Below are 72,089 nucleotides of genomic sequence, written 5' to 3'. Positions count from 1 at the left end.
ACACTCAGCAAGGACATGCAGCTTTTAATATGGGCCACTCTGCAGCAACAAGGACGTTGGGTGTGTCAGGTTACACTGAGAACAAGAGAGAGGAAACATGAGGTCCCAGCCTTTAATATTCATGAGAAATACTCACAAACAATTAGTAGCGTTACTATGTTCTTGCACTCCACCAGCAAAATGGTGAAAGCTGTGTGTCTCTCATGGGTTGTGGGAATGCTCCACGTCATATTCTAGAATGGATCATATTAAAGTTCTGGAATTAAACTTGGAAGGTAAACTTGTCCTGACATATGCCCTGAAAAATCTGTCAAATATATAGCAATGGAAAAAAATAATACCTACTATGAAACAAATAACAGCGGGCCCTGTCCCTGGGTAGGACTCTTCTACTCTTGACTATTAGTCGACACATTTGTTTTCTGAACACCATATTCCCTTGAGTTTTAAACACACTTTTTGAACCATGTTTTGCTTCTCAAATAGCCTGCATCTTAAATTTGAGTACAATATAGTGATGCGTGTGTTAAAATCACAACAAAACACATGACTACCAGAGTACACAAAGAGCAACGTGACTGATTGCTGAGAAAAGACAAACCAAAATGTTCCTGCCCGATCTGAAATCACAGCAGACTGCTGCAAACTGCCTCCATATGCGTAATTGAGGTTGTGTCTTTGTAAACTCAGATTTATTTGATTTATTTTTTCCGCACATTGTGGGTGGGAAATTTGAGCTACGTCTTAAATTCAAAGGAATACGGTACTTTTGATTTAATTTCATCAAACCAAAGCATTTTCCTAAGAGAATATTTATGAAGTTGTTCTGTTGGCGATGAATTTGGGGAAAGGAGCAATGCTGGGAAACGGTGCTCTCAAGTAAAGTGGGAATTTTGGAGTAAAGAAAAGAAAAAAAGCTTGATGAAATTCCTGTGACAAAGGCAAGACAAGTGTTCTGAGATCCAAACTAACACCCTATACTTTAACCATGTTCTTTTTTTGGAAACTCTCCCTCCTTCCCTTCTTCCCACCTTTTCTGGCCTGCTTCCTGCTTAACTAATGCTCCCCCAGCGGCTGCGGCTTGTAGTGACGAGGCCCGCCGGGAGTCTCTCTTCTGTCCCGATGAGCTAGACTCGCTCTTCTCCTACTTTGACACCTCTTCCAAGCTGCGTAGTAGTAAGTACAGCACTTGCAAAGCGCTCCGTGCCTGTGCTCTGCCTCCGTTCCACTTCCCATTGCGATCGCTCTCTCTCTCTCTTCTTTGCCGCAATACCTTTGTTTTGCCTCCTTCCCAGCCCATTTCGTTAATGGCATTCCTTAGTCTGTCAGTCTGTTTATTTATTTATTCTTATAATGCACCAACATTCTTGAATACATTTCTGGGCTGTCTAGACTAGCACCGTTATGATTTATATTAGTTATCGCTAAAAGCAAGTTTAGCAAATCGTTTGGAGGCATTTACAGAAATTAAAACATTATTTCAGCAGCACTAGTGGTGTACTTTTTTCATCATTTCTTAACATTAAGTTCTGTGGTCCCTCTCTTGCGATATGTTTAAATAGCAGGTGGTCTTTAGACCTATTTAGTCCTATTTCTTTCGCTGTCAGGCTGCCAAGAAGGTTTCTCTTATTTTGTGTCTTGTGTTTGACTGTGAGCTTTCATCTAGATGTCCCATTCAGTAATCTGTCACATCTCAGGATTCATTCACAGTACATTTAAGGCAGTACTTAAAAATGAATGTGCCATAAAACTCACACATGCACATACAGGTTTATTAAGAGAATCCCATATCTGTTTGTCTGGACCGTCATGCTTATATTCATAGTGCTACGTTGACTCTCAACAATTATGTAAATTCTCTAATGAGCAACTTGCTGCCTTTGTTCTTTTCTACTACAGAAAAGAGTGCGGACAGTGGGATCCAGAACAGTGCTGATGGAAGCAAGGAGATGCTGGCCTCTACCCAGTCTGCAAACAGCTTGAGTGAACCTGGTGAGTAAGCCCATCAACGCTGAAGTCAGATGAGAGATTTGTGCAAAGATTTGGAATGAAAGTACAAGAAACGAGCACAACATACTTCAAATTCAGCAACGAAATTCAGAAGCACTTTATTGAGTGACTGCTCCCCCCAGTGCAGCAAAGGGTTCGATTCCGGGGAGCAAGTTTTAAAGTTTTATTTATTTATTTTTATTTGTTTGCCTTTTTAAGGTGTTCCAGAGCCTGCTGTTCCAGAGCTTGGGAAGAACTCTACAGGGCTGGTGGAGTTCAAGGAATGCTGTCCGGGACTCCAGCTGTACTGGGCTGCGTTCGCGTGCAACCTCCCGGACATGGCCGAGGCACTGGCACAGGGAGCTGAGGTGAACTGGGTGAACACAGAGGCTGACAAGCAAACCCCCTTAATACAGGCCGTCCAGGGGGTGAGTGTCCACTTCAGACAGCTCTCAGGATCTGCATGTGTTTCATTGTACTAATGTTGAGTTTAGGATTCACACAGTGTGATGTAAAATAATTAGCCTTTCCATGCATGGCGACCGGTTAAAAAAAATAAAAAATTAAATAAGTACATTTAGTTTTTATATTCAGGACATATGGAGCATGCAAATGCATGATAAACTCATATGAGGATGCCATTTTTCCCCCTGATATGAAGCAATGGAAAGAAATTGTTGGGGTTTGTTTTTTTGATGAAAAATACGTTCACATTATGTATTGTGTCCGCAAGGTTTTTTCAATATTGCATTTATGAAAGGGTTAGAAAATTAACGATGGGCAAGTCCAATGTGTTCCTTTTAGAGTCAATAAGAAGGGCCTATAGGCTGTGTGTGGAGGCACACCCTGGCCTGTGTGTGTACAGTATGTGGGAGGGGGGATTGTCATGTGAGAGCTCTGTTGAGGCTAACAGCGGGTCCATGTGGTCTCCTGTCCTGTTTTTAGGGTTCGCTGGTTGCCTGCGAGTTTTTGCTGCAGAACGGTGCTAATGTGAATAATCATGACGTGCATGGGAGAGGACCTCTGCATCACGCCACCGTCCTTGGACACACTGGGTACTCTTTCAGTCAGCCCTGATTTCATATTTGCTTGCATTAGCCTAACCAACTATTTACTCCTGTAAAAATATCAATTAGCAAACCTGCTGTCCATGTTTTAAGTTTCTACCTTGAATCTGTTCAGCATTCAGACATACATTCTTGACACTGCATTTAAATGGCTTATGCACCTCTCTCTCGAGTGCCCCTACAGATCAATTTGTTCAGCTATATTCATTTAATTAAACGTGTTTATTTTGTATTTATGGAGTTGTACCTTGGAACATTTTGTTGTGTGTTTTTGTTTCCTAACAGACAGGTGTGTCTGTTCTTGAAAAGAGGGGCCAGTCAGAATGCGGTTGATAATGACGATAAAACCCCTCTTTCAATAGCTGTGGATGCTGCCAATGCAGATATTGTAACCTTGTAAGTCAAGCTTTCTGGATACATTTCCTTTCAATCTATCTGTCAGCTTCACAGATGAAACAAATCTATTAGCTGGTGTGCGCTTTTGACCACCAATTACAGCCATTCACACTAGTGAAACCTAATACTAACCCTTTACTGGGTTTTAATGATGTGGTTTTCACCACGATCTAATTACCAGTTCTCCATGATTCAGAAGTAGTCCCATGGTGGTGAGTGGGGACACATGATGGCCATTTAACAAATATGTAAATTCTGCACTTTGAATTTTTTATTTTTTCCCCTTCAGATTTTAGTCTGATCACAGATGATAAAGTTGAGTGTATGAATCTCTCAGTAGTGGCTGACAAAACAGGGAGTGTGACAAATATGAAAACCTAATGTAACGAACCTGATCAGTGGAAAAATCATAAAAAAAATAATATTACAAAGCCAGGTGTTACTGTACAGTAGCCCGGCCGGTCTGTGATGCTCACCTGTTCTTTCTCTGGCAGGTTACGGCTGGCGAAGATGAATGATGAGATGCGGGAATCGGAGGGACTCTATGGACAGCCAGGTCAATATACCACTAACAGCCACACTGAAATGCAATACAAGAAATGTATACAGGAGTTCATAAGCCTGCAGTTGGAGGAGTCTTAGTATTTATTTAGGGAACGGTAGCATTATATAGAGGTACTGTGGTTAGATAAGATTACAGCCAGATTTATGTACATTTTACACATGTATACATACAGACATATAATACATACATACATACATGAATGTGTGAGTCTATAGTGCTACCAAACTGTGTCAAGGTCATTCTTCCCAAAACTATCCCAAGTATTCAAAAGTAAATGAGTATTTAACAAAAGTGTTCAGACTCAGCAGTCCGTAGAAAACTGACAGTACAGAGTTCTGGACGTAACAAGGCTAAATTACTGTCTTTTAGTAATAATAAATGAAAGTATTATGCCTTACATTTATTCCATTAACAGTTAATATGCTGCAACATGAAAAAATGATTAGTAAACCGTTTCTATTAGTCACTAATAGAATAGAAGTGTAATCAGAAGTATAAAACATGCAACTTTGGTGGCAAGGTGGTTAAAAATACAGACTTTAAAAAGATACAATTCTGCATGGAAAAGGGAACATAGGTCTTATTTGTTTGCCAACATTAATTAAGAAAGAAACAAAATAAATAAATGCCAAAAATCAATATAGCGGGCATAATACGATATGTATACATGTGTTCAAAATGCAGCACTGGCTTAAACAAATAATAAAGGTATTATATTCCAGATATTAAGTCTTTTCTTCTTCGCTGTCAGCTGTGAATTCTAGAAGAAAAGGCTCCTGTACAGTATTGTAAATGAGTTTGATTTCGAAACACCCTTTGCACAAAGCTGGGTGCTTGTCTTCAGTGGGAGCTGCTAGACTGAGAGCTGCCGTGTCGGGGCACCTCTCTCTACAGGCTTCACTGCAGGGGGCCGATCTGCACCAGAGTGTTCCTGTCACTCTAAAGCAATGCAAACTCATCAGCCAATTAAAGCCAATACACTCTTAATTGTTTTAGTGTTTTAAACATTCCAATATCATTTTGTTTTGTATTTTTGAAGTCTGAAAGCAAAATACTTCATTATACTGTATGGTCACCTCATTCCTCATAGAATAGCAGCTGCCCATCAACTACACAGAAGTCAAAGGGAGAAACTGGAGCTTCTTGTTTGTTATTTTGTTTTAATATATAAAATCTGGTATCATCTGAAATGTATAAATTAGTGAAATCCGGAACCATTTTTGGCCGTTAGAAATTAAAAGAAAAGGCTATATAGATTTTACAAGCTGTATCAGGAATCTGTTCACATCGGAATTATTCAGTACAGCAATAAGCAGTGTATATGCACAAATGGGCCAGGGAAATCCTGAGACCGAGTTACAGATTGGGATTCAAGTGTGTTTAAAACGTAATACTGCAGTACCTTTTAATAGTTTAGAAACTATTTGTGCTTTAATTGGTTTAATTGAAATCCAGCTGATTTTCCTCTAGACCTGCCTCTCCCAGTAGATTTTACTGTTACTTTTAAAAGTAACAGTCCAAATGTTTTAAAACATCCGTACCGCTCTGTTTGTTTATTGTCACTTCTCATGTTTTTTTTTCTATTCTCTCAAGTTTGTGCCTTTTCCGTTCTCTGACTGGTTGCTGAGGCCAATGTAACTGTAATTTTGTACATAAATCCTGCACTTTAAATACAACATGGTTGTTAAAGATAAAAATATAAAAAAAAAAAAAAATCCCATTTTTGTTGAGAGAATAAAAAGACATAATTGTATCGTGTGGTTTAGGACAGACTCATTATTTCCAAATTCTATTTCCAAATTGAATGCTGGTTTAAGAAGGAAGTGCTCTCCGTCCAGGTTGAGTCTTTCATCCTACAGCACATACCTTGAACTGGTCTGGCTACCTTGTTCCAGAACCACTGAACTGTTATAAAATTGCTGCTAAACTTCTGTTGCTTATCTCTGCCATCTTTTCTATTGAGCTGCTTTGAAGCTTTCTCAGGTATGCCTGATTTTCTTTCTATTGCATTTGTTCTTTTCAAACTAAATCTCTTCCAAGTGTTTTTTTTTAATAACAGGTCTGTGTTCATATTTGTTCAAATTGCATAGTAAGAAATTAAATGTGTTCATTTGGTTCTAAACTTTTTTTTTTTTTTTTTGCAGGTGATGAAACTTATCAAGATATTTTCAGAGATTTCTCTCAGATGGCTTCAAATGATCCAGAGAAACTGAACCGGTTCCAGCAGTATGACTCCCAAAGGCTGTGAAACCTGGGAGGGTCGTGCAGCAGGGAGGACAGGCAACAGCAGCTTGTGAATCTTGTATGCTGGAAATGGGGATTTCAGTGGCTTGGTAGTCAAATAAACGGTCACTTGCCTTTAAAGTATACACAGCTAATAAAACAATTCCAGCAACTCTGACCAAATATTACCACCACTTCGTAGACATTTTCCTTTATGAAAGTGGCACATATTATCTTAATAAACCGTGTATTTGATTTGTAAAGGTTTTTTTTTTTTTTTCATAGCATTTACAAGCTTTTCCATGCTGTGCTTTCCATTTGAAGGAATGCATCCGACACACAGTTTGCTTCTGGGAGATTGAATCCTTGCAGGAAAAACAATTCTCTTTTCTTTTTTTATATAAAGAACTCAAGCTAAGCTAGCCCCACTGGCATGTATTTGAGTACAAATCACTGCTTTTCCTATGACCAACGTGTTTTCAATGGTGACCTAATTCCTTAATGCAACTTTTGGAAGTTTCTTCAATGAGTGTTTCATAAATACTTTCCCAACAGCTTTAAAAAAAATACTATTAAGTCAAATTCTCCTGAGTGATTTTGAACCTGAGACCAACATTATAGCTATATATTAGTTAAGATTTACTGGAATGGTTTTGTCAGCATCATTTACTTTAAAGCAGCAGAGAAACCTAGATGTACTGGACCTCATACCTAATGGTAGAGTTTTGTTTTGAATTTGTGAATTGCTGGATTAACAGAGAGAGGAAACACAAATACATAACCAGCCTATTCCACAAACTCCCCATCAGAAAAATGTCCTTGGGATCCATGCTACAGGTCTAATGCAGATATAAGGTCACACTGAAATGCAGCCAGAACACTCTTCAGAATGCAGAAGTTGAAGCCTGTACCTCTTTTTTTGATGTTGATCCGTAGACTCTGCGAGTGTATGGGTTTACAAAATTCACAGCTCCTTTAAAAAACACACACCATCGGCCTGTTTCCAGTCAATTATTTTAACGGGTGACCACGCCAGTTGGATGCATTGAATGCTCAAGATAATAATTGGTGTTTTAAAGAATGTTTTGGTGGATGGCCAGATTAGTAGCTTGACTGTGAACCTGCCTGTAGAATAGAATACGCCAGATGGGCTGTACCCTTTTGCATACATGCAGCTATGACCGTAGGTTTTGCATCACCCTATAGAATGAATTCATGTTGCTTCATAAAGTCAAAAATGAAACCTGCTTTATAATGTTATGTTAACATATTGAATTACATACCGCTTTGTAGTTTTCCATATACCTAACGAAAAACAGACAAATTGAAAAATGGGACATTTCAGATTCTAACATGAAGTACTTTACTACTATTAAGGCTTCTGGTCGACACTTGTGATATCATTTTGTGGTTTCTTTGATTACATGATAAATAAAATATCAATTATAGGTTGTTTTTTTTTGTTTTTTTTTAGATATAGTTCTGTCTCAATCCTAAATTTCTAGGTGATGCAAAACTTTTGGCCCTAGCTATACAAGCTTTGAAAATAAAGATGAGATGGTTTATTCATGTCATCTGCCAGGTTTAAAACAGCTGCAAAGGTTTTATAGTCCAATGTTCAGTCAGAGTAGATTCAAATATCCTTTTACATCCTCCGTGGCATTAAATCTCTTCCTGTCCAGTAAGCCGCTGAAACTACAGTAACCTCAGTAGTCAGTACATAAGCACACATTCCAATAGGCTTTAAAATAAAACAAAATTCCAAATGGGAACCGAGTATCTTCACAAAGCATTCATCCCAGTTCTAAGTTTGCTGATAAAATAAATGAAAATAATTTTTTGATTTTTTTGGTGGAAACAGACCATGGTTCCATTGGTTTAGAAAACAAAGTCCCACATGCATACAAAGTCAAATGGTGTTCCTGCATGGTGCGTATACTAGCTGTACAAAAACACAGTACAACAAAGTACTGCACATATATTAATGAATGCATTCTGCACTGCACTTCTACCAAAAAAGTGTGCGTCTGGCCGAGTGTGTTCATTTTGCAAGATTCATTCCCTCCACCAGGGAGCATCAGGTGGGAGAGATACCATGTACAATTCGTTCCTTTTGTGTATGTCTATGTAACTTTTTAGTTTTTTGTATTATTTTGTAGTAGGTAAATTGGATTTTAGCAGGCTTTTGACACTGTTGTCTGTTGGATTTGTTTGTGCATGTCTTTCAGCTCTGCAATACCAGCAGTCTGTCTCTTTTTTTTAACCAGCAGGGGTGGTGGTGGTGAGGGACCAAGATGATTTCTGAGTTGTATTGTAAGTTGTTGTATACAGTTTGTAAACTGCTGAATATTAGTTATATATTACAAAATGTCTCATGAGGGTCCTACAAAGGCCACAGTCTCCTAGGATGAGCTTTTTTTTCACTGAATTCATTTTGTTGTCGTGGAGTTAATGCATAAGATGGCAAGCATTCATTTTAACTGGTGCCATTTCAAACCTTGGTTCTGGTGTCAGTTTTGCCTGTCACTTGCTACACATCCTCTGTCATATGGACAGTACACAAGAAATATATGCAACCCAAGAGAACAGAACGAGAAAAACACCACGTTATTATTATTATAGACCTTGGTGCTATGTCTCATCCGAAGGACGGCTTTACTGTTTCACATGGTTTGTAAAGCTGCTGGAAAATATTTACAGATTTTAAAAAAAGCACTCTCTCTGCTACAAAAGTCTGTATTTTGACAATGAACATTTCATGTTCACAGGGGCAAGGTAATTTAAAAATTTTAAAATCTTGTAACACCTGCAAGGCTGCCTCGTTCTGACATGAAGGTATTACACTTTTAAGACCAGGTTCTTTTTTTTTGTTTTGTTTTACTGTATATCTGCTATCAGCAGTTCTAGTTGATTATGTGGAGCATGGTAGCAAACTGTCTTGCTGGTTGTGGATTCAAAAAGTCTACACATGCTGTAAGCAGCAGATTGCAAGAAGGGATCAACGGTACCTTGATATCTTAAATGTATAAAACATGTTTGAGTGTTAGAAGCTTCTTTCAAGTTATTTAAATGTTGTATAGTTGAAATTAATCAATAGAAGACCTGATTTAAAAAAAAATAATAAATTCAATAAAGCTGCAGTGTCACGCAAAAAGAGCTAATTTCCACAACTCCTTTCTTGCGTGGTTTCACCTTCTATACAGAAGTTGTTTACAAGCTATTTCGGACTGCCCGAGTGAGAACGAGCATAAAAAAATGAGACAGCAGGTGGCCACTGAGGGGTGACCAATCTGGTCATCTTTACATACTATCCAACAACCAAAGGCTTTTTTATTGAGTGGTAGAATATAGTACATTGTACTTCTGCAGGGATGGAAATAAGACACCCACTGCATAGCAATAAAGTCCATTCCTGGTTTTGCTAGAAGATACACCTGAGCTTGTTACCTATTCACTGTGGCTAATCAAGCTCATAATAAAACCTGGAATGGATGAAACTGCTATGCAATGGATCCTTATTTCCACCCATGGTTCTGTGTAATTGCACACTTTTATTGAGGCTGAAGTCAGATGAAGCTCTGCAGACTCAGACTGTGGATGGTGTTCAGTCCTATATCCTTGTATACCGTTTCTTATAAAAAATAATTTCTTATACTAAGTTTCTTATAGAATGATATATATGGGTTCTGTGTATTAACACTTTTTATTGTGCTTGTAGGCATGTATATAAAAGGAGGTCTATTATGTGCTATTTTACCTCATAATAGTGGGATGTGTAAAGTATGTAAATATTGTACATATTCATTACAATATGCCTATAAAGACATTGTTCACAAAAATTATAGTGGTACTGAAATCAATAAATAAAATACATTTGGACTGGAGTTTCTGTGATTTTTGTGCAGCACAGCTGGATTTCCCAACATAAGTTTAGAGGAGACTCAACTTATTTTGATGTTCTATTAATATTTCTGTTTTCATGCAAACTGTTGCTCCTAAACTTTCTACCGCCCTGGAATAGTCTACCTGTAAATAACATGTATCAATCAGATGGCATTGCCATGGATCCTGGAGTTAACTCGCCTCTACTGTAGGTTTCTGGAATACAGAAATAAACCCATTATGACTGTCTGCATCGTTTTCTTACTACGAGAATGACACAAGTCTATTTAAGGGGTCATTTAACAGCGTTTGTTTAAACTTCAGGTCACATTATTCTGAACAGTACTCCTGCCACTTAGTTATTCGGGACAGCAGTGAAGTCAGGCACAGTCTAGGTGTTAAATTATGTGTAGCCTCTTACAGTAAATTCAACATGTTGCTGCATTACATATTACTGTACAGTTTTTTTTTTTTTTTTTTTCTATTTGAGACTGGAAAGGTTAGCCAACCCATTAAATGAAAAGTAAGCAGAGTAAACTGATTTATAAGAAATAACCCTAATAGAGCAGAGCTCAGGAGCTTGTTAATCATTCCCACTGCCACACAATCGCATGTGGGATAAAGATAGCCGAGGATTTTTCAAATCATTTAAAATAATGCACTTTAGAACTAACAGCTTTGAAGAGCCAGACCGTTGTGCTTTTGACAGTTGCCCATTAAAGCATATTTATTTATTTATATGTAGAATAATAGATGGGCATCAGTGAGTTACAGGAAAATAATTCCATTTATAGTTTCTGCAACGTCATAAATTATGAGACCAAAGGTCAAGTTTATGAACTGTTACCGAAACCCGAGATGGAATTGTTTTCCTGTAACTCACTGAAGAGGCCCATCTATTATTGTTTATAATACATGGACACCCTTGTGATGCTAATATTAAAGAAAACAAGGTTCAGCAGTCGTTTTTTTTTTAAACATTCAGTGCTGTACAGACGTTCTATGTCGTTATCCGTTTCCCTGAGATAAGCATGTAGCAGCTTTATATAGATAAAAAACGTAGTCTCATTTCATTAAGCAGTAATGAACATTTCTGTACTGTGGGAGACATTCTGTGTTTGAATTGAAAGCGATGGTCTAGAGGAGTCGAATGGGTCAAAGTTCAAGTATATTTTTTTTTCACTTTTTGACGTCAATACTGTGGTATTATGCCTTCTATTTTAACAATGGCTCAGGAGGCAAATATAACTTTCATCCATGTGTATGTGTGAATATATATATATATATATATATATATATATATATATATATATATATATATATATATATATATATATATATATATGGAATAAAGCTTAAGAGACCACTGCAAAATTATCAGTTTCTCTGGTTTTACTATTTATAGGTATGTGTTTGGGTAAAATGAACATTTTTGTTTTATTCTATAAACTACTGACAACATTTCTCCCAAATTCCAAATAAAAATATTGTCATTTAGAGCATTTATTTGCAGAAAATGACAACTGGTCAAAATAACAAAAAAGATGCAGTGTTGTCAGACCTCGAATAATGCAAAGAAAATAAGTTCATTTTTAAACACAATACTAATGTTTTAACTTAAGAAGAGTTCAGAATCAATATTTGGTGGAATAACCCTGATTTTCAAGCACAGCTTTCATGCGTCTTGGCATGCTCTCCACCAGTCTTTCACATTGATGTTGGGTGACTTTATGCCACTCCTGGCGCAAAAATTCAAGCAGCTTGGCTTTGTTTGATGGCTTGTGACCATCCATCTTCCTCTTGATCACATTCCAGAGGTTTTCAATGGGGTTCAGGTCTGGAGATTGGGCTGGCCATGACAGGGTCTTGATCTGGTGGTCCTCCATCCACACCTTGATTGACCTGGCTGTGTGGCATGGAGCATTGTCCTGCTGGAAAAAACCAATCCTCAGAGTTGGGGAACATTGTCAGAGCAGAAGGAAGCAAGTTTTCTTCCAGGACAACCTTGTACTTGGCTTGATTCATGCATCCTTCACAAAGACAAATCTGCCCGATTCCAGCCTTGCTGAAGCACCCCCAGATGAGTCCAATTTTCAGCTTTGCCCAACACCTGGTCGTCTAATGGTTAGACAGAGACCTGGAGAGGCCTACAAGCCACAGTGTCTCGCACCCACTGTGAAATGTGGTGGAGGATCGGTGATGATCTGGGGGTGCTTCAGCAAGGCTGGAATCGGGCAGCTTTGGCATGAATCAAGCCAAGTACAAGGTTGTCCTGGAAGAAAACTTGCTTCTAATTCTATATATATATAGAATCACTGCAAAGGTCAAACCACAAAGCATAATTGCATGTTGTACCTACTTTAAATTACCAAAGTTACTACAACACAGATTCCCAGAGCTATATGAAATTCATTCATAGACAAAGAATTAGAAATGATCTATCAAGTAACAGACATGGATAACATAGAGGGCCCTTATTTTTCACTGTGCTGTAATACTGTAAGAACAGTCAATGTTATTTTATTAATTTATTTTTTCATTTAGGAGGGTTGAAACTGGATGTTAATTCCCCCTTTCAGTAATAGTAAACTGATGTTTATTCCCTATGCATGTCGTTATGTGTTATAGCGTGGCCCAGGACCCTTCTTAACAAGTTATTGAGTGTACCCTGGCCTGGGTCAGTTTAAGGACGTACCCTGCCTGTCTGCAGATACTGGAAGTCACATTTACACACACCTACATTCAGCGAACGTGAAAGACGGGGGAATTTGAAGTACGAGCTGACCCTGTTGAATGCATAGCGTTCCGCTAAACAGCAGAGACAGACTTGCTTTTGGAACTTTCCAGAGCGACAGCCTGTTGAAAGCACTGTAACAGAACGTGACTGTCTCATCTTAGACTGGGCAGTGAGGCGGGCCTGTTTGTTTGGGAGGCTAAAAAAACAACAAGCTTCCAGGCAGAGCCTTGGCACAGCGCAGCGGCACTCAGATGGGCCGTGTGATTTACCGGCTTGGTTTTAACAGCCCCGGTGGAAGTCTGCGGTCAGCTTCCCACAGCGAGGGAAAGAACCACCATTTCATAACTTTCCTGTCTCTGGAAAAAAAATTGGAAAAATACACAAAGTCCAGCTGAGTCCTGTTGAAAACCACTTGGCTATCTCGCACTGCCACTAACTCACCGTAGCATAGCCTGATCCAGCTCCACTGCTGAGCACCTCCACCAGTGATCTCGCACTGTCACTGACTCACCATAGCATAGCCTGATCCAGCTCCACTGCTGAGCACCTCCACCAGTGATCTCGCACTGTCACTGACTCACCATAGCATAGCCTGACCCAGCTCCACTGCTGAGCACTTCCACCACCGATCTCGCACTGCCAGTGACTCACCGTAGCGTAGCCTGACCCAGCTCCACTCCTGAGCACCTCCACCAGTGATCTCACACTGCCACTGACTCACCGTAGCGTAGCCTGACCCAGCCCCACTGCTGAGCACCTCCACCAGCGATCTCGCACAGCCACTGACTCACCGTAGCGTAGCCTGACCCAGCTCCACTCCTGAGCACCTCCACCAGTGATCTCACACTGCCACTGACTCACCGTAGCGTAGCCTGACCCAGCTCCACTGCTGAGCACCTCCACCAGCGATCTCGCACAACCACTGACTCACCATAGCATAGCCTAACCCAGCTCCACTCCTGAGCACCTCCACCAGTGATCTCACACTGCCACTGACTCACCGTAGCGTAGCCTGACCCAGCTCCACTGCTGAGCACCTCCACCAGTGATCTCACACTGCCACTGACTCACCGTAGCGTAGCCTGACCCAGCTCCACTGCGGAGCACATCCACCTGCGCTCTCGCATTGCCACTGACTCACCGTAGCGTAGCCTGACCCAGCTCCACTGTTGAGCACATCCACCTGCGATCTCGCATTGCCACTGACTCACCGTAGCGTAGCCTGACCCAGCTCCACTGCGGAGCACATCCACCTGCGCTCTCGCATTGCCACTGACTCACCGTAGCGTAGCCTGACCCAGCTCCACTGTTGAGCACATCCACCTGCGATCTCGCATTGCCACTGACTCACCGTAGCGTAGCCTGACCCAGCTCCACTGTTGAGCACATCCACCAGTGATCTCACACTGCCACTGACTCACCGTAGCGTAGCCTGACCCAGCTCCACTGCGGAGCACATCCACCTGCGATCTCTCATTGCCACTGACTCACTGTAGCGTAGCCTGACCCAGCTCCACTGCTGAGTACCTCCACCAGGCAGCTGCTGATCACGGCTACAACTAAATCTGTTTAAAAAATACCTCTAATTGTTTACATCACAATGTATTTATACACGCAATTAATGCAAACATGCGGCCCTGCAGACATCCCTGCACTTGTGTAATGGTATATAAAAACTAGCAGCACTAATTAATTGATAAAATCTTGACAGTAAATCAGAAGCAAAGCATTATTTCCAGAATGATTTGACTGAGAAATCTTTAGAAAATTTTAAAACCTGAAGAGAAGGCTACAGCGTCTGCTGCTGATTTCATACAGAACTGAACTCCGTGTGCACAGCAAGCTAGACCATGATTCATTCTTTTCACAGATGGATGCCTTTAAACTAAACCATAACATTGATTTCAATTAATAAGAGCCAAACCGTGGCAGGAGTTTCATTTTTCTTGTAAAGTGACCCAACCGACTTCACTGTCTTAATGATTCCTTCCATATTTTTACAGAAATGAACTTTATTTTCATAAAATAAACCAACAAAACAGTTTAGACTTGCACAGTCCTATAGAATATTGTATAGCGCTGTTCGATGCAAGCTGATATTCACTCCACAAACGGTGCTTTAGTAGTTGGAAATCAACTAGCCGCTTCACAGCATCATATACAATATATTTAAATACATACTTAAAAAAGAATAATTAAACAGTATAGCTCATTTTAATGTAACATCATTTCGATCCGATACAAGGATATTTCACATGGCTGTGTCTCAGGAATACGAGAGTCTGCTACAGTATATGTTCTGTTACTGTGCTGGTGTCTCAGTGTCCACAGTCTGTGCCTCTCCTGCTCTTAACATCCAGCTGCATTGTTTGCTGGCAGTAAAGAATCTGGGAAATCTCTTCCCCTTCATTTCACCATGAACAATTCCGAGAAGCAGGCTGAGGTTGGCTTCTCATAGAAAAGGTACATTAAAAATAATAAACCAAATCCCAGAGGCTCAGGGGTCCACCCTTCACTGCTCAGCCAGCACAGGCCATTCCCAGTGTGAAATATCTTCTTGGAAATGAGGCGTACAGGTCCACTGTCTGTTGAGCAGCTGGACTCCAACCTGGAGTCCCCAGCAGGAGAGAACGAGACCGTGCTGCTCAGAGCTACAGCTCAGCGAGACCGTGCTGCTCAGAGCTACAGGGAAGCTCAGTGAGACCCTGCTCACCACTGAGCTCACCACTGTCAATCCAGTGCCCATCCAGGAATGAATAACGCTTTCAGTCATCTTTCCTGCTTTTCACTAGCATGAAGTACTTGTGTGGGGTTAACTATTCTTAGATCTAGGACTAACTCAAACTCGTTTTATTTATTTGTTGCAAAGCTGAAATTTATTATTGATATGTTCTACGCATTAAAGGGATGGAATAAGATTCTGACTGCATAGCAGTTTCACCCATTCCAGGTTTTACTACGAGCTTGCATAGCCACAATGTATAGGTAACAAGCTCCGGTGAGCATTATTAAACTCATAGTGAAACCAGGAATGCATCAAACTGCTATGGAAAGTCTTATTCCCATCCCTGCATTAATGTCTTCAACTCAACAGCATTCGCTAGTTTTATGGCTTGGGTTGATAACCCCCCCCCTGACTGCTTGGGTGTGACACTTTATAGACTTGAAGCCATTGAGAAAAACTTTGAAATAAACTTCTACTTACAGTTTTTCTATACATTAAAATAAATAGCTCTGCACTACAAATTAACAAATGTAACTGGCCAGCATGTGTTAGCTGTGTGTTATTACACTGTGGTGCCTGAAGGATAAAACAGAGAGCCCCTGTATTTTATAGAACAGCACACTCGCTTCAGAAAGCCTCCGAATAACCCCCTTGACAGGAACAACAGCCACAACCATCAAACTATTAACTCCCATGTCCATTAACACCTTTCACAGATCTACACCCCCACAGAGAGCCCAAACCACACGCTGGGTCAGCTCCAGGACTAGACCAACAGAACCGAGAGACGGCTGGGAACTTTCCATGAGCTGGGAAAAACTCCATCCAGGAAAAACACATATATAAAGCCTGGCTGGAGGGCAGTGCTCTTCATCACAACAGCACAGACTGAATCCAGCGAACGAGGTCCAAGCACACAACTCCAAAGATCTCAGGAACAGCAGGTAAAAGACTACAGTAGAGTAAAACAATACAATAATAATTAGAGCCCCAACTAAGACAACAAGCATTTATTAAGGGAAAACCACCCAGCAACGAAGAGACTGGTTTTAACCCTTTAGACACAGATTGAAAGAGACTGGTTTTCAACCTTTTTGTCCTATATGATTGTGCTGGAGACAAGCGAACATGCTTGCTAGACAGCACGTGTAATAATGGGCTCCTGCTGCAAAGGAGCCCTCTGTCACAAACTGGCAATAATCTTGGATTAAGAACAACAAAAAACAGCAGGTAGCAGATTAGTATCTGGGCAACGTCACTCTTTAAACAACAGTAAATACTTTTAAAATATAAATATGACATAGTAAATTGGTCAGATGGTTGATCGTGATGGCAACTAGGGCACTAGAATTTCACTGGTGCAAAATATAAACTAATAGTGCGTTTATTGCCATTATCAGAAGATCAGCATTTTCATGGGGTAAAAACAAACTGCCTGTGTTGTAACGCCGAAGTCATCCACTAGAGGTCACTCTGCTTTTCTACGGAATACATGGATTAAACATCTGAATTGAAGTTCTGTGCAGCTATGAGGACATCGAGGTAGTGTCCGCGGTTGTTGTTGTTTTTTTGTTTTTTGCATGCTGATGCTCATGTAAAAATTGTGGTGAAGTACAAAAGACTCTTTAATTTTATTTGCTGTGTAACACAGATTTGGAGGTTGAACAGTAAATACCAAACTGTCATATACATACTGCCAGTTAGAGCTGGAAAGCTAAATTTGAGCTCGGTAGAGCGTCCGCTTTGGTTATAGCCCTGGCTGTGGGGTATAATGTGCACAAGAATGCTTGCATGACATGGAGAGTACACCTGCCTGCTTTTGTGTGAACAAATAAATATATAGTGCAGTGAATATTAATTCAGTTTAGATTTGGTACCATTTTATTAAAGTTGAATCTTTGCAAAGGATAAATTTATAAAATCTTGCTAGTTGATTATGTACGTATAATGTATTTGCATTATTGTTATTTAATAACTAACACAATGCACCTGTGCAAAAACTTATGAACCTGACCTCTCATACATGTACAAACTGCTGCATGAAAAAAACGTCACGAATGTCATATCATTATACAAAAACAAACCGACCCTCTGTGTCCGGTGCACGCAGAATGGTGTACACACCCCGGTAACCGCAGGGTCACATGGAGCCAAGGCATATTGTTGATTTATTTATTTATCATCACACTTGATATTCAGAACTCTACAGACCACCTGTGTGATTAAGACTGAGTCAGCATGGAATGGGACAAAATATTAGAAACATCTGCCACCTGAAAGCACACGCTACCTGTACGTGCAATATTGAATGAATTCACACATTTGTTAAGCAAAGCTTATCCCTGGTATGTGTAAACGTTGCATCTCCTTGTTTCAAGTCAGACTAATAGAGTTTTACAAAGGATTGGGTTACCATGACTCCATGTACACTAGGGCAGTTTGAGGCAGTTAAAGCTTTTCAAGTCACACCCCGGTGCATTCTGGTAAGCATAGTCATGCTATGAAAGATGCCCGAGAACCAACGAGACAGGTCAAACGCACCAGAATGCGTTGCGATGTGTGTGTGTACTTCATGCCTGTGTCGAATGAATGAGGCGACTAGCTGATACGACGTAGTGTGTGTTTTTGTAATCATACTCGAAGTAAACCTCTCTCCACATGACCCCCGTGGAAGCAATTTAACTCCCATCGTTAACTAATAAAATCACCACCGGTAATATTGGGTGACAGGTCTGTCCTCAACGGAACTTGTTGTGTTGAATATCTACTGCTGCTGGGTAATGTAAGAGTATGCTATGCTGTTGACAGTGCCCAGCACCCCCCAACTCGTCCCATTTAAAAGCGCTAACGAAGCGTGAGTTTGTATTTTCAACACATTTCAAACTCAATTAACCCTCTGGCACAAGACTCAGTACAGGTACAGTAAAACTGCTCATTCCACAGCCGCAGGAGAATTGCGAAACAATTGAACATGTGCCAAAAATCCACGTGCGTCAATTCGGTGCACCGCGCAAAAAACATTTCACCCTATGCTTTGTGTTGCAGCAGTCTGCCGGCTAATCGCTAAGGAGGGCCCCTTGCTGCGGCATGAGACATTGTGATGCACAGAGAACACTTGCAATGATGTTGTTATTGTTTGAATAATAATTGAAAAGAAGCTAAATAAAGTAATTTTATGCACCCTACCCTTTACACTCTTGGCTTTAACACAATAATGAAAACAGATCAATTTTACACCACAGGAAAGGACTAGCCTGGTAACTAAGATAATAAATAGGCCTGCTCATCTGAAATGCAATTGTGTGGCGCCACTGAAGGGAACAGTGTGGATCAGCAGACAGCACCCTGTCCAGCCCCTGATTAGGAGACTGTGCTGCTCCAGCATGATTACACACACACAGACAGAGATGCATGCATGCAGATACAGATAAATACACACACGCTTGCACAAATACACAGATAAACACACAAGTTTGCACGCAGATAACCAGATACTCAATGAGCAAGCAATCGAAATGTAAGATCCCTCAATTCCAACTCCACTCTGATTGCCGTTCAATCTGCTTTGAGCAGCCTGTTGCTCGTTCTGTATCTATCTGCTTTGCGCAGACATACATCAAGCAGTGAATGATGCTGATAATGTCCTGGTAACAGACTGTGCCACTTTGGACCAATGGGAGTCAAATCAATTTACAAGTGGCACAGACAAAAAACTGGTAAAGGGTCAATTTTAATGATCTAAACCGTGGCAGATCTTGATACTGCCATCCTTTAACACTAATAACTCGACTGGTGTTTTCTGATGTTTTGTATTGCCTCCCTCCTCATTTAACATGAACATTTGGTAGGGGGTGAAATTTGCCACGACACCAGCCCAAGATTTCCTCAGTGGCTACAGGAGCCGCATTTGATAAAAAACAGACCTGCAGTAACTGCCCGTTCTTCAAGCCTGGCTTGAATCAGACCTCAAAAACGTCTACTTTGTTTGCTTTTCTTTTTTTCTGGCAATTTCAAAAGGATGCTGGTTGGTCGTGTGGCATGGCCATTAATCTTGTTGTTCCAGCTTGCTTTCTTTTAAAAAAGCGTGGGATGAATAGGTTTTTTCTTGTCATGTCGCGTTGTTGGAATCTTTCCCTTTGTCTGCTGACTGCGACCCTGCAGGTTCAGTGCAAGGAGCTCAGGAGCAAGATTATCACGCAAAGGAGTAGGAAACCATGGAAACAAACGGAACAGTACTTTCATCGTTTCTTCAGAGTTAATTAAAAGCAGTGCTAAGAACTTAGAAGGGGGAAGAAGGCAGTGGCTTTCCTCCAAAACGCTATTTCACTAGCATTTTCATTATGAAAGGGATCACAAAGGAGGCCTTGCTTAAGCCAATTTTGATTAATACAGTGAAGTGTGCAGTTCATGAAGGTTTATTAGTTCATTTTTCAAAGCACTCTTTCAAGTGACACGTGGTTTAATGAGTCACAGTAGCACTGGTAGCAATTGATCTAAGGAGAAGTTCATGGTACAGGACTCCACTACCAGTACTATTCGTAAAATATACATACTTGCTTTAGCACCAGACCATCTCGGACATCACAGCAATTTGAATGCATACAGGACAGATTTGCAGAGGGTATGTTTAGAATTTTATGCAGGGGAAATGAGCCCATATCCACATTGATGGAAACGCACACTTGAAAAAGATGTCTGCTTAACATTTTTTTTTTTTTTTTTACAGGATCATTGACGTAGTTGTCTGTGTGTCACACGGGGGCCTTGGTAACGACAGGCAAAAAAAAATAAATGATAAAACAATGATTGACAATATTCATATGTAGCACGCCTGCAAGATGACAGGCAATTATTCTAATTTTACTGGTAAACAAATGCAACGCAGGACAAACAGAGGGGGTACTGTGGGTGGATTTTTACCTCTTTTTTTAAATTGCTCCATCTATTGGATAGTTCATGCACAAATTATACTGTTGTGCTAACTGTCAAATAATTAAATGCATTTTTAAATGATTATAAATTGTACTTAAATAAAAAAAAAAAAAAAAAAAAAACTGATTCCATGTAATCTATTTGCTTAGAAATAACAGATCGATATTATGAGATTCACTGTGACTGTCCTGCTGTGAGAAATACAATGCATTTGAATAAGTCCTCTAACTGAGTGTGTTTGTTAACCAGTCATATATGTTACATAGGCTCCTTTGGCATCTTTATGTTGGGCACATAGAAGCCAATAGTTAATTGAAGGGTTATAGAAAGTATACTTGCAATGTGCAACTAGTGACGTAATCCTGGTAATTATTTCTTAGTAATGTTCAGTTCAGTTTGATGCTTGAAGAAAGCTTTGTCAACGGATTATTGCTACTCCTAGTATTACAAAAAACAAAACTATAAACATTAAAATATTAAACTCTAATCTGTCACAAATGAGTAAGCAACACAGATCAATACCATTCTCAAGCCAATTTGGATTCAGGATGCTCTTGCAGTCAGGTAGTCTCCAGGGGCTGAAGAGAAGTAATGGCTGACAAAACCCATCTGCCCGATCTTCCTCTGACATTTTGCGTTTGTGTCATCTTATGCTAATTGATGTCACTGTACAGGTTTGATATTGCTCGGCTCTTTCTTCAATCCTATGCTTAAACAAAAAATAAGAACCAAAAAGAAACTAACTAGCACTCAAATGCCCAGCGAGTTAAATCTCACCCCGATGCGCATGGTCCCTTAGCAGCTGCAAGTTCCAGTATATACACTGTATATACTTTTACACATGAAAGGACATTCATCTTAAGCATTCTTGTTTCTGTTTTGAGAGACAGTTGCAGGAGACGCATCGTTGGGAAACCACAAGAGACGGACATAACCTCCTGATCATAACAAAATACTGTAGGTGCCAGGAGTAAATTCTATAACGTAGGTTCTTCCAGCCTTCTCTGGACCTGACTTGCACTATTCCCAGATAGTGCCCAGCTCTGATTGCTGGACCTTCTCTGCAGAAACATGGGAGTGCTCCAGTCCTTCTCGGCTTTCACTAGCAACCAGAATCTTGGCAAACTCTGAAATAACAAATGAGATTCTAGAGAAAGAAGGGCAGTTTAGTGCCAGCCTCCCCCATACTGCCCTGCCCCTTACTCCATGGGTCTGCTCAGACACCAGAGCGGTGGGGTCAGCTGGGAGACAATGGCAGCCTTCTTAATTAACATCGACCCACAAGCATTGTTAAAGTCTCCGATTTCATTATCACAGGACGCAGATGAGGACAACCATTTGCAATTCTTCAGTCAAATAAATTAAAACATATATCCAGACACAATAATGTGTAATATCTTAAAATGCACCAGTTTGTGATGAGTGGATTGAGGAACAGCAAAAAGCACCTTTTGCTACACAGTGTGGTCAGACTGATAGATGAATAAACTGCTTCTAGATAATTAGAGGAAAGGAGACACTTCTTCAGAGTAGCTGAGGGTATGGAATGGGTTACCTAGGATCTGCATACATGGGCCTAACCACCTCCTCTCCATTGCAATTTTCTTTCGTAGCATTGAGGTGTGTATATTAAGCGTTAGAAAATGTGTACTGCATTAAAACACAACACTCCTCTACAGTCATTTTTATGCAAAATGGACATTGGGGGAGGCATCAGGTGTTGATAATATGCATAGGAGGTCCCAATTGAGCGTGCCCACGAGTGCCTGTCTACACATGCCTCGACATATCCTTTACCTTTTTGTAGCAGTGCATGTTGCACTCCTTGTCATTGTATTGCTGTTCTGAGTATACCCCTGCCTGAAGGCTCATAGAACTTCAGCCCTGTTTAGACTTTGGGGCATCAGAGCATGCCACTCCACATCATCATTATGTTTTTATGTCTTCAGTGTCTCAACACCTGTGACCGCTCAGCCGCGCAGTACTCTGGAAGCTTGTGCTTGGTAATTAATACAGATGAGAGCAGTTTAAAGTGTGCGGGAAGTTGATTTTGAAAATGCAAGGTATGCTGCTACAGCTTCTCAATGCATCACCCTGCTTATATATCTCTCTTGTGTTGTGCGCTACAGAGATGCCTCAGTGGAAGGCTCCTTGCTGAAACACAGTCTGTAATAAGAACTGGTATAAATTCCCCAGTCATTCCTGGCCCCGTCATCTTAAAGCCTATAAACAATGTTGAGAAGCTGTTTTGCAGACAAGTGTCTTACTAAAATGAACTGTAAAACTGCAGTCTTATATTTAACAAGCCTAGCCACTTTCCCACACGCGGTAACATTTAAAAATAAACTGATTAGACACTTTCAATCAACTTTCATGTAAAAGGTTACGACCTGTACTAGCTTTTTTTCATTAGCTGAAACACCTCCCTGGGTGCTAAATATAAAGTGCAGCCAATAACACCAGTTCACTGAAGCTTTCAATAAGTTTTAGAAAACAGTATTTATTATTGTTTGAGGCTGTACTTGTGTAACACACCCCCAGAGCCGCTGGAGGTATGGCATAAACAAAAAAGAGAGACCTGAATTTAAATACCCTCACATCCACCTCCAGTATTCATAAATTGCACACCGAAAAAAATAAAAACCTTTACGGATAAGGCAGCTTCAAATTTCATTACAACTGGTGTTTTACATTTCTGCTGCTGTGGTGTCTGCAATGAACCACCAGAAAATAGTGCAGAAAAAGTAAAACAGAACATAATTCAAATGACATCTGATGTTCCTTACACTTGAGCAAACCATTCTGCATATTTAGAGAGATCTGGAATACACAAAGCACAGATATAAGAGGTGTAGAAAGTTTCACTGTACTTGTAGGAACAGCAAATGTTTATTATATTTCTTGTAACTAATATTCTAATTGATAACCTAGCTTTTATTATTATTTTTTTTGTAAATACTACATGTTGCATTAAAGCATATAATTATGAAGTTTCAGGAGACAAAATATATTCATAACATTAAACACAAATGTTTTCTCCAATAAAGTAAGTGTATGTGTGTGTGTGTGTGTATGTGTGTGTGTGTATATATATATATATATATATATATATATATATATATATATATATATAAGTTGACTAATGACTGGACTGACAAAAACTTGCGCGAACGCGCATTTGATGAGAAGCTCTCTGGCCAGACAAAGGAAGGACAGTGTAAAATACTAGAGTGGTGTTTGTGCAGGCTGCGTCTGTGTCTGGGTTTCTCTGCAGGGCTCCCTCGCAGCTGCTGTAGAGCGGAGATCTCATTGCATGACCTGCAGGAAGAGGGGGGGGTGCACACAATGCAGTGTGTTAGGACTGCACAGAGCATTTCAAATGCAATTCAATTATACAGACAATACAGATAAAAATGTGCAATGTTTAAATCTCTTTCGGACAGAAAAACAGTTTGCTTGATGCATAAAACGTAAGCTGTGTACAACTGTTGATAAAATGCTCAAACTACACAAAAAAAGCTAAAAAAATAAATAAAAAGGTACAGATTTGGTGCTGAAGAATAAGCTCAACACACAAGGCTGGTCACGTGGTAAATCAGCTTGCAAGGGCAGAGATCTGCTTTAGATCAACATCGCAGCAACAAAAACAGCACTGGAACCTTTTGCACACAGTGGCACACCATTGAAATCTCTGCTTGTATACATATCTGGTTTACTATATTTGAAATTAGCCACGCAGCACTATTATTCTGATGAGAGAAAGACAACAGGCTGGCAATTACACATACAAATAAACTAAAAAAAAAACTAAAAAAGGGTTTTAATTCACTTTGGATACAAAGATTATGTAAATATCAAAATTTATTCGTTCACTTATTTTTCTTGACGCTTATGATTAAAAAAAAACAAACAAAAACAAAACAGGCCTTTTAAAGTTGGGATTATCTGCCAAAAACAACCAAGATTCTCTTTTCAAGGTATATCTTAAAAGTGTTTAGAATCTTCTGCAACGATGGTCTTCGTTTGTTTACATTCCATGTACATTAATCTCTGGGAGCTGGAAGAGTCTAGAGATTGGACTGTTAAGATCTCCTAACGGCCAGAACTATCAATCTCAATGCCATCTAGGGGCAAAGCGAGACAATAAAGCATAACCAACACTTTCTATGATTGACATTATAGGCAGCCTCAGCCAGGAGGGGATAGAAAAAGGAGATCCTTTTTAAATGAATTAAAATTTTGCAACCCACAAAAAGAAAAACATTAAATGGAACTTTACTGCTGTGTTTTTTGGCAGCACGGTATAACCTTTATGAGCACTACCTAACTACAAAAACAAACGGTTATTACAATGGAATGTAGCTTCCCATTACTTAAAACAGGGGCTGAAACGTAACATTTACATATAAACAAAATAAAACGGCATCAAAAAATATATTTTGATATGACACTGATATAGTTAATTTCCATATCGCAATATCGTGGGATTTAAAAAAAATTCACATATGCTCGCAGAGACATTTTGTTGCCAATACTGCTGAAAATACAAACACAGTATAATCAAGTTTATTTTATAGTAAGATATAACAAACCCTATGCATAACAATCAGTCTTGTCAGCAAACACCAAATCCTAAAGTATTATTAAACCATATTATTCCATTGATTGGGGTTTAGGTACCAAACGCTATTTGCATGCTGCATTTCTTTGAGATATGCACATACGCCAGTGGTTCATTGCATTTTTGTGATTACTTATGCTATTAATGTATTTTTAAAATTTGAACTTTCAGTATTATAAAAGGGTATTATATACTTTTTAAAGTATTATATACTTTTAAAACTTCAACACACACCTCAAAATAATGCAAAATCCATGCACAATATCAATATGCACACACACAGGCTAAATTCACTATAACGAACACTTCTTATAAAAAACACCCACTTTTAACGATCCCAACAGCAAGAACCAATTTTTCAATGCAAATTAGACCCATTAGAATGATCCCGTACAGGACCGACCTGGATACAACAATCTCAGTACTGACTGACACTGAATTTTTTCCCAGTGTCAACTGTGTTATTCTCTCAGTGAAAACAAACACCATGGTTGACTAATTCAAAGATTACCTATTGTCTGTTTTCGTCACACAAACTGCAACCAGGCACTGGATAGTTTTTTCAAGAGAAAGGACATGCAATTACTGTATTCAGCATGTAAGTCTACAGTCTTTCCTTTTTCATTTCTTTACAATTTTCTTTTTTTTTTTTTAAAACATACATGTAGCAGGGCGAGTGCCCTGCACAGGGAGGGTGAATTAGTGTTGGTGTAATTTATATGTGGAAACAAGTTTGTTTCGTGTGCTTTTTGGCGTTGTTATGTTTGATTAAATGATTGTTTACAGACTGCAACACGGTGCTTGTGAAGGCAATGCCCAGCCAAGGCTGTGTGAAGCAGCAGCAGTTGTTGTGTGAATACCGGCTCATCAGTAGGTTAGTTTAAGGGATATTAATCCCATGTAATGTACAGCGAGGGTTACGTAGTGTAGCAGGTTCCTGGAACGGGACGCCTCATTTAATAAGGCTAGCGCTCACCCTGTGTGGCACCTTTTATTTGTAGTTTTTGTACTGTGTTTATTTTGCCTTTTGTACAGCCTGCTGTTTGTGTCCTCGGTGCGTTACCATTGTTGGTAGCGTCACATGACCCATTTGTTTACTTTCGTGTTGTGTTAATAAATCCTGTGCGCCTGGGCGGCATTTCAACGCCAACTCCCATGTGTCTCGGTCTTGCAATGCTGTTACCCACACATGTGCCAGGAGTAGCTTCTCACAATACCGTTTAAATGTCGATCAATGTGAAAGAATCTTCCCAAAAGTACTATATATTGATGTTCAATTCAAATTTGCAGTTTCGTCATTATTCTGATACAGAAAAACGGCAAACCCTATTATAGTGAACACCCTAATATAACAAATATTTCTCCAGGTTCCATGAGGGTTCGTTATAGTGAAGTTAGCCCGTGTATGCATATGTGTGTGTGTCTATATATATTTTTCTTTCCTAAAAAAGGTTTCTTCCTTGTAAATAAAGCCTCAGATGGAGCACAGAGACTTGCGTACCTTAGAATCTGAGTGTTGTTTATTCATCGACATACTCAAAGGGCTCTGGGGCCTCAGGCTCCTGCTCTTCCTCCTCAATCTTGGGGCCGTGGGCATCCACTGACTCTACCAGCTCCTCGTCCTCCTCGCTGGTGTCCTTCATGATGATAATCCCCCCGATGTGCAGCTGTGTTGGGAAGCAAGGAGACTGGTTAGGGGCACTGCCAAAGGGGTGATGGGGGATGACTTCATAAAATGTATCAGGAACAGTGGACAGCTGATCCAGGGAAAATCCAGTACCAGGAAAAGCAAATTTATAAATTACATAGCAATTTAACCCATTCCTGGTTTAACTGTGAGTTTAGTAAGACACAATTGAGTTTGTTACCTATACACTGCAGATAATCAAACTCTTAATAAAAGCTGGAATGGGTGAAACAGCTATGAATTAGGAGTCTTATTTCCTTCCCCAAGTTCTCCATGTCACTTCTTAATATACAAGAACCATACGTCAAACAATTCAATACTAAATGTGGCTGTCAAAAATTCCAAAGGAGTATAATTTACAGATGATTAGCCTTAGGGGTAATTAACCTTGTGTGCTTATCAAAGAGTACCACTTGTCAGAATGACACACACAAGTGAGCTTGTTTTGGTGCTCTGAATACATTTTGTTAATAAATAATAAGAATCCTCCCTGACATGCTGTGCTGAACCCTGTCCTCAGGCAGCTGCAATGTATGCATTAAAAAAACATTAGCAAAAGGGTCCTGACCCTCATTTCCCTTCCAGGGATGAATAATTGAGATCCCATTCAAGTTAAGTAATTAGAACAACAAAATGCTTTCCTACTCCTCCCTTGCAACAATTAATAATCTTCCATCCTAGAACCATGTTAATTACACCTCGATAGTCTTTTAATGAATCACTAAACAGCAGCCTGTGAAGCAGAAACCAGTCTCAAAGGCCAGCAGCTGATATATCTGGGTGTACAACTCCTTCACACAAACTTATCTAGCTCGTGGTACTATGAAAAGCTAGGTTCACAGCTAAGCAAATCTGCTGATCAAACTAGTCAAATAACCAAGTTTCTAGCAATGCTGTCGGTGCATCAGACATCTGCAATGGTTTGCAATGTTTGAAAAAGTCTACAGTAGTAGGCACTGGTTTGTACTGCTCATAGTGTCTGTGTATCCACTTCAGACAATTTTCTACTTGCATTTTTTCATTTTAAAACTGCCTATGTGAACTTCATGGGGTACAAGAAGTTACCCCGTCAATAACTTTGGGGGAAAAACATAAAAATAAACCATATGTGCATTTTAAAGCATAGCACAAAAATTAACATATTCAGCAAATTCAGTAACCAAATGGATTACAGCAGTGCGTAATAGTTTGAACAGGGGACAGTTACATTCCTGACTCAGTAGCCGTACACACTCTGGTTTAAAGTGACTGAAAGCAGCATGCTTGCAGTAAATAAGAGAACGTACTGGTTTGAAGGGTTGGTAGCGGCATGTGTCTGGCATGGTCAGCACTTTAAGCTGGGCAGGCATGACTCTGGCAGGGTTCTCCAGAAGCTGGGAAGTCGGCTCTGGCTCTTTTTTCTTCTCCTTCTCCTCTTTCTCCTTCTCTTTTTCCTTTTCTTTGTCCTTCTCTTTTTCCTTCTCCTTTTCTTTTTCCTTCTCTGTCTCTTCCTGTACCACCAAACAGAAATACAATCTTAGTGACCATGTTAATTCTTGGACAGCTTGAGGCAGACACCCGGAGGAAATACTCTAGTTTCCCTACTACCAAGTTAAAATGCAAAACAAAACCATGATTAAAAAAAACTGAGCTTTTGAAAAAATATTCAGGCTTAAAGATATCCGCTATTCTAAATCTGTGAGCACACATGTACCTTTTTTTCACTGTTAGAAAGACCACGTTCACAAGTCGGTAAAATGGCTTGGGATCTGTCCTTGTTACTCACCACTTCCATTTTCTCCTCCTCTTTCTCTTTCTTCTCCTTCTCCTTCTTCTTGGCTTTGGCAGTGATAGAGAGAACAGCCGTGGAGACCTAGCAGACGAGCACAAGGTCAGAGGTGGCAGAGTCGAAGCATTTCAACACAACAACCCAGTCCAGTGCCTGGCATTAGAATTTAGGATTTCACTTATTTAACCAGGAAACAACTTGTTTACTAGATTTTCCTGGAAAATATACAACCAAAAAAAAAAAACTACAAAAATTGCAGCTTTGAATATTTGTACAATTTATATTACACAAGATTTATTGATGCAAACTCTCAGTTGCTTTGTAGCACTGCAGAGACTTGTATGCATTGAATATTAGTGTACCAGGATTGGAAAAAAAAAACTATGAAGCTTTTCTTTAGCATTGCTGCAGCAAGAGCATGAAGTCAAATGAGCAGATAAGAAACCCTCACCTTCTCCTTCTCTTTCTCTTTTGGCACTTCCAGCGCTGGCGGGTATGCGAAAGTGGATGGCTTACAGTTTGATCTGTACTGCACCTTGGGCATCTGCAAGGAGGGGTGAAAAAAGAAAGTGCATCTTATCAGAGACACAAAAAAAAAAAAAGAAAGAAAAAAGAACATTGGTCCCAGTTCCCATTCTGGGTGTGACTAGCTGAAGTATATCCAGGTGTACACTGAACATCTGCAACACTGCTTCCTTAGCTCAGAAGAGTATATCTAAATGTTCTATAACTACTAAATCACCTCCACAACTCCTCATTCCAAGAGATCTCAGGGGACTGTGAGCACTCCTGTCTTTGGGTGGAGATGTACCATTTCCTTTTCAAGACCATCTTGCATTACCTTCTTTGTAAAAGGGCAATAATAGTAATTCACAGAATAAATTGGAAGCCACTGTTAAAGCTCAGCTTTTCTTTAATTTATTACAAGAAGAGCATTCGCTTCACAATGTCACCTTTCGGCAAGAGAAAGGCAGAGAGACATCTGAATGGAGACTGGCAGGAAAGAGGCTTGAATTAGAATTATTATTTTTGCAACGATATTGTTGAAATTGAGTTCAGAGGCATGAAGGCATTTAGGGTTTGGATGCAAAGGCAAGTTATACACCAGTAAATGCTTTGATAAAATCACTGGTGTTTTATAACCACTGAAGTAATTTCCAAAATAGATGCTTTAGTTAAATTTCTTCTTTTTGGAAACAAATTGCATTAATAAAACTTAAAACCTTGGTAATAGTTATTTATTTATTTTATAATTCAGTGGTATTTCTAACCATAACACATTTCTAGATCACATATCACCGGCTTCAAATGTGGTTTAAGTGTTCTTGCCATGCAACTAGCATGCACTGCGCTTACTGTACAGTTATACCTTATACTTTATAAAGATGCAGGTCGAGCATGTAAAACTGTAATTGCAGCACGATGGAGCAATGCATTGTAGCCCTGCAGGGGGTTACCTTCAGGTCCTTGTTGAGGCCAATGATGGCAGTGGGAGTGAAGGAGAGAGACAGGAAGTGGGAGAGAGGGAACCAGAACCAGAACTGGGTGAAGACCAAAATACCCACGACCGAGGGCATGTGTGTGTGTCCCGTCCTCGACTGCAGAGAGATCGTCACATTGCGGCCCCCTGGAGGAGAAGGAAGCATGAGCTCAGGGCACAAAGGCTTTTCAGTTTTGGGATGCAGGTATCAGGCTTTTAAAGACTGTCACCCACACCTGTGAACATAAACTGACTCATTGAGAGCAAAAACTGACTCAAAACTGTCACAGCTACTGGAAACAGGCTGATCTTTGGGATACAAATTGAACATTTGTGAATATGCAACAAATATTTTAATGACTAATGTGGTATAAAGAATATAAAACCAGTAGAAAATACTATTAGCAGATCTGTATAAGGCCTGTTGTGGTGTTTGCAGAGCCACTTCAAGCTAAGCCAGGAGAATTCAAATCTTGTTGTGAACAAGCTGACTTATTGGATATGGATTGGATGCTATAGAATGAAATACATTGTTAATAGAAAAGTTGTAGGATCCTGTATTTTGTATCCTTTTGAATAAGTCTGTGTAAGGTCTGAAACAGAGAGCTCCTGGTATCAAAAGCTCAGGCCGACCTGCTGAAAGTTCCAAACCTCCTTTATCAGGCAAAAGCATCTTTTTAAATTGGACTCGGAGCCTCAAAACATTCTGATCCAGCGAGAGCTGAACGACAAACTATATACAACAGAGTTAATATGCTGGAAGCAATCGAACTAGGTTTGATTATAGTAAGAAAAACTAAAGTATTTAAATAAGAAACCTAACATAAAAACACATCTAAGATAATGTTCATTTAATTGAATCAATTTACAAATTAGTTCAGTTTCTGTTTCCAACTAAACAAAAAGTCTTTGACATTATAATATCAATTAAACCAAAGAATATAAAAGTTTAGTTTATATAAATGTTTTACTGCAACTAAAAAAAAAACAGAGGAACTGTTAGGTTTGAATACAAGACAATAAAGTGTAAACTGTATTTAATAATTTTAGTACACAGTAGACTTAAAAATAATAATTAAATTAATAGCCTTGCCTCAACCTGCTTGAGCAGAGCAGTGCTAGACAGTTTTGAATCCAATGCCTTTCTATAACGAGCAAACTTAACTCTTTATATCACATAAATTAATGAAAACTTGGCAACCAAGGCGAGCATTTCTTTTAAATTAGAAAAGTTGTCTACAGTATCAGTTCTTATCAGGCAGGTAGCAACATTAATTGGGATGATGTTTGAGGGCCAAAAAAACCCCAAAAAAACAAAAAAACAAAAAAAAACCTTCATGCGGTGAATTTCGAAAAGTGTGTTACAGTGGAGTTTCACAGTAATTAAAACACTAGCCTTGGCAAGTAAACAGGGTACCTGCTGGAACCTGCTTGTGCAGGCACATTTTAGAAACAGAGGTCAGGCTTAATCCAAGCATGGCACAGTTAAATAAGGCTATTATATTTAACATGTTCATTATAGCTTAAATTTAAATGGAAATAACTGAACTGACCACTGTATGCCTAGTACTTTCATACAAGGGCCTATGATAAACCCCTACAGTCTTTGTCCAATACTTTGTTAACATACCTGTATATGAAAGTAAACAAATCTGAAAAGTTGACGAGATATGCTGCTCAGAGGAAATATATTGTAGACCCAGGTTAATATAATCACACAGAAAGTTATATTTTAAACATCTCTTAATATATATATATATATATATATATATATATATATATATATATATATATATATATATATATATATATATATATATATAAACTTGTATTATAGCAAGCTCCTGTGAACTTTGGTTAACCTGACTTTTAAGAGAAAGGAGGGGTTGAAAAAGAGAATTATGAGACAGTGTTCCAATATTTTTGGAAAGAAGTTATAGCCAATTAATTTAGAAGGTTGTTGAGCAACTCTTAGTTTTAAAAAGAGTTGACCAGATCCTTCTAGAACATATCATTAACTCAAAGACAAGAACTGTCAAGGCAGACTGATGATCAGATTTAATTGGGACTCCTGATGTATTCAATGGAGGGACAATCATATAATAAATAAGCAAATAAATAAATAAATAAAAGTGCAATTCTGACAAGGGATTCTTTTTAGGTTTCTTATGGAATATAAACCCCATTAGTTTCTAGAATGTATTTTATTGTTCTACAGTAACTCGCCAGCTCCTGAACCATCTGACTCCAACATTTGATGGGGGGCTCAGATTATAATTAAAAGTATCAGAATGTACTGTACCTTTGATCATATGAATACAATTACTACTAAATGTGGGAAAAAAGACACAACATGCCGAAATCCCTCCTGTCGCAGAGATCAAAGGGGGGCTTGCAAGCACAATTTAATACAAAGTAATCTGTGTGCGCATGAGAGAAAATGACTGGGGTGAGAGAGAGAGCAGAGTACAGCTAGAGAGAATATAAATATAGATAGACAAAGAATGAAACTTAGACCCCCTGATCTCATATGCGTCTTCCTCCCCAACAGAAGAAAACTAAATAGAAGTTTTGATAGATACCGATCGCTCAACAGCATTGTAAGATGCCATGCAATATGTTATTAAATGCTAAAGGCTTAAGAAAAAACACTCCGTAAATAACCGTTCTGTCGTCTCATCCCCTTTAAGTGAAGTGCATGGCTTCTCCTTATTTACTCTACACTGCTCCCTCTCTCCTCTCATTAAATCACGAGAGCAGCCACCCTTAGCCCAGTATATACTGTCAGGTAATTACTCCCCTACTGTACAAAGACTTGCAAAGCTGTAAGAAATGGAAGATTGAACCCACAATTTTAAGTCCAGGGCTCTGCATCGTGAGACTTAGGTAGTATAACTAAACTTCCAGTGTACTGGGCATTATAAAACTATAATGCTGAGATTTAACAGAATGCGTCTGTAAAAGCTGAGCATTGGGCACAATTAAACGCTACAGCTGATGCAGTGTTTAAGTTCTCTCAGATTCGTCTAGAGTACCTCTAAAAAGTATTGATCGCTAACAAAACCATGCACCCTTGGGGGGTGGGGGCGTGGGGGGAGCAGAGACCTTCATCTTCTAGTTTATCTGTTCATTACACCAGGCAATGCTTCAGGAGATTCTACATTAAAAGGTCAAGGCAACTCCACTGCCCATGCTAAGCTGAATCACAGAAGTAATTTATCATTGAGAATATATGGCTGCGGCAACCTAGCTCATGCACACTTCTTACTTTGTAGAAATCTTCAGAAGCCTATCTGGACACTGGAAGGTATTTGTCTAACTGAATGCATGTACAGGTGGCTCCCTGCGACAGAGCAACATACAAATCATACAGCAGCTCTTTAAAATCGAAATGTAATCCACTGCAGGAGTCATGTCACAACTCACCAGCATCCAAGATGCCCTGTGCAAGGATGGCCCCAAATTTAGCCATGACATCATCGTGTTTGTCATTGATGACCTTGGAGTAGAGCTGTCGGAACTGGTTCACCTATAGAAACAGAGATCAAAGGGGGCAGAATGAGTGAGAAACATATGCAACTCCACTCTGCTAACATCTTGCACTGTAAGATGGTACCTGACATGGGGATTTACACTGATGGACTTAACTTGAAAATCTTCGACTCATTTTAAAGGTATCCGACCTCACTTTGTTTAAAATGAGGGACCACAGTGACAGAACTTTGAAACACAAAGTGAACAAAAAAGCTGGTTGTTTCATCCCTCATACGATGCTACAGGTGTAAACTTACCAAGATTTCAAGGGCACGCCCTGTTCCAGTAAGAGATCAACTATTAATCTAGACAAACATTTTTGTCCAAGCTTGACCTATCCTGGTGATGCCAGTACATACACACTATCCTCATACACTGGAATTCAACCTTCAAGCATGCCTTCAAGGAAGAAGGCTTCCTCTACAAGGACTCTTCATGGTGTCAGTGCAGCGATGGAAATAAGACTCATTACATAGCAGTTTGATCCAGTCCTGGTTTTACTACAAGTTTAAAAAGACATGCCTGAGCTTGTTAACAATACATTGCAGCTAATCAAGCAAATACTAAAACCTGGAATGGATGAAACCACTGTGCAATAGAACTCTTATTGCCATTCCTGAAGTGCATGGTTGACCCAGGGCCCCAAAGAGCCGGGAGTTTAAACAAATCAGAGCAACACACTTTCCAGCTGATGATTACTTTATACAAACGCAGCCGTTATGTAAACAGAACTGAAACATGGGACACCCTGCAGACTCATCTAAACATGGAGTGGATACAGCCTCCCAATTAGGTGCAAGGTACTAAACGATAATAGATGGCTTTTCAGCCTGCAATTCCACCATTTTTGACAACTTTCAATCACTCTATAAACACAGGCCGTTTCTGAAGTGTACTGTTGTTAACAGGCTTATAAACAGATTTCATGGACAAGCCTGTGCTTTTATAACATGAAACTTTAGACCACCTTCATGCCATTTTTACTAAAAAAAAGACAAAACCCCACACAACACTAAACATGAGAACTTTACCAGCTGTTTTAATTCAAAGAAAACACATGTACATCTAAATTGGTTAGTTATAAAGCGTTCTTTAATATATATTAGGTTAGCTTACATAATATCATCAAAACTTTTAGCTGAAAAGGTCAAGTACTAAAAGTCCACCACTGACCCACCAGCACTTTAAACCATGTATCATCTCAGGTGGGTACCTGTTTGTTGGCTACAGATTCACACTTTACCTGCGGACTAAGGCCGAGACAATGCACCGATTTATCTATCGTTTGACACCTATCGATAGTCAAGCTTGTGCATCATTTTTGTGTAAAAGGTTTAAAGTAAAGGAAAAAGTTTTTATTTTTTATTAGAATTTAGAATCTGCAATAATTTTTTGCATTATGCGCAGAGCTTCTCTGCTCCCCTCAGGTCTGAGTCACTGAATCTGCATGTGAATGAGCTCACCTTCTCCCCCCTGCGAGTGTTTACTGATGGGATTGCATCTGTGCAGGAGTCTTCAAATTAACAGATCAAGTTAAGTGTTGTGCTAGAATTACAAATACTGTATCGACCGACCTACAAATACAATGCTTTCTGATGTTTGGGAATTGTTTTCTAAAGTAAGACAACGAGAAAGTAAAGTAAAGAAAGTAATGTTTGGAATACTCTGGTAAAACAACTAATCTACAAAACTTCAAACAAAATCTGCACTATTCATCTGAACTAGCCAGGAGTTAAAATTAAGAAAAACAACCAAGACTGTTCCAAAAATTGTAATCTTTGGTTAGAAGAATTAAGCATCCCAGCAACGTCAGTACCTAGTGAGCAGGTATTCAGTAATGCTGGGCAGACTGTAAGCAAGTGCCAGTCATTGCTTAAAACTAAAACAAAATGTGGACACTATCCTGTTCCGTCACACAATTAAAATATAAGACATGGACAACACTCTTGTTACTAAACTGCTGTGGACAGTGATCAGTGAAGTCTTTTTTTTTTCCCTCTTGATTGGTTGCTCCTACTTGTTATGGGGGATTTTGCTTTGACCCCCAACTGATAAAAATGAATAAAGTAAAAAAAAAAAAAAAAAGTTTCATATACTTTGTAATTACTATATGCATAAACAGATGTAATCAATTTAATATGCATTATAATTTTTAAAGCATTACTAACAATGTTGCACAGTAATCCACAGCTCCACATGTATTACTGCAGGGTTTCTTGTTTTTTTGCCCTGTCCACAGGTACTCTGAGTCGCTCTCTCTTACCTTTGGGCAGGTGACCTCTGTTTGCTGGATCATGATGAGGGAGGATGCAATGAGAGCTCCCTGGCGGACATAGTTGACAGGATCATTGGTCATGGGCTCCAGGAGGTTGATTGCTTCCTAAACCAAGAAAAAAAGAAACTAATATAATATAAATACAAAACCAGGTGAGGCAGGATTCAAAGGGCCGCATCAGCTTTCCTCGTCAGGAAACAACAATATAAATTCCCTTTGTCATCACTAAATTACTTTCCAAATGCCTGCTAAGGGCAGATATATCATTAACCCAAGTCTAAGCCCTTCACAAAAGACTGCGAGACCTGGGTGGATGATTTAGGGTGCATTTCCATAACAGATTGAGGAAGTACATGGAGGCCTTTATCTAGAAATGAAATGAAAATTCCTGGAAAATCCACGGAGGAAGTGCCCCTTTTAGGAGGCAGCAATCCTATAAACACATTGTCACGCCTCAGTGTTTTATAGTGCTGCTTCTGATAAGCAAATAATGTGTGCGGAGACCGGAGAATTCCTATTTGGGCATTTAACTTTTCATTACATTGATTAATGGCTAATATCGATGTCTGAAAGCAAAAAAAAAAAAAAAATAGTAAAATGATCTATGCAATTGTGAATGTTAACGTATAAACCTGCTTTTCATCATTGTACTGTTATTGCTTGTAGTTATGTTAAGAAGTTGGTCAATAAAGCACCTCTAGGGTAAACCATTTGCAGGATTTGATTCAGCAAGTACAGCAAACTCACGGGAAAAATAAGAATTTGATTCAGCAAATGTTTCCATTCCATTACCATTGCTGTTCATTTCTTGCTTCCAACCACCAACCCAACCCCCCCAACATCCCATGTACTTTGATTTATGATTTCCCTATCTGGTCAAACAACGACTCATTAAAAACCTTAACATGTACGGCATAGTACAATAAAGGTCATGCATTTCAACCACATGCCTCAGAGCTGTTCCCTGGTGAAAGCACATCAAAACAAAGAAAAAAAAAAACGTAAGATTCTCCAATATAAACTGAAAACTTGCGGCTTGCAGTATGGGCTGTGTTAATGACTAATTGACACCATAAGACGAGAGCAGAGCACACAACAAACTAACACAGCAGGGAAAATAAGCAGAAGGCGGCACATGTTCCTCTATACCTCCCCTCATCCACCCTGCAAAGAATACCACAAAAAAAGGCATGAACGGAGTCAGGAGACTCCAATTGTATTCGCTCAGTCATTTAGAGGCACAACTCCATTCGGTTTAATACTGGGTAACTTAGTATCCTTTATTCTCATGGGGTGTAGATTTAGCCTGGGTAATAACAACTGTTTCACTTTTCGTGAGAAGTTAAGTTTAGGGTACTTCTCACAGGACAGAGAACATTAGCCAAGACTGTGACACAGGCACAGGTTTTAAAGGAAAGTAAAACATAGCAGAACAAAAACAAATTAAAAAAGCAGACTTTAGAAAATTCTAACTTATAAAAATATACATGAAGGTTAAAACATACCTGGTTAATGCACGTGCCCTGGAACACAGCTTCTTACAAAAACAGCAACTGCTCAAATTGTTTGGCAATATGGACATTACACAGATTAAAAAGCAGTACACCTTCTCGTAATAGGGCCCTCCTTGTGCAGAAAGTTTAAAGCAGAGGGCCTGGAGCTGGGAGACCCTGGGTTTAAATTTCTGCTTGTCTGGCATAAGGTCTTGGAAGGTGCAGCATCGCTGTACAATGCACCCTTATTCCATTTCTTATAAAACTGCTTTTAATAAATTTCATTACTCTGCTTTTAAACACACTCCTATCCAAGTGCTATGCTAGCACAACCTTGCTTCATTTCCAACATAGGAAACATTTTCAGGTATGTTATTGTTAATAGATTACTTGGCATGCTTTCAGTGCTCCTCCTCCCTACAGTGCACTTGTTAATTAGTTCAGTGATCTCCGTTGCCCCTTTCGACACCTCACACTATAGTGAATTTATTTTAGTTTTGGTTGCTGTGCATTGTCACGAGATAGCGGTGTTACACCAAAAAAGATACTCAGTTTAAACCCATTCCACTATGATGTGATTTTTTTTCAAAAACCCAACCAAACTGAACATGTGTTCAACACTTTTTCCAGGACACTGTATATCCAAGTTAATTAACTGCACATGTTTCATGCTGCATGCGTGCGAGAGAGAAAGAGGGCGAGAGCTCACCTTGTTTCCTGTTCCTGCACAGCAGATGCCAAGGGCCATGGCTGCCCCACAGCGTACATGGGGGTTATAGCTCTCTGACAGCAAGGACACTACGCTGGGACACTGCTCGGGAGTCCTGTAGGAAAACAAAACCTCTTACTAATCCGCACAAACATTTGGTTTCACATGATCACAAATAACCTTCCAACTTGGTGGCCTAAGCAAGGCTTCCAACAGCTACAATGATCAGTTTTGTATTTCTGTTCTCTCAAAAATGTTACAGGGCAAGCTGGTGGACTTAAAACTTAAGAGTCATGCATTTTTAAATCACCGCACTGGACTCAAGCAGCTGGTTGGAGATCAAGCTAGTGTGGTTCGTGTAGCTTTGTGCTTAGAATGCAATACATGTGTATTCTTGAGCACAGGCTCCGACCTTCACACTGGACAGAGTTTAGCTTCAGTAGATAATAGCATTTGAAAGTAGTGAATATATAGCGTCCACACCAGGAGGTAATTAGGACACTGCTGTGAAACACCTGACAACCCCCCACCCCCTAGCAAAACTTCAGACACATATTTTTCCTGTATCAGTAACTAACACATTCACATTCTTTGGGATCCATGATCAAGTGGGAATCAATCAGGATTTGGGAGGCTATAAATATATAGGATTTCCTAAATATTTTGCTGCCCTGTCCCATTATCAGTCCTCACTGATTGTACCATTCAATGTTAGCAAAGGAGCAAACACGAAGACGACAGCAGCTTGATTTTAGGAAAACATGCTGTATAATAAGACGTTTGATGCATAGTACATTTTACTAAAGTGAAATACATTTATGTGTACTTAAAATATAACAATTAAAGTTACTATTATTTATTTATTTATTAAATGTGTTATTGAAAAAATGAAAAATTACCAGGTAGGAGCTTGTGTTTCTAAGATGATTTCAAAAGACCTTACTGAGTTCCCCGGCATTTAGTGCAAAAATTACATTGGGCAAACTACAGTGGAATATAAATGACTAATTCTATCTGCAATCTACAAGGTGCATATTGCTATTGAAATGGAGAAATTGTATGAGATTAAGCTGGTTGCAAAAATGACAGAAGCAGATAAAATGTATTATTCTTTTAATTTTTTTTCTTTTAAATCTCTTGCAAGCTAAATTGATCCTCCTAGTTAAAATACATTACACCTTTTTCAAGAAATCTATCAGACCACATTATGCTGAAAACAAAAAATGCCCAACATTTCTTAAACCTGGACGCATTCTGATAGAGAACTAAAAAAAGATCAAAGCTCCAAAACACAGTAAATCAAACAGAAGGGAATAGGTTTTCACTGATGTCAGAACCCAGCAATTACGACTCTCCCGTCTACAAGTTTAGAATTGCGCTTCAACAAAGGAGGCTGCAAACAGAATTAGCACCATTTGTGTGCTACGGTGTGTCCCTTCTCCTTCATTTACTGTAAACTTTGTGTGGGGCAGTGGTGACAGCGACTTTGGGTTATAAAAGGGTGCTGTCCAAAACACGTCCCACAAAGTGAACTCAAGATTGTACTACACTGGCCTAAAAGAGAAGTCACAATGATGCAGAGATGAAAAGCAGCTCTTGCCACACTCCATGCCCCTTTGTGTTTTACCCATTTAATAATCCTTTGGCCAACCAGCATTCCTGCCCTCTGCTGTGAATCAGCCCATTCTTTCTACTTGTCCTCATCCTCTCCCCCCAGGCCTAGCCTTGCTAGTCCATTGCCTTAGTTACTTGGCCACCACTACCCCTGTACTTCTTTCATCTTCAATTACTTGCATTATTTCCTTCACTAGATTTATTTTTTTCCCAGTGCCAATAAGCCAAAATAATACAATAACAAAATATACTCCTTATATCTCCAGCCATCTGCTTTAGTTTTTCTCACACTCCGGCTCAACCAGCTGTTTCAATAAGTCTTAGTTTAAACTATTCAATATAGGAGTTTTTTCAACATGCCTCTTCAGTGGAGAAGTAGGGGAACAGATCTCGACACATCCTTAATTTTGGGGTTGGAATGGCTTCTAATTCTAGCCCATTAAAGATGCATGAAACCTTAACATCTTCATACCTACTTAATTATGTATGTATTTTTGTATAAATTAATCTGCCTTGAAGGCAATAAACATACTGTGTCCCTCTCCATTGTGCCGTGACACGGTAAACCAGCCTTGTGCTTGAAGCTGACTTTTAAACTGTGGAAGCATTTACAAACCATAAGATGCTCCTTTTTTATTTGATAAAACAAGGTGCCCTGAAGCACATTCCTGGCAGAAGTGACACAGATGCGATGCTATCTGTCATGGCAAATGACAAACAGTGGGTTATGGATTTGTGTTATGTGGCTTCTTTCAAACCTCTGTTGGCATGTTAAAAGAGAAAGGATCAAGGTCGCTGTGCATTGTAAGCTGGCTATAATCATATTCTATTTTTAAACACATTGGAATATAGACTTGCAGGCACTGCATTTTTGTAGTTGGATTACGAGTGCAAGCCTCAATATAAATATATACTACCCTACGCACGCTGCTGAATGAAACTGTTCAAAACAAAAGCTCTGCTAACAGCAGCCATCGCCACATACTGTAAACACTGCAATCCACTTCAAGTCTTCTCCATTACATTTCTTTCCGATTGACCTCTGTTTATTTAAAGCTACTTTATACTGTACTCTGTGTTGGCTCAAGGTTTTGTGTACATCAAATTATATACATAAAAAATAGCCTGTATAACAAAACCTTTCAAGTTCCTTAGTAAAAGGAAAGTCACTTTTAAAGTTGTTTCACACAATATACAAACTGCAGAGTTTGCCTATTTATTTTCCCATTAGACAAAAGTGTGTGTTAATCATTTTGCATGGTTAGGCAGTGCAGTTTATCATTTTGGCATGGCTGGGCTAGTACTTTATGCAGGTGTACATAACATCACTGCACAGTCCTGACTTCCACCCTTCCCCTGGCTCTCCAGAGCTCAACAGCTTGTCTACCTTTGGCAACCCCGACATCCAGCTTAAGACAGCAACGAGACGATTGTAACCCTAGGATTCCAATTCATCCTAGGTTATCATATGTATTAGAAAGGTTTACTTCTTTTTAATACTCCTGAGAGAAATGAATAGGTGCATGAGATTTTAATTACATATGTCCAACAAGATTATCCAAAGCCTGTGTGTTGGCAAATCCCTTTTGAAAACATTTAGTATGTTATCAGTGGTGGAAGGTAAAATGGTTTTGCTACATTTCCAGCAAATGTAACAGTTTAACTTTCAAACGCATTGTTAACATTCTTATCTCCTGTAAAACAAAACATGCAGGGCATTTTATTTTGTAAGCTCAAACTTAATCCACTCACAATCTAAATCAACTGAACTTTAAAAGAAAAAAAAAAAAAGTTTTGCTTTTTTTTTTTTTGTATTTCATGATTTTAAAAGTTAGGTAGCCAGTGCAGCAGTAATAAAAGGAGGGCATTTAAATAAAAGCAGAGTCTATGAACTGGCATCTCTCAGTCTGCTAAGGGAATCTCCTTTATGGGAAACAGACAAACAGTGCCTCAATAAACTGCTAAATTACTCAGCCCATTAAAAGCATTTTGGTGGAACAGGCAAACCAAAACTAGCAAGTATCATATCCAAATCCTGAAAAACACTCCAGATGTTTAGTCATAAGATTTATCTGCCGTCTTGCTTTCTTATGCTGACTATTTCATTTTCACAGAACGTTTTAAAATCAGTTAAAATGAATGGCTCGCCAATAAAAAAAAGCAGGTTTACAGGAGACTACAGCCTTCCTCACCCTGCTTGCCAGCTCTTTAAAGAACTCTCAGTTTCCATGGCTCACACACAATAAAGCAGTGACATCCTCAGATACCAATTACTTAAGGTGGCATTTAACTGTTGGCGCTTTCCTGCTTCAAGCAAAGCAATCAAGTCCTAATTGCTCTTCAAGGGAAAGGCTGCAGTGCATTCTGGGATTGTGTTAGAAACACCTTAACAGGACAGTTGTGATGCAGTAGTGGAGGCAGCCCTGGCAAGAACAAAAAGATCATTTCACTTTAATTACATGAAGGCTAAATCCTTCATTTGTATTCAATCGAGTCCAGTCATTATTATGTACTATTACAAGTGATTATGCTCCAAACCAATACAAGAGGCATCTCTCCAGAAAGGGTCTCGATCCCCTAGTTTATAATTTAAAAAAGAAAGCTCATTCAATCCAGCAGTAACCCTCTTCTCAACAACCAGCCCTAGCTGTCTTTCTGCATTTTTTAATTAATCACAAACAGCCACCACAGGAAGGTCTGTGACAGTCCGACAAATCTGTGTCAGGGGTTGGAACTATTCTAGCAACTGACTGGCAAAAATACACTGTACACTCTTAAGAGACCTTTCTAGAAAATACAACATCTGAGAATGCTACCCTAAAGAGCAGACTATGATTCAGGGGCATACATTTAAAAAAAAAAAAAAAAAAAAAAAAAAAAGTTATATATTATTATATTTATATATATTTTTTTATAACTAAACAATACTTATTCTTAGAAATAATGATAGCCTATATTGCTTTGAAATAAGTCATGACCACAATGCAATCTATATGACCTGACTGATCTTTACACTGGTAAAGAGACTTCAACGCCTTTAAGCCAGCTGCAGTGCAGCACTCTGTGGTTTCATTGAAAACATTCTGTTGAGCTAAACCAGTATGCAGTCAGTCGCAGCTGTTGATAAATGTACTAGATAACATTAAGAGGGGGCAGGATGAAGTGGAAGCCCAGCCCTTGAAGGGTTAAGTGTATGGAAGAGACACAAGGACCTTGGATAAATCTTCACAGGATATATAACTCCTAACAGTTCCCATTAAGGAAAGGAGCAAGACTGCTTGAGGTTTACAAAACGCTGTGTTGTGTCACCTCACATTTGGCGATTTATTTGAATGAGAGGCCAATGAACAGAAGGCTAATTAGAGCTTATCAGAGCCTGGGAATGTTCCATGAAAGATCCCCGATATGGAGCAACTTCAGTTGTTTGTATTGCTTAAAAAATAAATATGAATCGGTTGATTTGTAGAAATAACAATAGAAGATCAAAGCTTGGCATCATAGAAAAGCTTTATATACAGTGCAGAGCACTCAAATAGATTAACCAACTAAAACACACCAAATCTTCATGAGGCATAATAGTCTCTTCACAAACAAACAGCAAAATATGCATCACAGTTTACAGGACTGGCTGTCTTCAAAAATAATTAACCGTATATACCACACTGGAGCACCTTAGCAAAGCAGGGCTTGAAGACTATCTGCACCCACTCGCATGAGAACAAAACAGGGTTATCAATTCATAATGCAAAAACAACAAATAAAAAAGAACCTATTTTTATAGAAAGGTATTAAGTGCAGACGGTAGTCTGAATTCAATACCTTCCTTATGGCAAGGGATTAAATTCACTTATCTTCTTCAGTTGGCAACAGTCACCACAAAAATGACCTGCACTATTTAAAACCAACCAATTTTATGTGTGTGTGTGTGTGTGTGTGTGTGTGTGCTTGGATATCTGTATTGAATTGTGTTGTAAAGATCAACAGCTTAGTCTGCCCAAGTCAACGTGCTGGATTTGGGAAGTAGTTAATTTGCACTGAACGTTCATTCCCGCCCCACTTATTCAAGGAGTGTATGAAGGTCTGCTGCGTTGAAGGAAATCACCTCCCAGAACAGCTGGCTTCACTCCAGCTGCAAGACATTCATCTGTTTTCTTGCAGCCCGTTTGGGAAGAGAGAGAGAGAGAGAGAGAGAGAGAGAGAGAGAGAGAGAGAGCGGGAGAGACAGCAATGAGCAAGGACACAGCAAAGCTCAGTCTGTCTGCTGGAAGTTTAAAACCTGAGATCACAAAAGGAGCCACAGCTTAGTTAAGCTTAGTGCAACCACCGAATGACCCAGTGAAACAGAAAAAAAAGACAGAAACAAGCATATATACGAGACACTGGGACCTTTTAAAGAAATGTTAAGAACAGATATAGGAAGAGCCGTGATGTTAAACGGAATCGCCTAACTTGTCAAGATTCTTGACCATGGAAAAAGTTTAAGTAGAAAGTCCACTTACAAGACAAGGGGAAAAACTACTTGACCCATAAAGGACATTGCGATATTCTATCGAACGGAGAAGTGGATTGCTTGGTTTGCGCACGCTCACTGGACTGATTTCAGCACGAGAAAGAACAAATGAAGCGGCTCTGAACTTGAGCATCGCTTACTAAGGTAAATGCGTAAAAAAAAAATATATAAAAGGAATTTAAAAGACATATGAGCGACTATAGTAAAGACAACATTCAGAAATATGTTCGGATTAAATCAATACAAAATGAGGTCTGCTGTTTTCCTGCAATTTATACTTCAGTGAAAATAAAAACAATAAAATGCTCAAAACTGATTTTCTACTACATAATCTTTTTTTATTTTTATTTTTTTATTTCAAACCATCAAAGTAACACTTGCTATGCAAGACCCTTTTCAGACTGTCTATGCTACAAGGGTTATTCGTTAAACACTGACATTGTTTAATAGCTCTTTTAAAAGCAGGGATAAGTAGCATGGCTATTTATTTAGTTGAAGTGCTTAATAAATAAAATACAGTAAAACAAAAGGATCCTAACTGACAGATTTGTCTCTGAAACAACATTACATGTCTGATTAATTGAACACTGTCCTTAGGCGCTACAGCACAGAACAACTCTTCAGACCAGTCCTCAGAATTAGGGATTCTTAGCTTTGACTTTGCTGCCTGGTTCTAGGAACAAGACAAGTGCAGTACAAAATATAAAATCCCTTTACCGGTAAATAGGTGCAAGCCTAGCAATCCAAAGAATTGAACATTTTGAGCCTGCGGACAGCACACTGTAGCAAAAGATTATTAGTTGTGTTGGAATTTTAGACAGAGAATCTAACACAGAAAACCCATGGAGAGCACAAACCTGAATCAGAGAGGCAGGCTTACCTGTTAGTTAGCAGCTGTTCAGTCACGGGGCCCAACTGCAAGTTTGTGTATTTGTTTGGTTTATTTGTGAGGTCAGTAATGAAAATGTCCACAGTGTGTAGAGTTACACTTTGTTTGAATCAGTGATAAAAATCACATTACACATACAAGGAATCTAATTAAAAAAGAAAGGCAAATAAAAAAAAAGAAAAAACGAAATATTCTACAAAATATATATATATATATATATATATATATATATATATATATATATATATATATATATATATATATATATATATATATATATATATATATATACATACATACATACATACACACACACACACGCACATTCTGTAAAGGTTTTTTCAGTAAGCGAAGACACCAAGACATAATATTTTAAACTATTTATTTTTTGTTTTCACTGAATGTTTACTCATTTGAACGGTATGTTTGGTTCATACAACAGTATTTGAAATGTTGTTTATCGTCTAACTCTGTCTTTAGGAAAGAAGCCTGGCCTCAAACAAACAAGAGACATTTCCCAGATACATTACACAGTGGCACTTGAAACAAAAGCAAACCTGTTATTTTCATACAACGAGATTGCACATTACTAAAGGAAAAAAACATTTCTGGTCTCTTTCTATTTGGAAATACAGCACAGTGACGACTAGGAGATTAAGGCTTAACGATGTCACGCAATTAAAGTAATTAAACATCAGTAGATTTTTATTGTTAAATCATTATGGTTTTGGTTCTGGCTTGCCCCCTCTCTCCTTATAGATTGAAACCCAGCAAACTGCAGCCCTCCTTGGACTGCAGGCCCTGTGACCATGCTGGCTAAGCCCCAGGATCCACCGGGACCAGTGAAGACAGGGAAACACGTGAACAACAAAGACATGTCAGAGCATGGCGGTAGCGTCTTTCTGCAGGACAGCCAGATGCAGTGGCCTTTCCCCTTAGATGCCAATGTCTCAGGGCAGGCCAACTATTCAGCGTCCTTCCAGCCACCAAGGCTGAGTGCACTGGTGGGGGTCCCAGAGGAAGCCCAAGGAGGAGAGGAACTGTGCTGGGCTGCCCTGCTCATCATCATGGTCATCATTCCCACCCTCGGAGGCAACATACTGGTGATCATGGCCGTCTCACTGGAGAGGAAGCTGCAGAACGCCACCAATTACTTCCTGATGTCGCTGGCGGTTGCAGACTTGCTGGTTGGCCTCTTGGTCATGCCCATTGCTCTCACCACTGTGCTCTTCAGTAAGTATGCAACCGGTGCACAAAAGTGTGTGTGTGTGTGTGTGTCGTGCATGGATCTTCAGCTGCAAGGCGGGACACACTGATCAGTCATATACAACAGAACTATTAAAATAGTGAGTTTCCAGTTTATTCATTATAATAAATTGAAGATAACTGGGTTAGCAGAGAGTACAGGATTAACTGAACACAGCCTACATGGCGGAAAGACAAGACAGTTTTGTTTTATTTATCTTTGGTGCACAGCCCAGATGATCAATAAGAGCGAGCCGACAAAAGATTAACCACTAGTTATAACGAAAGGAAGTGTAGACTAAACATCTGGTAGTTGAGGGGATCCAGCCATGCTGATAAAAGAAACAGCACCATACTGTATCCAGAATATAATAGGGAGAGCATTGTGTTTAACAAAATTAATTATTTGTGATGTATCTGGATCAATATATCCTAAAATAATAGTTTACAGTCCCACATAAGTTTTCCCATTTCTTTGGTTTCTTCAGTCCCATGCATATTTAATGACTTTTTTTTATAACCTTGTATTTTTTTAATGAAAGAAACTAAACAATGCTGCCTAAATCCATATTAAACCCTATTTAAGATAAGCCTTGTGTAGAACCTTTGAACAAAAAAAAAACTTTTTTGGCAGATTCTGATCTTGAACATCTGCAAAGCAGAAGGAACTCTGGCTTACACCTTGTATTTAAAAAAAAAAAAAAAAAAACACACACACACACACACCACCACCACCACCACCACCACCACACACTGCAAGGACCACAATGCTCCTAAAGTACATTCTAGGAAATCAGGGTCTGCCCCTCCGAATGCAAGCATGTGTACTTCTGGCTCCGAGATGGGAAAGCCACCTACCGAGCCCCCTACACCCAAGGGACGCGGTTCTGCTAATGCACAGTGCATCAGCATTACAAAGCACAGAGAGATCTTTGGCAACATACACTGTGGAGCAGTGCTGCTGGCTAGCCAATCATATGCTAGTTTCTGTTAACCTAGAAAACTGCAAGGCATCCCCCATCAATAAACGTTTCAGCTCAAGTACCACAGCAGGGAATGTTTCATTTGGGAAAGTTAGTGGCTGGTCTGTGAAAACACTGCTGATGAACTGCACTTGTAAGACTTATATATCAAACAGAGACTGCAGATCCTTAGATAGATATAAGACAATTGGTGGTAGATTTAGCACTCTATTAAAGAACTGTAATCCGTTTGCAACCACACAGCAGTTACAATACTGGTGCATATTTTTTACATTTTTTTTTTGGTGCTTTACAATATATATAGCTCAAAGAGCCAGCTAAAAAAAAATAAAAAAAAAAATAAAGCCTACCAGGAAGCGTCATATAATGGAGCTACTTGTTTCTGGAACAATGATTTGTCTTAATTTTTCCAAACCAAGTGGAATAAATGAAGAGAGTTATGTATTCAGATATGTATTCAAACCCATTGTTGCGTCTGCCCTCTGGAGAAAGACAAGGTTTCTCAGTCTTTTAAATTCTGTACTTTGAGGCTTGATTTTATATTACACAAAGTAAAATCTCCCTTAACTGAGTCAGGTAGACTTAAAGGGACCCTCTTATAAAGACAGCTGGTACCAATACAAGCAAAGACATTACATTTTTTTTTTTTTTAATTAAAAAAAAAAAAAAAAAAAAAATTAAAAACTTTTAGGAGACTTCAATGTATTTTAAGGCAGTATTTAAAAAGGCCCTAAATGTTATCTTGTGTAATCTAAAATCAAGCCTCAGAAAAGCACAGAATTCTAAAAGATCAGATAGGGACTGCGAGAAGGTATTTGTGATCAGATAATACAAACCTAGCTGCCACCCACAAATGTAGCATGGATGAAACCAACTGGCTCAGATCACTGCCGTTGGATTCCAAGCTGCTTACATGAATCATCTCTCATTACATTTTTTTATTTGTATTTCAAATCATAATACATTTACATGTCCTGTTGAAGCCTGTCATGGGGCTGTTTGTTGGGTTTTGCTTCCAGAAAAACAAGTTACCTACAACAGCTAAATACAAGCTAACAACATTACTTCTCAGGTAATGTCTTCAGGACTATTACAGAAACAGGAGTTCAGATGAAAACTATGACATGTGACCCAAGCTGCCAATGACATCTTTCCTAGATTAGCTCACCACTGCAAGCTAAGCAAAAAACAGCAAACACATCAATTAAAACAGATTTAAAATTGGTGCATTTCCAATAGATATAGGCTGAAACATGTCTTAGGCTTTGCTTAAGTTCACTATTTGTGCACTGCATACTGCACCTTGGCTTGCGGGGAATTACCTGTCTCCCCACATCGGATAATGAAGGTTAGTGAAAACACATGGCTCAGTACAATGCATTGTGCATGGATAGAGGTCTACTGGGTGAAATAAATTGCTTTCTTTATCAATGTGTCTAACTCTATAAACCCACTTATAACCAGCCTCCCCCGAATACAATGTGCTCTTCCACAAGGTGACTGTAGAGCTCTATCAGCAAATGTCACTTAGTATCAAACCATTTTGGTTTTTTTGCACAGAATTGAAAGTTTTGTTTTGGTTCACATCGATGAAGAAAATGTTTTACCACTCTTGCCTGATTACTTAATAATGGCACTTGCAAGAAAGAACACAGTAAAAATAAAAAAGCGCTTGTATCACTACATTAAGAGATCAAGTGTGCCATCTACTGAGCCAACAGCCAACAAGGCTCCATGGAAAAAACTGAACCGTAACAAAAAGTATGCAGATTCATCACCTAAAAAGCATCTTAAGCAACTGCCTAAATCCCTGGCTATTGAGACTAATCTACCCGCACAGTGTACAAGTGTAATAACCCTCAACTGCAAGAGACTTCACATCATAACTTCATGTTTCTGGGAAGATCACAGGTTTATCTAAACTCACATTGTATTTATTTGATAAACATGCAAGTTGAAACGTCAGACACTGATTGAATTGCCTGGCACACTTCTTAGAACTGGTCAAGTGACTGCTTTCTCTCTATCTTCCATGCTCTGTTTCAGACTCAGAGTGGCCCCTGCCCACCTCGCTCTGCCCTATCTGGATATTCCTGGACGTCCTCTTCTCCACAGCCTCAATCATGCATCTCTGTGCAATCTCCCTGGATCGCTACATCGCCATCAAGAAACCCATTCAGCACAGCCAGTTCAAATCAAGAGCCAAAGCCATGGGCAAGATAGCCGTGGTGTGGCTGATTTCTGTAGGTAAGAGGTCTGATCCGTTTAGCATATGCACAAATTTGTGCCAAGACAAAATAATACTGCTAAATACTGTAAAAAGAGATTCAATTTCCATAATGCAATAATCCAATGAGAGCCACTACCACCATACATACAAACACAACTTTTTTAAAGCTGTATTCTGTTAACTTCCAATTTTAACTCAGTCTCAAGCTTTTTACAAGAGCATGAACTGGAGTGTGTAAAACAAGTCTTCTAATGTGTAGAAGAGATCATTCTGGTGTTGGCATGAACATGAGGAACACATGCTTAACCAACTGCTTTGAGTGTTTATTAAAAAAGAAAAAAAAAAAGTTGCAGGTCATTTGGACCAAATTAGTGAAGTCGATCACTCAAACAGAACAGACACCTTCCGCCATGTTTTAATTTTCTGTTTTCCAAGGACGCTCTACATTTCCCACAGCCAAGCTAAAAAGGTAAATACTCTGCTCTACAAACACAACAGGAAACTGCTGATATATTCTGGAATAAAAAAAAAAGAAGCCGCCTCGTAAATATGCCTGGCAATTTCACGATCTCTGTGGACCCGCATTTTACCTGTTAGAGTATGTTTTCTCAGGAAAAAAAAATCCCACAAGGTCAAGGGGGTCAGATCTCCTGCTCTTGTGTAATCAGGAGCACGCTGTCATTTTAATTATCAATCCCACTCAGCTATGCAGGCAAGGCAGTGTTTTTGCATCATTCTAGCCACACACTCAATAGGAAAGTTAACTAGTTAGTGGCCTGTCTGGGCTAGTAGTGGTTAAGCTCCAGCTTTATGGGAGGATATTTAAAGCTTTTGCACATTTCTACAATAACAAATAACCTTATTGAATTTACAAAATAAAATATGAATAAAATACTCAATTGCCTTCACGGTATCCTCTGGAAGTTTTGCAAAACGTCACATGACATTCTAACATATTGTTTGCGTTGAGTGGCAAACTGGCTCTGGGCATTCAACATGAAATAATGGTTTTAAAAAAACATAACATTTCAGAACTATTTATTTTTTTTATTGTATTTGGCTGGAATGAGTGCATTAATGATCATGCATCTTTCTACATGACAATGCAGAGCAGACAGTGAACTACTCAACTTAGCAATCAAAGAAAGTACAAACTTAGCTTTCTTCAGGACAGCTATCCACAGAATATTTATTTAACACTTGCGTCTTGGCAGTCATCCCACAGACCTAGACCTAACCCAGTCCTATACATAGTACACCGCATCTACTGTCTTGTTAGTTTGGTTGGTCAGATATTCTATAAACCATTCGTACACATTAAGCTGTTATCTGCTAGCATGTTCACAGCTGCTCACTGGAAGATTTTGGCAACTGGTCCTACTGTACCATTGTTGATTTGGAACTTTAAGATAAAGTTCATTAACAGGTCTCAGTTTAAAACAAATGCATTTGTTGACCTAATTTGGTAACCATCATTCACTAGAGAAACTAGTGGCTAGGTATACTGGTTTTAACTAATGGCAAATGATAATTTGCTTCCATACCTTGAAATAGCGACTATTTACTTAGCTATACAAGGAGACATGAACCACAAGGCCATATAAAGGAGAATGCAGTCATACGACCTTTAGAGTTAAATCCAACTCCATATTTACAGAGCAATGAAAAGTTAACGCTAGCTCAAAAGTGCAATTAAAAAAACACAGGGCCTCTTTCAGGAAAATTTGTGCTATAGCAGCCAGTTAAAACATTATGTGCATGTACAGTAAAACATGTTATAGGGAAATGAATGCTACAAATATGTTGTCCACATGCACACACAATCCTAAAACTTAACCCAGAGGTCTGGGTTTGGGGCTTGGTCCTCAATAGCCTCTTTCTTTAATACAGGAAGTACAGCAGTTGTGCCATCATGTTGCTTAATATGCTTGGGAACCATTTAGAGAGGGGCACAGTACTGGGATATGCGAGTCAGTAAATTGAACACCCAGAACTTGGGAATACTGGAATCTTGCAGGAGGCAAAGTACATCTGGGATTAAGTAAACTTTAATTCTGGGCCAATAATAAAGGATGTATTTGTTATAAAATCAAGAAATTGCTTTCAATTCTCTATATAATTTTATGAATCTTCCAACAAAAGGATACGTACTGTGTGTAAGGAAAGCATTCCATCTAAAACACTGACCATGGTTCATTGAGCAACATTCCCATTATCTAAACATCACAACGTTTAGAAAGGGATTAAATAAATCACTGTGCCTCCACATCTATTTTTACAACACGCACCACACATGTTGGACAACAGACCATGTTAAGCTGGTTAAAACAGGACCCCAGTAGTATAAAATAAATCTAACTTATCTATACAAGATGCATGTTTCACTACACCACCAAACCTGTAACCCTGCAGCAACCAAGTCTATTAACTACGTAATGCAGGATCGCTGGAAAAATGACTCATTTTTAAAACGTAGGCAAAATGACAAAAAGAAAAGCAGCTATACATTCAAAGCCTATACTTTACCCGTACCTACTTCATGAATCATTTGAGAAAACACACTTCATGTTTGACCAGTGAACTTTTTTTTTTTTTAACAATTACTGAGTGTCAGAAATATTCTGCTTAACATATTGCTAACATCTAGATAGATAGAGAGATAGGGAGATAGATTAAAAAAAAAAAAAAGTACACGTTTCATAAATAGAACTGGCTGTTATATTGGATTGGGATGCCTGAACATTACCATTAGATGTTGGCTACAGCACCTTGGCTGTGCTTCACAGGACCCAGGACAACATCACTGTTTTTGTTGCACCTCAACCCTCATGTCACTACCAGGGAAGGGTTTCTACCAACATAGCCATCTACAGTCCTGTCTGACCTCCGAAATTTACTTTATGCGTGAAGCCAGACATCACTGACTAGAATACACAAGACAATTCACTTTAAAACAGCTTTCTCTGACGATGCGAACGAGATGCTGAAACTCAAAGTAAATAAAACACAAAGAAACGTAAAACAAAGGAACCCAACATTTAGGAAGTCGATAGCTGAAACAAAGTTGTTATCAGGCACATGATGTTCTTCCTATTTTAATAACAAAACACGTTTCTTTATTGTGTATATACAGTATAACAAACATTTTACTTTCCCCCCCTCTCATTTACCAGTCCCCTGGCACGCCACTTTGGTACCTGCAAATGAACTGCAGACTTTTTATATGTCTCTAAATCATATGAAGGTCAGTTGCTGGATGAATTTAATAACACCCACTCTCTACACAAGTAGAAATGGTGCATTGAGAAGTTAACAATTTTAGATCTTAATACAAAAATCGAATTAAGTACCTTAAACTAAGTAGGCAATTATGCTAATTACATTTTCTAATCCCTTACACCAAATAAAAGCAAGAAAAATCCATATCCTTCATTACCAATTAACTAACAAATCACTGTAAGTAAGAAGGTAGAACATAGGTCAGTGCGAGCCACTAATACAATATTAATTCAGAATGTTCAGCAAAGCAGAACCAAGACACAGGCAGGTCACATCATACTAGGCAAGTGAAACTGTCCTCTTATCGCTTACAGGAATTGCCATTCCCATTCCAATCAAAGGCCTTCAAGACGAATCCAACACCTTCAAAAATAAGACATGTCTGTTGAACAACGACCGGTTCCGGGGGTTCATTATCTTTGGCTCTACTGCAGCTTTCTTTGTCCCACTGGCCATCATGATGGTCATCTACCTGCTGACCATCCAGGTTCTGCGGAAAAAGGCCTACCTGCTCAGGTTCAAGACCCACCAGCGCTTCACCTGGTCAACTGTGTCCACCGTCTTCCAAAGGGAGCAGGAGGTCATACTTGACAGCTCCAGGAAAGAGAAGGTCCAGCGCAACGTCCATGGCAACAACAGCCACATCACCGGGGAAGAGATACCTATCAGGAGGATGTCGGCCATGGGCAAGAAGTCAATGCAGAACATCAGCAATGAGCAGCGGGCTTCCAAAGTCTTGGGTATTGTCTTCTTCCTCTTTGTAGTCATGTGGTGCCCATTCTTTATCACCAACGTAGCCTCTGTGTTTTGCAAGACCTGCAGTCAGGAGGTTTTAGGCAGGCTAATGGACTTCTTTGTCTGGGTAGGGTATGTCGCCTCCGGCATCAACCCTCTTGTCTACACACTCTTCAATAAGACATTCCGGAAGGCTTTTAACCGATACATCACTTGCGACTACGGTGGGTCTAAGCCACCCAAGGTGCATCGCAAGACGTTTACCCGGATCTCCTTTCGCTCATCTATGGCAGAGAACTCCAAGCTCTTTATGAAGCATGGCATGAGGAATGGTATTAGTCCAGTGCCGTACCAAAGTCCACTGCACCTAAGGCCTGCACCAACATGCATCCAGTCCTCTGCCACTACCCTTCTGGACACCTTATTCCTCACTGACAACGAGGGAGGCAAGCAAGAGGAGCAGGTCAGCTACGTGTAGCCAATTGTTAGTGCCACTGCTATACATTTGTGTTAGGCTTCTTGCAGACGAGGCAACTCCCAGGCAAAAAAAGCACTGGTACAGCCAGGATTTCTGCTGGTTATCGCACTGTGCCATCCACATGAGCTCTGGATGGACACCCATGTGCTGAAAAAGAAAGGCAGGCTCTACTAATATTCCACTGTAAGGAACACATTTTAGGTACTCCCCCCGACTTTTTTTTTTTTTTTTAAATTATTTATTTATTTATTTTTTTACACAAACTGTATTGGTGGAGGGATTGCCTTAGTAAAATCTCCTGTAACATTTCCTACAGACAGTGCTACCTTATCAAAATATAGGAAAACTATTGAAAATGAAAGACTATTTTCCTAGAAAGGACTGGGAAATAGAGACTGATATTTCACTTTTTTTTTTTTTAGAAGCCAACAGCCTGTTTAATTATTAGTAGAACACAACATATGGGTATTTTTTTTTTGTTTAACAGGAGATATGGCACTTAACATCACTATCAATCAGGTGGAGGTGTAATCCTGATCTACTCAATCCCATGGACCTATAATCTCTGTCAGCACAGAAAGAAAGTACTTTTTAAACAATCCTAGTGGCAATCTTGGGTGCCAAATTTCTTTTTTCTTGTAGTTCGGACACAGAATTAATGGAAATAAAACACCAGGATCATAAGGGACATGTTTTCACTAATGCCTGAAAACTTTGCTTGGGAAACATGAGAACAGGTGTTCAAAACAGACTCTAGTATGTTTTTTTTTTTTCTTTCAAAAGGAGGTTGCCAAAATAAAGATAACTAACAAGATATCCATCCCTCTGTCCCATAGGATTTTGGTACAAAGCGATTGTTTAACTTGGTTTGTTCGATAATGTCTGCAAGAAGAACAAAGTCTGTATGATTAAGCTCAAGCTGTGCTTGTTTCAAAACATGCATGTTTTTCCCTCCCATGCCAGAAGACATAAACAGTGTTGAGCAGGGGTTTATGATGACAGCTGTTTAATACCTATAACGGAAAAAGAATAACCAATTAGGCACATTGTCAAGATTAGCCTTTGGTTTACAGATGCTGTACCTGCCTGTGGAATGATGCAGGGAAGCACATCAACATTTCTGAGCCAATGATTCCTTCAGCACTCCTTTGTACAAACATTTGATTAAGATACTTACAAGATGAAGTAATGACATTTGGGACTACAAATAACAGTCTGTGTCCCTAGCCCACCCCTCTCAAAGAAGTTCTGGAAGTAACTGTTGCAACGCAGGAGTTTACTGTAATTTCTCTGCAACTTTATAAACTTGTATAAATCTGTTGAATGCCAGGCACCACAATGAATACAGCAAGCTTTAAAGGGGGTGCTTCAATTAATTTGACAGATTTGTAAGTCAGTGCCACCTACATAGATGACATTAAAAGAGGTCTGCTCTCCCTGGAAAACTTCAAGGTCAATTGCAGAGTGCTACTTATTTAGACCATTGACTAAATTGGGGCTTGGTTCAACCCGTTACCATGGTTAAGCGAGGCCCATTTAACGGTTTGAGACCAGTTTTAAACCAGCTCTATTTACAAGACTGATCATGCAAAGTAACCATTCCATGTGAATTCATCTACAGCCAGTGCATTGCATCTTGTAACACTGAACATGCCTTTATCACACCATGTGGTTTAAATTAAGACACGTTTTGCATTTTAAACCTCATTTAAACCTTTTTAAGTGGTGAGTTTGCCAAGTGAATTGACCAAGTGTTTAGGTTTATGGGCCATCAAAACAACAAGTTATAAGCTGGCCTGAGAGGTTGGATACTGACAGTCTAGTATAGCGCCTTGCAAAACTCCCACCCCAACCAAGAGTTAAGCACAAACTGAGTGGTAGATACCCAGAAATTAACCCTGGGAAAGTTTTGAAATTCTTGGAGCTAAGGATTTACTCTAAACACAGGGATGATTTACAACAGGTTTATCTTACAGCCCATCGATCAAATAAATATCGCACAGCCTTTTTTGGATGAAAAAAAAAAAAAAAGGCCCCAATTCCCCTGCTTAGCCCGCTGCACTGTCTAATATTGCTGATGGGTACATTAAGATATAAAAGATGAAGCATTGGTGTTTATAAACAGATAAAAGGAGGAAAGTACAAGAACTTGAAGGCTAACCAGAAGCGCACTGTGTTTCTGCATTGCACTACCTTTTCGTGCTCACAATGAACTGCGTGACGCTGGTTCTGTAGATAATGCTTTCAAGCTCAGTGGACCTTCATTTCCATGTTTCTCTTCAGGAGGCTGATTTGAAGTGCCTGAAGTGACACTCTCAAGCTAAACCAGCATATAAGTGCAATAAAGACTTTCTTCAATATAAATATTATTTCTCATGCCTACGGGTGTCATATGCAATTGTTACGTGCATGCATTCAACCTCCAAGCATGTGATAATACATTGTACCAATCATTTTAATGAACTAAGCCACCCTGCATGAAAGCAAGATTGTAATCGTTTCCCTAATGGAACCCATATGGCCCATTCGGGTGACTTTAAATAAGGTAATAAACCAAGCAATTCCAGAAAGCTTTAGCAGATCTACAGTATACAGAATCTGTTGCCTTTCACATTTCAATGATTCATGCTGCAAAAATAAAGCTATACAAAACACAATTACACTAGATTGTAAGTGTACAAGACAATCCCCACCCTCCCTCCCTCCCTCTTGGGACAAGCTCCCCAAACGGTGAATACAGAACTCAGCAGGATGCCAAAAAAGGCAACAATTGGCCAGGCACTCCAGGGACAGCACAATTCAACAGTCCTTGCATTCCTTCCAGCTTGCACTCAGAACTGCAGCAGACCGATCAATCTCAAACACCTACACCAATATGAAATACTGCACATACCCAACCTCTGTACAGTACAGGACTACTGGGCAGAGTGGAGGGTTTGAGGACCAGTAGATCAGCCCTAGCAAATATCAACTGAAATTGTATTTGTAACCACTGGTAAGTATGCCTCAGTCAACTCCTGCTGCTGAACTGGGAATAAATCCCAGTAGACCTCAGAAAGAAAATTATTCGCTCTCATGCATCAAATCCATAACGTTTAATCTGTAACCAAATGTTTAAACAGGACCAAAAGCCAGAAACAAGCATGTCACCAAACAAACTTGTATTAATAGTTAGTGTACAGCCTTTACACATAGACTTTCACTCCTACCAAGCAGAAGTTATTCAGAGCAATAACATAGGACTCCCCCAAATAACTTTCTAACAAGCATGTCACTTCAAACAGAGGTTTACATACACTGCATATACATAAGTAAAGGTATGGGTGGATAAACAGCTTAAATCTTGTGAATAGAGAAGAATATGCCTGGAATGTGAGTGTGTTTATATATATGTTGTAAATTGAACCCTGGCGTTGACAGATTACCATGAAAATTCCAACGATGATTACTGATCATTAGAGTTAAAATGCTTAAAAAACCCTTCCCCTCACTAACAGTTTAAAGGAACAGCAAGTCCTCTTTTTACAGAGAATGGTATAAAAAAAACAAAACGTATTTCAAACACATCCGAATGTTAAGACATATTTGATAAATACATTGGCATTTTAATATAGAACTGTCCAATTTTCACATTCCTGCTGTCACTAACCTTTGCCTTATTTTGTGTCAAATTTGACAAATTTCCAGTGTAAACATAACGGTAAATTAGAAAGAAAAAAATAATAAATAAAAATAAATAAACAAACAAACAAACCCCGCTGTCCAAATGAGAAAAAAACAAGGTTTGAAAACTACAATTAACATTATGTCCTGTTCACATGTAAATTAATTTGACCTCTCTCTTTTTTTTTGCTGTTGGTTACAACTTATGAAAAATGTGGCCCAGCTTCTGCGAGTGAAAGCAGGAGTCCCTTCTAGAGTGCCGCGGCTGCAGAGATGCACTGCACTTTTTGCCGTCATTTAATAAAAACTTTACATGACTTTGTATAGCCACTTAGATTTGCATTATCTTCAGTGAACACAACTATATCGTCATTTTCCCCCAGACAGTATATTAGAGGTAGCCTACCCTTTCCTGGAACGGAAACTATTTTGCGTACTTTCACCCTGCACTTAAATCAAATGAAGTTGTGTGTATCGGTCCAGGTTCCCGATGCGATAGTAAGATTGTTTCAATTTCAAAAAGAAAACTGGACAGGATTTATTGATTGACACTTAACAGCAGCCAATAACCACTCTGTGCTCTCCTCACTGATTGGTAGATATGGGCATCCAGGGCAGGTTTAGTATCCCTGGAAATCTCAACTGATATTGTGACTTTTAGAAGCAACAACACAGATTAGGTTCTTGACAGTAAATTAAATATATACAAGACACGTTTAATTTCATGGAATATTGCACTTCATTAAAATAGTATTGATTTGTTATGGTGGGGTCCCAATCGATAAATAATTTGATTATTATCATTACCGTTACAAGCCTAATTTTTTTATAATATATACACTGAACAAAAATATAAAATGCAACATGTAAAGTGTTGGTCCAATGTTTCATGAGCTGAAATAAGATCCCAGAAATTTTCCATATGCACAAAAAGCTTATTTCTCTCAAATTTTGTACAGAAATTTGTTTACATCCCTGTTAGTGAGCATTTCTCCTTTGCCAAGATAATCCATCCACCTGACAGGTGTGACATAAAGAAGCTGATTAAACAGCATGATCATTACACAGGTGCACCTTGTGCTGGGGACAATAAAAGGCCACTCTAAAATGTGCAGTTTTGTCACACAACACAATGTCACAGATGTCTCAAGTTTTGAGGGAGCGTGCAATTGGCATGCTGACTGCAGGAATGTCCACCAGAGCTGTTGCCAGAAAATTGAAAGTTCATTTCTCTACCATAAGCCGCCTCCAACGTCATTTTAGAGAATTTGGCAATACGTCCAACCGGCCTCACAACCGTAGACCACGTGTAACAACGCCAGCCATGGACCTCCACATCCAGCTTCTTCACCTGCGGGATCGTCTGAGACCAGCCACTCGGACAGCTGATGAAACTGTGGGTTTGTGCGACCAAAGAATTTCTGCATAAACTGTCAGAAACCGTCTCACGGAAGCTCATCTGCGTGCTCGTCATCCTCACCAGGGTCTTGACCTGACTGCAGTTTGGCGTCGTAACCGATTTCAGTGGGCAAATGCTCACCTTCGATGGCCACTGGCATGCTGGAGAAGTGTGCTCTTCATGGATGAATCCCGGTTTCAACTGTCCCGGGCAGATGGCAGACAGCGTGTATGGCGTCGTTTGGGCGAGCGGTTTGCCGATGTCAACGTTGTGAACAGAGAGCCCCATGGTGGCAGTGGGGTTATGGTATGGGCAGCCATAAGCCATAGACAATGAACACAATTGCATTTTATCAATGGCAATTTAAATGCACAAAGATACCGTGACGAGATCCTGAGGCCCATTGTCGTGCCATTCATCCGCCGCCATCACCTCATGTTTCAGCATGATAATGCACGGCCCCATGTCGCAAGGATCTGTACACAATTCCTGGAAGCTGAAATGTCCCAGTTCTTCCATATCCTGCACTCACCAGACATGTCACCCATTGAGCATGTTTGGGATCGACATGTACGACAGCGTGTTCCAATTCCCGCCAATATCCAGCAACTTCACACAGCCATTGAGGAGGAGAGGGACAACATTCCACAGACCACAATCAACAGCCTGATCAACTCTATGTGAAGGAGATGTGTCAAGCTGCATGAGGCAAATGGTGGTCACACCAGATACTAACTGGTTTTCTGATCCACGCCCCTACCTTTTTTTTTTTTTTTTTTTTTTAAGGTATCTTTTGAGCTACAGATGCATATCTGTATTCCCAGTCATGTGCAATGCATAGGATTAGGACCTAATGAATTTATTTCAATTGATTCATTTCCTTATATGAACTGTAATTAGGTAAAATATTTTAAATTGTGGCAGTTGTGTTTATATTTTTGTTCAGTGTGTATATATATATACATATATATACATATACATATATATATATACACACACACACCTTTAAGAACAATAAATCATTCTGATTTAAACACTGTTTTAACCCTTTGTGGTCCTATCTGACATTACAATTTTCCCTTTCCAGTCTGATGTCTGACCTTGAAGAGGTAAAGCACAGGTCTCTAGTCGTTTTTTCACCGGAAAACGCAGAGAAAACCTTTCAATGGCTGAGTGAGACCGATAGGAGCCGAAAAAAAAAAAGAGGCATATCCAATAGCCACATGCAATACAGAGATAACACAAACAAAGGAGATAGCTGCTTCTGCATCAAGTGCTCAAAGAACATTAGACATTTGCAGAGCTTTTTGAGATGTTACAGTAATAAAATAATGACTTGGTTCACATTATTGACTTTGGTGTTAAAACGAGTGATGAGGAGAGGATTTATCAGTATGCACGTCTATAAAGAGTTATGTGAAAAACACAACAAAGGGGTAGGGCTTGGCTGTAGAAACATTACTGAGTGTCCTTTTGCAATTCAGTGCCTTTTAAACTTGTTTTTCTGCTAATTTTTTTTTTTAAAACAGCACATGTAAAATAAAAAGCATGTGTAAAAATGAATTGGACCTAACGCGCCTGACAAGAACTGAATAAATGGACAGCAAAGGGTTAAAAGATGTGCAGTATTGGTGAGTGCTTTATATAGACAGGAGCCCTTTTCTTGTGCCAGTGTAATTGTTTATCTTAAGTGAAGAAATGGCCCCAGGGTTACTCTCCTAGCTGCACAAAACAGCGTACAAGATATGGAAATTCACTGGTAATAAGTCAGCTAAAAACAGTAATCCCAGGAAAATGCCACTCTCGCCTGTGACAGATCTGCTGTCATGTATAAGCCTCTCAGCTTAAAGCAAAACATAGCCTTTTGGATGATGGTAAATCAGCACTGCTGAACAAAATCCCATATATTATATTTTAACAATTATTTACAAAGGTCTCTGGATTCATACTACAGGACTGAAAAAAAGCACTGGGAATCTGTTTCTTGTCAAACATTTCAAATATAACAAGTAGCACCTGGTTTAAAATTGTGTAAGGTGTCCCTTTTAAAACCAGAAATTCTTCAATTGCTGGATTGGCTACATACGCTACAGACTAGGTGAATCTTACAGATATATATTTAAATACCTACATATAGATCAGCTCATTTGGCTTAGTTGCCAAGCTAAATACTTCTGCAGTACTACAGGTTTAAGGTGAATGCCATGTGGCTTGCAATTTGTACAACAAAATACATTGCCATAAATCAACCAGCACTCAGAGGAAGTGATCAATTCAGCAGATTATTTTGGGTGTTAATAGAAATGTTAAAATGTAAACGCTTGGCAAAATATGTGCAAAGAAACAGTAAGTCAAATCCCATTTGGAAAATATTCCTGCAACTATGAAAGGAATTTTCCCTTTGTGTATACACATATGGAGCAATTCATCAAACCTGGCACAGTTTGGCTTTGTGAGGATTTACTCAACAGAGACACCTAGTGGGCAAAACATAAAAAGTATGAAGGAGAACTTGACCATACCTGAACATAATAAACCCAATTGACTCCACAGCTGCCCTTCTGACATCATCGCTGACATCACTCACCTAACACATTGATAAAAAAGCAGGATTACACACATGCATATACTAAAAACACACACACACAAAAGAAACGTTTAACAATAACTAATCAATACGGATCAAATGTGGCACTGATTAAACTTTTCGGGGCAGTACAGAACAGTTTAATCAATTTCAAAATGCAAATACAATAAACAAATAATGTTTTAAAAAAGTTACAAAGAAGGTTAATCTTTAAAAACGTGAAAACTCTTTGAATGTACAAACAAACTACAAAAGGAGTTCAAAATAGTCATGTTGATGGTCTGCTGAAAAGAATGCTATTGTGAAAGAGATCACTCACAGCTACATGGAGAAGGCGTCGGATGGCTTTGTTGTTCCCCGAGCCGCAGTATGCCATGCCGACCGTGTACATTCCAGAACGTCGGAGGATGGGGTCCTGTAAACACAAACACCAAATCATTAGGGCGGCACACTAACTCAAGCAATCAATTGGAGTTTTCACAGAACACTGCAGGGATCCAATCCTGAATGCGTTTACTGTTCTTCAAAAGAAATAGAAAAATAACATGTATATTTAAATACATAAATGTACTCCCTAGAAGCTATAGCAACTCCTGCATCCTCAGGCTCTCTTTCTCCGTACCTAATCCCTACTGTTTAAAAGACTAATATGCTTTTAAGGTCTCTGCATTCCTGTATGTGAAGAATAAATGTTGGTGTGTGCAGTATTCCATATATGTGAAAGGGACACCCTGTAGATTTTTTTTCAGCAAGTGCTACAAAACAAAACAAAAAACCAAAACATTGACAAACCAAATCACTTTTACCATAATGAGCGGATCTTCCACATATGGAGATATGAGACGGACAAAGTAATGGTAATTCACAGTGAGGATGACTTGAACTATGTTGTCAGATCTATGTGCTGTTGAGCTGATCTCTCACCTTATCCCTGCACAGGCTGTCAATGAGCGTGTCTGCCTCCTCCATCCTGCCGTACATAACGAGGGCGATGCCGACTGCCAGCCCGCGGAGGATCTTCTCGTGCTGCGTCTCCTGGGCGTACCCCACCATGTCCTCAATGGCCTGGGCAGATTTGGAGCCCAGCATCACCAGCCCCAGAGCCAGTCCTGCTGCCTCCCCTGGTGCACAGCAACAGAAAAGGGGTCTCAAACTCTTTTAAAACAGGAGTCTTCTGTTAGCTTAATATCTCCACAGTAAATTAAAGAAAACGTGAAGATGCATTAATATTGCATGTACGTTAATAAAAATATACTGCTCCCTACAGGACTCATTCAAAATATCATGTTAAAAATGCCACGTCTACCTGTAACAGCATCATCTTGGTAGAGGTTGGACTTGAGCAGGTCGTACACATCCTGTCGGGCAGTTCCCAGGGCAGCCAGCCCCAGACCCAGGCAGCCTCCGTGACGCACAATCTGTGGGGGAGAAGAGAGATGCACACTGAACATGAAGCGATGCAGGAAAGGGACAGAAACCAATGGGACCAACTTACTAAACTCACAGTAGTTACCACTTACATGTATTTAAATAAGTAAATAAAAAATAATAAAAACACCACAAATGTCTGTTTCATTTTTCATTTGACAGATACTCACATCGTTGCTGGCGTTCTTCAGCTGGCTGAGCAGGTAGTCAATGATGTCACCACCGTGGTTGGCGTGGATCAACCCCAGAGCATACAGGCCTCCTCCCTCCTGATAGGCTGAGCCAGGTGATGTGTCCTTGGGCAGGTATGTAGCCATTAACTGCAGCGCCTCCTTCTCATGGCCCTGAATGCAAATGATACAAAATCACACATGGTCTTGCAAATCATCGAACGTGAAAACATAAAGCTACAGGATAAAAGTAAGTACTGCCCATTTAATATTGTCATCCTGAAGCTGTTGAAACCCACACAATATGCGTTACTGTAGTATGGAATTTATTTGTTGGGGTTGTTGCACAAGATAGATACAGTAATGCATCCGACACAGCAAGCATTCAATACAAATTGACTCAGACGACATTGGAACAGACTTCTAGTTGAAAAGCTTGTCATTTCAAATTTAGGATTCTTAGTGTTTCTAAATGTAGCGCTAGAGTGTTTTAGAATTATAGAACCATTTAACTACCAGTAAGTGAAAGTAGGATCATAGAATACAATAGATGGGTATTTAGATTAAATTAAACACTAAGCAGATAGCAATACAATCAGTAGTCCACTTGTAAAGCAATGCAAGAAAGAAAGGAAAAAAGTCTCCAGCCATGTATTAAAGTGTTAACAAAAGTGCGTGCCGCTGCTCATATAGACTTACCTTATGAATAACTCCTAGACTGGCAGTAGCGGTGAATTTTGCCCAGTTTGTGGCTCTGGCCAACCACTCCAAGTTCTCTCTGTTAGGTTTAGAAAATACATCATTAAAGAACAAAAGATAGAAATCAGCAAGGCTTATTTTTTTAAATCAATAGTACTTAGCCAGCTCTGGATGACTATCTGCCATTAAAATCTGGGTACGTTCAAACAAGCTAACTATGAATGAATGGCAGTTCTTTGAAGGTTCTTTATGCTTTTGTAGTTGCTGTGCGAGTTAGCTTGGCTTTTGCTTAACTACGGGATAAAAAAAAATAGAAAAGCCCTACTTCATATCTACGAAAGATAATTATAGAAATGCTAGGTTATCAGCATGGGCACCTTGTGTGTAGAGAAGTGTGCATAGGAAAGTTTGCAGGAGAAAGGTGGGCAGTGCGTTACCTGAGAAACTGGTCGCTTGTTGTTCCAGTATGCATGAAGGAGTTGGCTATAACAGTTGCGGTGTGGCACACAGAATTCCGTACTGCATCCTTTTGGAAAAAAACAGAATTTGTAGGTGGTTAAGACCCAATCTGCTCTGCAAGACAGACATATACTAGGCAGGTTAACTGTGAATATGTTGTACAACTTAACACGTGGGAGAATAGTTACAGGAATGGATGACATAGACCAGCGTTATTGTCAATGGGTATAAAAAGCAAGCTGCGACTTTGCATGTACTCATGAACATCGCAAGCTTCTGACTACAGGTTATTTACATTAAAACATTGACTACAAACAAACAATTGGTATTTTACCTTTGTGTTTTTTAGAATCATCAAGTCTGTGTGGTTGTTTCTGATCAGGAACTGGAGTTGGAGTTCAATGGCCATTTCTCCACTTAATATTTTAATCATCTTTGAGTTCTGGTCTTTGGGCTCTTCCTTCTACAATGGAGAGTTGTTTTTGTTTAGATGAACCAATGCTCCACATAGCGCTTCATGACCAGTATGCTCTTAAGTCAGTGTCTGTGTGGTCCTTACAAACATTAAGTGCCTCAAGTGTAAATTACACGCATTTATACATTCATTTTTACTGTCCCCATTCCTTCACACTACAGCATGCAGGTTATTATTAAATGTTATTAAATAGATCTGTACTCTCGTCTCCAGTGATCAATGTAAGCAGTAGAAGCACCTCTGTAATAACATGTAAGTGGCTCTCCGTGAACATTAGATTTACCCACCGATTCTGCTGGCTTTCCTGCTGGCGAGCTGCCAGTCTTATCATCTGTTTCCATGGCATCACTGGGAAAAACACAAGACATTAAAATAAACATTTCAGCATCACACAGGCCTAACACATACCTCAGACTAGTAAGAGTATCTACAGCTCCTGTTGCCCATTCCTAATGAAAGAAAATGACAGAATAGGGGGAACAAGATAAGCAGACTCAGATATTGTATCTGCAGTCATTACATTACATATCATCATAAGCACCTTTCACACAGGCATGCTCTAGCTGGGTCGGAACTTACCCGGGACAGGACCCAGTGTCATGTGGGTCAGCTGCACAACCTGGGTGACAGATGCAAGTAAACAATGCGCGTATCAATGCTCTAGGAAGCAGCTCGTAACAGACGCTTCCATCCAAGCTTCTCTGGATTGAACCGTCGGCCCAAATGTTGAGAGCAAAAGTTTCCGCATCCCTGCTGCTGAGGTGGGTCGCTGGGACCTGGGTATGCCCCAGGTACGTGGTTTCACACTATGCGGAATTGTCACCCAGATAGCCATAACCCTGGTCCGGACCTGGGTAGGCGTGCCAGTGTGAAAGGGGCTATAGAGTGTTCTATAGAAAGATGACCTACACCTGTTTTACAAATTTCCTTTATAAAGCAGTACAAACCTATTTTGTGTAATAGTGCAACATTCAAATAGAACTGATGGCTCTACTCCTCTTTTGAAGAAAGGCAAAAAGAAAAGATTTGGGCCCATTATTTTATGGATGTCATGACCGATTTCCAGTTTACACATTTGCATCAAAAGCAACTGGATTTTTTTTTATATATATATATATACATAACTCTGTTCAAAAGTTTATCTACACTGGATCATTCAGCTCTACTTCAATTGCAATAACGGGACAAGACAGGATTGACCTATTACTGCATGACCTTGACACACACACGCTGCTGCACACACCTGTCCTTGTCTGCAGTGGGCACAGTGCCGGTGTTGGTGGAGCCGGGCACGGTTGGGATGGGCGTGCCGACAGTGCGCAGGTTCTGGATAACAGAGGATAGGAACTGCTGGCTGGCACTCTCATACAGGTCGAAGCAGATCTGATAGGCCATCAGCAGGTTATCCTCCTTCACAAGCTTCTCCAGGATATCACTCACCGCTTGAGGGTCGTCCAGGAATATCAGGCACTGTCCAGGGGAGGTAAGAGGAGGATAGTCAGCGCTCCACAGGGTTCAAAGGAATACCTTTCTACAACTTACCTAAGCAATAACTGCATGATAAGAATCTACAATGCACGTAATTCTCCATCATTTCAGACGCTATTCTAAACCTAATTTGTTATACTACAGGGACAGAAATAACAAGCATAACGCATAGCGGTTTCCCCCACTCCAGGTTTTAATACAAGCTGGAATAGCCCAGGTGTACACGTAACTACCTCACATGTGTCCTATTAAAAACTTACAATAAAACCAGGAATGGATCAAACTGCTATGCAGTGGAAGTCTTATTTCCATCCTTGTACTATACAATTGACCAACTGTATTAATAGGTATACAAGCACTGAGAAGTCAGCATGCTGCATATTATATGCAATGTTCAGTGTTCCCTATGGCAGGAGCAGTACCTGGCAAACATTGATGAAGTCTGGCTTCTCCAGGTTCATGTAGAGCTTGACCAGCACTCTGAGCACCTCGTTGCGAAACTGTTTGTTCTGCATCAAAGACATGCAAACCTTCAGGCTGTAGGCCAGCATGCCTCCAACATCGGTCTGGAAAAAAAAGCAGATAAAAAAAAAATAATAATAAAAAGAAACACATGTTTACATCCTATTCAAAAATATGTCACTTTATAAAACTGGACTGTTGAGAGAGCAATATAGACATACATCTTCTAGTAGTGACCGGGTCTAAACAACATATACACTTCACAGTATTTAATTAATTCCAGGACACACTATACTGTTCTAAAATTGATCTTGGCTGTAATTTTCTTACTGCTCACAGCAAAGTGCATTTCCAAGGTAGGACAGTGGCACTTACAGACTCGAGGATGGTCCTCTCAAAGATGTCGAGCCTGCGTGTCTCAAGAGCGATGCCGATGGCCTGCTTGTACTTGTGATCTCCCAGGCAGCGCAGGAACATCTTGTTAACAATGCCCTCCAGACGCGGGTCGATGCTTTTCCTCTCGCTCTCTGGAACCTCTATGTTTTCAACCCGCTGCTTTGTGTAGTGATCGATGCACTTTGCTACAGGGCAGTCAGGGAAACAGGCATACACTTCAGTTGTCAGGATTACTGATTCACAACAGCATCAACGATTGTCACAGTAAGATTACAGTGGCTTGCTGCATTGTTTCAGACTAATGTTGACCTTGAACAACCTGTTTGGATTATTCCTTCTTTTTTATTATCTTCACAATGTTTTATGACCTAAAGATACTTGGCCCTCCAAAAGTGTTTTACTCACAGATTATCGTCTCCACATATTCAGAGTCGTCTGAGACGTTGAACAGATCCCCCGCACCCAGCGCATAATTCAGGGATTCCTCGAATGCACCAAGATGATAGAACACTTTGGAGGCCACCAGAGCAGCAAACTCCCGGCTCCGGAAGGTCTCATCTTCATACAGAACCTCGCTGGAAGGAACGAGGCAAACATACACTTCACACCTTTTCCACACAGTCATGGTGTAAAAGTTATTAAAGGGTACGACTGCTGCTGTTTGCGTTGTGACCCCAAAATAACACACATGGATCCAGCATCTGCATGTATCCAATCAAACTTATAAAGCATTTCTCCCAGAAAATCCAACTGAAGTTTGGAGATTGTATTTATTTATCCATTCATTCACTTATTTTCTGGATTTAAAAATAACTGGGTTTTCTGTGGTATTCTTTACGACAGCACAACTCAATATAATAATTTTAAACTAAATGACATGAGATGAAATAGAATTCTTACATTTTATCAACAGACTCTGAAATCTCAGCCCAGAAATCATTGACCACAGCATCCAGCTTGTGCAGGGCAAACTCCTAAAGTTAAAGAAAGAAACAAGTTAACAATAAAGCCCACATTTTGCTACACTACATGAATATCTTATGTATTGGTACACACACACATATATCACAAAACAAACCTAGGAAGATGGAAAGCACATATCCCACCCCAAGAATAAATATTGCTCTACATTTTCAATTCCAACAACCCTGTGTCAAGGCTACTAAAAAGAACCAATTACAAGTACTGTAACTGTACACCAGCTGCACAGACTTGCTTTCTCAAGTGACTGCTGTTGGCCTTGTATTGTGCAACTCTGATGTGTTAACTCAAGTATTTACTAATATGAAGGGCATCTGTCCAGTTCCAAAAACAATTCAAATAACCCCCATCAAGTGCCACTAGACTTACCTTGAGTTGAGGCTCTTCCTCATCCAAGAGAGAGATAATTCCAGCTGTAAAAAGAAAAGGGGGCAATCTTACTGCAGCTTACAATAGGAGAATATAATAACTATTGCCTTTTCATTCAGGGACAGGAATACAAAATACTATTCCACTTCAACACGTGGAGCTCATTAATCGGACTGAACACCACCTTTTTTTTTCGAAATCCGTACGCCACTGTTATTGTTAAATAAATAACATCATAACATACAGTACCGCAGTGTGTAGATACAGTATTACACGATATTGGGACATGCAGATACTGAAGGGAAACGCAAAGTTCACGACAAAAGGCGTCTCAGCTCGCTTGTTTGTGCATCGCTCTGCGTAGTCGAATATTATTGAACTTGAATAATTCCACGGACCCCCCCTCCCCCTAACCTTTATAATATCGCATGCTTAGTTGTGGTGTGTGATTCCAGCTGGTTAATAAGAATTCGTTGGGTTTTTTTTTTTGTTTTTTTTTACATTTCTCTGCCGCTGACGGTTCTATGTGACTCAGCTAAATCAGCCGGTCTCCCTCAGTCTTGAACTCCCTTTTCTCTCCGCTCTTTCGGCTTACCTGCTGAGGTTATCATGCTTGCTATGGTTCCGTAGTCCTCTCCCGACCAGCGACTCTTCCAAAAGCAGGTCTATGTGTTTGAAAAGGCGGTTTGACGCGACAATATCTCGCCTCTAACTCAATGTTCAGGAGACTCTTTTCCTGCAAACTTGATTCACAATGAAGCTCACTCAGAATGAGGGCCTTCTGCTCTCTAGTATGCTGCCCGAAAGAACCGCCTGACCACAATATTTCAAAAAAGACGAGACAGGCTACTTTACTCGCTGTTACATTTACGCTGTAATTTCATCATTAACAACATAAGCATATAAATATTTCGCGAGTGAAATCCTATTATTTTTTCATTAAAAAAAAAAAAAAGAAATCTGTTTTGGACATGCAATTTATGAAGCGGCTAAAAAGTGCTTTCGTGTTCTTAGTTACTCGACCATTGTCACAACGTGATTATTCCGCCCTCTCGAGGTAGGAGGCCAACTGTGCACTAAATACATTTTCGTGTTAGAAAATGGATACAACATGAAACGTGTCTGGTTAGTTTTTTTTTTTTTTTTTTTTTTTAATGCACTATTCGCAAAGCCTTATCTAATGAGTCATTCAAAAAAAAAAAAAAAAAAAGTGTTAATAGTAAAACATCGACGAATTATAAAACATATACGACAAAATAAATAATAATAAAAAAACAACTACCTACAACAAACAAAATCATAAATGTGTTGAGTTCTTGTCTTCATTTTGGATTGGTAATGTTGTTAGGTGCTATTTATTAAGTGCTTATAATAATTTGACAGCAAGTGTGGCAACCCTTGTGCAGTCACTCCCCGTGACCACTAGATGGCGGTGTAAACCCTTATTTAAATGTTTAAAGGTGCCAATTGCGGACGTGCCAACTGTAGTCTGGGAATTCAACCAAAAAATATAACGAACACGGTTAACTACATTGTTTTCCTTACTACACAATCAATGCTACTGTGTGTTATTCTGGGAGCTGATCCATTACTGTTTTTTTTTTCATTCAAAATGTATTTAAGTTTGGTTGCGTATGAGGAAATTATACAAAAAAACACAAGTCAATTGATTATTAAATCTGCATTTAATTTAATTAACAAAACACTACACTTTAAAACAGAACATTTGTTAGACAACATATATATGTGTGTGTGTGTGTGTGTGTGGTAAGAGACGTTTAAGTAATTCCGCGCAATGCCATCTGTGTTTACTGAGATACATCCTTAGACAAGAAAGCAAAGCCTTCTGATTATCATATAACAGGTGGGAAAGAGTTGAACTGCCGATGCAGGGTTGAAAACAAGACTCCTGTTGCATAGCAGTTTGATCTATTCCTGGTTTTACTGTGAATATTTTGGTCCCCAAAATGCATCTTATTCGCTGTTTAAGAATTAGAAAGAAAAACAAAAAAACAGTAATCCACAAACATATTTTAAACAATTTACACATTTTAATAAAACATTAAAAAACTATCAGGAATAAAAGCTTTGTATTTTTTATTAAAAAAAAAAGGAATTCCTAAAAAATACAAAAAAAAAGAAAGAAAAAAAACAACTTCTATTAAAAGTACCCTGACCAGTACACTGCATGTTGGCAATGGGATTTTTTAAATCTATAACTTCAAGACGCTCAATCAGAATTCTAAGACAAATTAGAAAATCAAGTCACGTGGACAAAAGTTTCTGCTTGTGGCTTCTTCATCAAACCAGTAGGACACAGAAAAAAAATATGTGTCTCATTTACAAAGGTGTCCTGATCAGATTTCTTTTCCTTGATTGCTTTAGGGAAGGCAGAAAAACAGTAAACAGGTAATCTCCACAATGTCCTGGTCTATTGTAGCTAAGAACTTTCAACCCATTGCCAAGCTTCATGGGCTACGGTCCACACTCTTTCAACCCATTACCAAGCTTCATGGGCTACGGTCCACACTCTTTCAACCAAAATACTGCATCCGTAACCTGGTCATGTCAAGCTGCCATTCTCTGCAATCAGACACTGCTTGTTTGTTTAGGACGTTTACACAAGATAGCATGCTGAGTTACAAAGATCACATTAAAAGGTTCCTCCTTCAAAGGCAACATAAATGAAGCCAGAACAGCAATAACTTTCTTTCACCCTTTAACCTCCAATCATGTAGGACTCAGAGCAGAGCAGCAAGGAGTTGTGCATATGGAATCCTCTCCAAACTGTGTCCAATACCTCCGTACTGCACTGGAAACAGAACCAGATCTGAAGAGTTTCAAATCAGGACGAGCAGCTACTGCGTGCGCGGGTCTCACGAATCAAAACTAAGAAAACACAACCCTGTGTGCTTTGCTACGAGAATCCAAGTTGTTTTTGAGTATTTTTATTTTTAGGTAGAAAACGCTGTAAACCTTTGCGCTGGCCTGCCCTTTGTGTCAGGAAACCTGAGTGAACAGATCAGTCAAAAGCAGGTGGTGGTTCATGTGAATGAAATACAGGAGCATTTAGTGGTGCCAAAGACCAGACAACAGTGAGGCTGACATTCCTGATCAACAGAGTTCCGACCAATCTCAGAGTTTTAGAGTTCTGATCGATCTCACACTTTCAGAGTTCTGATTGATCTCAGTTTCAGAGTTCTGATCGATCTCACAGTTTCAGAGTTCTGATCGATCTCACAGTTTCAGAGTTCTGATCGATCTCACAGTTTCAGAGTTCCAATCGATCTCACAGTTTCAGAGTTCCAATCGATCTCAGTTTCAGAGTTCCGATCGATCTCACAGTTCTTATCTATTCTGTTTTTTTTACATGTAAACCAGTCATCTCATAAAAAAAGGATAAAACTGCCCACTATGGGGCAGACATCTCTTTGAAGCGATCCCAGTGTTTTACAATTATGGACAAG

At 39.4% G+C, this 72,089-nt stretch overlaps 3 protein-coding genes across 9 annotated transcripts in view; 2 read left to right on the top strand and 1 right to left on the bottom strand.

Moving 5' to 3' along the window:
* Positions 1-7,503, top strand: part of LOC121326669 (arf-GAP with coiled-coil, ANK repeat and PH domain-containing protein 2-like) — a 42,610-nt gene extending 35,107 nt beyond the window's left edge. For 3 of the 7 annotated variants that reach the window (XM_041270018.1, XM_041270020.1, XM_041270019.1), the window contains 7 exons: positions 1,072-1,176; positions 1,900-1,992; positions 2,209-2,417; positions 2,935-3,044; positions 3,342-3,452; positions 3,947-4,008; positions 6,162-7,503. In XM_041270018.1, the coding sequence (XP_041125952.1) occupies positions 1,072-1,176; positions 1,900-1,992; positions 2,209-2,417; positions 2,935-3,044; positions 3,342-3,452; positions 3,947-4,008; positions 6,162-6,265 (794 nt within the window). In that variant the 3' untranslated portion in view covers positions 6,266-7,503. Of the gene's footprint in view, positions 1-1,071; positions 1,177-1,899; positions 1,993-2,208; positions 2,418-2,934; positions 3,045-3,341; positions 3,453-3,946; positions 6,001-6,161 lie in introns of all 7 variants that reach the window. The other 4 variants (XR_005951495.1, XR_005951494.1, XM_041270021.1 and 1 more) reach the window with 2 other exon arrangements.
* A 16,177-nt stretch (positions 7,504-23,680) lies between these two features.
* LOC121326707 (26S proteasome non-ATPase regulatory subunit 1) lies at positions 23,681-69,405 on the bottom strand. Its single transcript, XM_041270109.1, has 25 exons — positions 69,218-69,405; positions 68,623-68,666; positions 68,173-68,246; positions 67,678-67,847; positions 67,252-67,457; positions 66,837-66,980; positions 66,170-66,396; positions 65,214-65,274; positions 64,786-64,914; positions 64,430-64,518; positions 63,993-64,071; positions 63,294-63,467; positions 63,002-63,113; positions 62,620-62,816; positions 62,015-62,110; positions 61,631-61,695; positions 38,084-38,198; positions 35,870-35,986; positions 33,499-33,601; positions 30,050-30,219; positions 29,044-29,136; positions 28,590-28,676; positions 28,111-28,314; positions 26,639-26,804; positions 23,681-23,834 (listed from the first exon to the last, which is right to left on the bottom strand). The coding sequence occupies exons 1-24, from the start codon at positions 69,231-69,233 to the stop codon at positions 26,658-26,660; spliced, it is 2,919 nt and encodes a 972-aa protein (XP_041126043.1). The 5' UTR covers positions 69,234-69,405; the 3' UTR covers positions 23,681-23,834; positions 26,639-26,657.
* On the top strand, positions 43,898-58,027 carry LOC121326708 (5-hydroxytryptamine receptor 2B-like). The gene is made up of 4 exons (XM_041270110.1): positions 43,898-44,351; positions 45,856-46,329; positions 49,371-49,571; positions 53,148-58,027. Exons 2-4 carry the CDS (start codon positions 45,906-45,908, stop codon positions 54,044-54,046), a joined length of 1,524 nt encoding a protein of 507 aa, XP_041126044.1. The 5' UTR covers positions 43,898-44,351; positions 45,856-45,905; the 3' UTR covers positions 54,047-58,027.
* Positions 69,406-72,089: the final 2,684 nt, after the last annotated feature.

This window comes from Polyodon spathula, chromosome 14 (genome assembly GCF_017654505.1).
Source record: "Polyodon spathula isolate WHYD16114869_AA chromosome 14, ASM1765450v1, whole genome shotgun sequence".
NCBI lineage: Eukaryota > Metazoa > Chordata > Actinopteri > Acipenseriformes > Polyodontidae > Polyodon > Polyodon spathula.
This window is presented reverse-complemented; position numbering and strand designations above follow the sequence as displayed.

Bases quoted from the DNA above. Each gene is read 5' to 3' on its own strand.
- LOC121326708 (XM_041270110.1), top strand. From the start codon at position 45,906: ATGCTGGCTAAGCCCCAGGATCCACCGGGACCAGTGAAGACAGGGAAA. The intron at 46,330-49,370 runs GTAAGTATGCAA...GCTCTGTTTCAG, and splicing joins TCTCACCACTGTGCTCTTCA to ACTCAGAGTGGCCCCTGCCC. The intron at 49,572-53,147 runs GTAAGAGGTCTG...TATCGCTTACAG, and splicing joins GGTGTGGCTGATTTCTGTAG to GAATTGCCATTCCCATTCCA.
- LOC121326707 (XM_041270109.1), bottom strand. The intron at 64,915-65,213 runs GTGGGTAAATCT...TCTCCATTGTAG, and splicing joins CAGGAAAGCCAGCAGAATCG to AAGGAAGAGCCCAAAGACCA. The intron at 62,111-62,619 runs GTGAGAGATCAG...TTGTGTTTACAG, and splicing joins ACAGCCTGTGCAGGGATAAG to GACCCCATCCTCCGACGTTC.